A 72,089-nucleotide genomic window follows, 5' to 3' on the forward strand; every position below is an offset into this window, starting at 1 on the left:
CCTCCTAAGTGCTAACTAGAGGCATGAGTCACTACTGCAAGCACAGATTTTTTTGTATTAAACTTTAAGGTTTAAAAAATACTTTAATGCATTTAATTTATTTATTCTCTCTGTTTCTGTCTCTGTCTGTCTGTCTCTCTCTCTCTCATATGTGTCATGGCATGAGTATGGAGGTCAGAGTACAATTTTTGGGAGTTGGTTCTCTGGTTCCACTGTGTGGGTGGCAGAGCTCGAGCTCAGGTCATCAAACTTGGCAGCAGATACTACCTGATGGCCCCAGATAGATATTTTTAAAGATACTTGGTGATGGCCCAGATAGCTATTTTTAAAGATACTTTCTGTTTATTTAAAATGGATGCCTACCCAGAAAACTCTTAAATTATTTATGTAATAAATTGTTATGTTTGCTGGGTGAGATTCTTGGTAATGTTGATTTTCTGCTTGCACTTGTTGAGTGTGAGAGTAATGTGAAAAGAAATGCTTGAAAATCATGAACAAATAGTACAGATTCCTGCAGTAAGCCTAGAACCCAGACTGATTTAAACCAGGCCAGCGAGATAGGCCAATGGCAGAGAAATAGCTCAGGTTTTCCTCAGGGTACAATTACTTAATCCATTATCAGAAATTTCTGGATGTTTTTGATCTGCCCAGGAGTCTACTGTCAAAGATTCAGTATATGTTTTGTCTTCTCTGCTAGTACAACATGTTTTATTTTTCTTGTGGCACTGTCTGCAAAGAAGTGGAGGCTTAGGGAAGCTGAGTCAGGAACAGAATGTTCTCACTTTATTTTCAAAGTCGTTAAGGGTTCTTAGATGTAGTACCATTATTTAAGAGAATGAAAAGAGGAGGGCCGAATGATATAGTGGATATATTTTATTCTTTTTTAATTAATTAATTTTTATCATCTTTTTTATTAAGAAAAATTTTCATTCACTTTACATACCATTCTCCAACCCCTCCAGCCTCCCCCTCCCAACCCACCCTCCATTCCCTACTACAAGAAGGGGAGGCACATTCAGGAGAGGCAGCCCTACTATCATGATGCACTAATGCACTTGTTCATTGAATCCCTCTTCCCTCTCATTGAATGGACTCCTGGAGTTCAGCCTGGTGTTTGGCTGTGGATCTCGGCATCTGCTTCCATCAGTTACTGGAGAAAGACTCTATGATGACAGTTAGGGTATTCACCGATCTGATTAGTGGGGTAAGCCAGTTCAGGCACCCTCTCCACTACTGTTAGTAGTCTAAGCTGGAGTCATCCTTGTTGATTCCTGGGAACTTCCCTAGCACCCGGTTTCTCCCTATCCCAATGATGTCTCCCTCTATCATGGTATCTCTTTCATTGTTCTCCCACTCCATCAGTTCCAGCTCGACCATCCTGTTCCCTTTCATTCTCATTCCCCATCCCCTACCCTCCATTGCCCACCCCCATCCCCAGTTTGCTCATGGAGATCTCATCTATTTCCCTTTCCAGGGCAATCCATGCATCCCTCTTAGGGTTCTCCTCCTTAGCTAGCTTCTCTGGAGCTGAGGGTTATAGTCTGGTTATCCTTTGCTTTACATCTAGTATCTACTTATGAGTGAGTACATATCATGTTTGTCCTTCTGAGTCTGGGTTACCTCACTCAGGATGATATTTTCTAGTTCCATCCATTTGCCTGCAAATTTCATGATGTCATTGTTTTTTATTGCTGAGTAATACTCCATTGTGCATATGTACCACATTTTCTTAATCCATTCTTTGGTTGAGGGGCATCTAGGTTGTTTTCAGGTTCTGGCTATTATGAATGATACTGCTATGAACATAGATGAGCATGTGTCCTTGTGGTATGATTGAACATTCCTTGGGTATTTGCCCAAGAATAAAGTTTTTTTTTTCATTTTACAAAGCAATTCATGTTCCCCCTCTCTCCCTTTCTCCCGCCCTCTAACTCCCCCAGTCCCACCCCCATCCACTCCTCAGAGAGGTTGAGGCCTCCCTTGGGGAGTCAACAAAGTCTGGCATACTAAGTTGGTATAATCAAGCCCCTCCGCCCCCCCCCCCCCGATATTTATAAGAAGTTTTGCCACTACCAAATCTGTGTACTGTTGAAACTGATGTTTTCCTCTCTCCCTCCTTTCAGATTCCTAACTGCCCACTTTGTGGTTGGACCTTGGATGGTAAATACATTGTAATTTGAAGGGTAGGGACATAAGCTCCAACTCTGATATTTAAATTTATTTGGATTTTTCTCAGTGGTCCCCAAAGGTCAACATTTTGGCCTCATAATTGTATGTTTTGTTACAAGCCAATTCAACCACACATGAACCAAACAGGTCTAACATGATTTTGCTGGCCAAAGGCCAGCTAGACTCAGCTACACTGTCTTTCACCTCACAGGATTTGAATAATCCTTGTAGTGATTCCAAAGTGGCTGGGGCTTTCTGCTTCCGGGTACACTGGCGCTTATGAAGTATGAGTACTCTGGGCTGTATCAGTGACTTATGCCTCAGTTGTTGTTGTGTAAATTAAAAATTCAGGAAGCCGTTTTCCTGATGCAAACATCAAAGTTAAATTCCATCTGGACAGGGGGTGATTATTAAAAAGAATACCCAGGAAAGCTCTTATTTCTGTGGCTTACCTCATAAAAATATACATCATGGCATGATTTATTTTTTTCCAAACCAAAGTATTAAGGCTGGAAAAGATAGTTAAATAAACTTTTTCTTTCTTGTTGACATGACTGGAGATATCTGACCTGATTAGGATTTTATAAAGAATTTTGTATGGAATCCTTACAACAATCCGGTAAAACAAGTACCATGTCCTTGTTCTCGTTTTACATACGAGAAAGCTGAGAAGCAGATTGCTTAAGTAATTGGTCCACAGTTAGTAAGTTACAGCGCTGAGGTTCCCACGAAGACTCCTACTACTATAGAAAGTGAACTTAGGACCATTCCTATATAGTTCAGATATATTTTTATCAAATAATGCAGACATGCTATGTGTGTCTGTATGCATGCACGTACGTATGTTTTCTCGAGACAAGGTCTGTCTTTGTGGCCAATTCTTCCCTTGAACTCTTGATCTTCCAGCTTCAGCCTCCTGAGTTCTGGGATTACAGGCATGTGTAACCACACAAGGAGAAATGGAATCTTTTGGGAAAGTGATTTCATATCCACTTACAGAAGAAGAAATCGAGGACTAGAATATTGTTCTAAATTGTTAACTTGAATATTCCTACACAAAGGAATACAAGCAAAGGAGACAGTAAATAAACTGTTCATTGATGTAGTACAGGGAACTTCCGACTAGTCTGCTTGAACGCCAGTCAGTTATATTAATGAGGAATTGAGTTAACTATCTCAATTTAGTGATATACCCTTCTATACCCTACCCACTTTAAACCTTCTGTCTGAATTATGGATTTCATTCTTTGCAGTCATTTTTCTTTCCTTGTTCTACTTTTTTTTTTGAGACAGGGTCTCACTATGTAACTCTGGTTGTCCTGGAACTCATTATGTAGACCAGGTTGGCCTTGAACACAGATAGCTCTGCCTCCTTCTGACTCTCCAGTGCTGGGATTAAAAATGTGTGCCATTATGACAGGCTCCTTTCTCTCTTCTTTAACCCTAATCTCACACTTTAAATAAAGAGCAGAAACTCCTGCACCCCAACCTCCAACCTCTTAACCTTTTTCTTTTCAAGTCATGAATTTTCTTCTTTGCAGCTATTTCTGTTCTCATACCCCATCTCAAGGAAATCCAAGGCAACACCTCATCATAAACATACTGAAGACTCTTTACGTAGATCATTAGTTCTCAGTCAGGGAGAGGAGATTTTAAGGACCATTGTCTTCTTTCTCCAGATATGTTTGCAAGTATATGGAAAAAACTTCAATGCTTGCAACTTGATGGTGGTGTAGCATTGCTGGTATCTTTTTGGCAGGAGACAGAAATGTGCCTGAATAACCTATGCACACATGCACATGAGGATCCCTTCCATAGAATAGCCAGGGGTGGGGGGAAAACATTATGAGGGACTAATATACAGCATCATTAATATGGTTATATGTTGTATACTAGAACTTTGCTGAAAGTGAATCTGAAGTATCCTTACTAAGCAATACAAACGCACACGCACACACACACACACACACACACACACACACACAGAGAGAGAGAGAGAGAGAGAGACAGAGACAGAGACAGAGAGAGAGACAGAGAGAGACAGAGAGAGACAGAGACAGAGACAGAGAGAACTATATGTCTTAGTTATTCTGTGGTGAAATGAAATACTACAGATGGAGTTATCTTGCTTTACTTTATTTTTATTATAATTATTTAGATTAGGTATTTTAAAACGAACAGAAATTTGTGCTTTATTAGTTCCCAGATACGGAGGCTGTAAAGTCCAAGATCAGGGGGAGTCAAAATCTCTTGAAGGTCTTATTGATGGATCAGACATTGTGGAAGAAGAGGAAACAAGGCCAAATTAATCCTTTGAAGAGCCTAGTCCCACAAGAATGTCATTAATTAATTTATGATGACTGAGACTTCCTGACCCAACCTCTTCTTAAAGGTCTCACCTAATTGCATTGGAGTTTATGTTTCCTACATGTAAACTTTGGAAGCCATATTGAAACCATTGCACTTACCATCACACTCTACCTCTGAAGCTCATTTGCCTGCAATTCTTGTCTAAAGGTCAATTCATAGGGAAAAAATCCTGAGAGAATTTTCCTAATGGAATTCTCCTGATCTAATCACCCTTTTAATTTTCAGCTTCTCAACACTGATAATGTGGGGTTTAAGTTTCCAATACATGAATTTTGAAGGACATGTTGAACAATAGCATTATATGAGGTGTTGAATTTGTTGATTGACTTGTGAAGTAATCATTTTACAGTGCTGTACACTTCAAATATGTGTGCCCTTTCTCATCATACCTCAATAAAACTGAAAATTATTTTAATCAACTAATAAATGGAAAATAGCCCAAATATCAGTAATGCTAGTATTGAGACAGTCTCTTGCAGGGATAATCATGAATTGCATCACAATGGTTTTATATGAACTTCTCTGAGACAATACCAGTTCTGTAACTAGGCTGCTATCTTGTAAATTCCAACAGCTTTAGTACACCTAAGATGGCTTCTGTGAACAAAAAGAGCTGTCTCAAAGACTGTTTCACAAACATTTATAGGATTCTCAAACAAGTAGTTAGTAATAATTTATTCAAATAAACAAGAAACAAACAACTGAAGAACAAACCACTCCTTACAAGGGAGGAGGAGGAAGGGAGATGCTCTGTAAGGAGATGATTCATGCATTACATTAATTATGACCTCATCTTTACTATACCGTGCCCTGACGTACAGATAGACAAATTCTTCCTCCTCCAGATATTTTTGAGAACTCTTTAGACATCAGTGAGTTGTGGCAAAAGTATCTGTGGAGAAATAGTCTTACTTAATGATGTAAAATAAGAAAGTGCACATCTGAAGATAGACCCAATATAAAACATAGAAGTTGGGGCTACTAGTTTTAAGTCATCCCACCCTTTCCACAGCAGCTTTAACATATTTTGGATAGGTGGACTGGGTCATTAGGTGACTAGACTGCTCCTGTCCCTAGTTTATCTTTAGAATATTTCTGGAGTATTATTGGCCCATGGAAGAAAGGTTTTGGCTAAATATCAAACAAAACATGGTATGATATGTTGGAAGAGGAGCGTAAATTTTTGATCATAAGATGTAATATCTGTTTTACCTTTTTTATTATAAAGTAAGGCTCCCACTGTGCAGATCTGACTATCCTGAAACTCACTCCGAGAACAATGCTGGCTTTGAACTCACAAAAATCTACCTGCCTCTGCCTACCAAGTGCTAGGATTAAAGAAGTCTGTCGCCATGTCCTTCTTTCTGCTGTAACTTAGCTTTTCTATACTGAAGTCAAAAGAGTTTTGTTGTAGGGCTTGACTGACCTGGTTCTTACCAGGGACTCTGTAATTTTTATTGGACTAGAGTCACTTAGCTTCTCTAAGAATCGGTTACACCATCAACAAAACAGTGTATTGAGAATTCCACCTAACAGCCTTGGGGAGATTAAATGGAGTTATGCATGTGAATTGACAAGTACTACTCTTTAGTATTTGTTACCACTCAAGGAAACTCATTTAATTTACCAAACCTAGTGCACAGAACTTAAGCCATTACCCTTTTCATAATTTTTGGCAGTCTGTCTTTCATGCTGGGATCACAATAGCCATTTGTAAAAATTTTCACAGTAAAATTTGGGCTGTAGTTGTTATTATATTTTTGGAAAATTTAGGGTGTGTGTGTAGTTGTCCACTATTGTAACTAAGAGACATTAGATACAAAACTACTGTTTAGAGGTCATGGTCACAGCAAAAGCTTATTTTCCATAAATATAGAGAGAGATGCAGAGAACCTTTATGGTCCCGAGTAGTAAATTGAATTAAGTATGGGATGCCTACCAATTGATATAATACTTATAAATTTGAGAAATGGTCAAGATTTCTCCAAACTGTACTGAAAATATCACCCCATAGTTTTCATATGTGATGAATAGTCAATGTACTTTGATAGGCATTTTTGGTAGTGGGAATTTCCACAACTTGGGATGGTAATTGACATTTATGTCTGAAACCTTAAAATAATCACATATTTTTATAATTAATTAAATTTCTCAGAATGAATCTTGAGGAAATAATCAATAGAAATTTATAAAAGATAATGATTTAAATATATCAATTGAGAAAATGAAAGATTTCTAGATTAGTGAAAATAATTCAAGTGAATTATGTTATACACATCTGATTGAATTCTTTAAATCCACTTTAAAATAAATAAACATATCAAAAGCTTCAAACCAGGACTCTCAGTCAGTCTAAATCTGTAATCTAAGCTACTTAAAAGGCTGAAGCAGGAGAATCACAAGTTCAAGGCCAGCCTGGGCAACTTAGCCCTTTTCCAAAAGAAAAGGTAAAAAGAAATTCTTGGGGATATAGCACAGTGGTCGGGTCCTTGTCCAGCATATATAAGGGCATAAATTCAATTCCCATAACTACAAAAAGGCTCAAAGAATAATACTAAGTAAAAAATGATTCCTAAGACATTTTTACAATATCAAATTTGTATAAGTATGTGCATATATACTAAACACTAGTGGGGATATTTGGGTGAAGAGGTTACGGGGGGTTTTGTTTTACTCTGAATTTTTGCTTTATTAAAATATAAACAAAAAGATAACTTTAATAGTATGTAATGCACATACTATATGCTATGAAGCACTGCCCTGCTGTTTTTAAACTTCATTACACAAGTATGTTTCAAGACTAATACCCATGTTTCCCTGTTGCCAATAATTAAAAGTTTTCCTGTATGCTTGGTATTAAAATAGTTTAGTCAAGCATTTTGAATGTAGAAGTTTGACAAGACACTTAAAATGGGAACTGAGAGGTACATACTTTGAAAATCCAGTTGATTGTTAGATTGTTTGAATATGAAATGTTTTTCCTCCACTAAGTACTCAGGAATAAGCTTTATATTGGATCTCAGTCTTTAGCCTAGGTTGGCCAACAATGGCTTCAGACTCACAGCAATCCCTCTGCCTTATGTAGGATTCCAGGCATGAGCTATCATGTCTGCCTTGGTACATTTAATAAAAACTGAGTTTTCCCTTAGTACTGAGAGGTAGGCCTGTTGCTCATTAGGAAGGAAGAGGGCAAATGTGTGAACTATCTAGCCTTGGAGAAAATTCTAAAGGAACAACTTTTTGAAAAGACTAATTAACAACAAGCCGTGTCTCGCTAATTTAAATAATAAGTCTGTGCACTATCAATTTATCTAATCGGTATATAGTTTATAACCTGAAATGGCCACACTGTAGTAGTTTCATGCTCCAACTAGCTGAGACTATTTGTGAGCAATTGGCAGTACAGGAGATGGAAGCGAGGGTGAAAGAAAGGGCATGGGCCGTAGGGCACAGAGTTCACAAAAGAACCACTCTCCCTTCAGCTCCCCAGTCATAGCCTTGGATGATGTCCACAGAAAGTTAGCCAGCAAAGAAGTGCTCTCTTGAGGATGATACCCCTGTCTCCTAATCATCCCAATCACCAAGTGACAGAAAGTACATCAAATACTCAACACTCCTAGATACCAGTTCCTTGAATGCAGAACGTCAGCTGGACAAAGTATAGAGAGTAAGAGACTTTGGAGCACTCAGTTCTAAATGGGGTGTCTTCATCAAACCCTCCCTTCAAGGCTCAGCACTCTACAAAAAAAAAAAAGGAAACAGAAAGAACAGCTGGACGTGGTAGATGACTTCAAGGAAACAGTGCTTCTAGACACAACAGGATTGATTCAACATATGACCTGACAGACTGTGATAGCATGCATAGGTCCTGCATAAGTTCAAAACACACAAAATCTCAGCACTGAGAAAAGAAAGTGGACATATGTCCCACCCCTAACCAAGAAGCTATTTGCAGTTGATATCTTCTGTGAAAGGGAAAATCAGGTTTCTTTCCCCAATGGAGTGTCTGTCACCGGGTGTATTATCCACACTCCAGGACAGGCTCCAAGCTCAGAACGAGTTGGCTAACACAAAATGGACTACATGGTTTGGTGTGTGTGTGTGTGTGTGTGTGTGTGTGTGTGTGTGTGTGCATTTTTGTTTTGTTTTGCTATTTTTTACATTATTGTTTTTTGTTTGTTTGGGGTTTTGGTTCTTGGAGAGAGGGAAAGACTATAATTTGGTGGGTAGGGAGTTGAGGAGGATCTGGGAGGAGTTGGGGTAGGGGAAGCAATATGATCAAAATATATGTTATGAAATCAAATTTTAATAAAATAATAATAAGTTTCCAAACAACGTAATGACGAGGAAATAGAAGAATAGATGGGCTAGATTCTAGGGCATTCTGTTACTTAGAACTGTACACATCACCCTTATTCTTCCTACAGACATCAGAAAGTGGACTGGTGTAATTTGAACTTCTGTTTCTAATCATTGCCATCCCCCCTGCCCTCATGGTTACATGCATGGATAGCTCTACAGGGGCAAGAACATCAAATACATAAAGAACTCCAAGATTATCCCAGGAAGAGGCTCAGGGTATCTATCTAGTTCATAAGGACCTACTTTTGTATCCTTCCATTGCACCGCATTATTGTTTGTTTCTATGTCCCTTTCACATTTTGTCTGCCAGAACAAACACGAATGTAGGATAAATATAGGTTCAAAATGAAGTTATATCATATATTTTACATATGAAACATGTATGTAAAATTAATAATCTAATTACCTGAAGAAAATTCATTTTTACTATTTCAACATAATAACTTATAGTTTTTTATAATGTATCTGTGTATATGTTTCTAATTTTCTTTTCCTTCATTTCATGTCATTTTTTATTGGTGAAATTATTAAGGCCACTCCACGTAGTTAAAAGGAGATTTATTTAATGGTGTAACTTACAAATTAAGGGATAGGTAGGTCACGGGGTCTGGGGAAGGTGTATCGTAGTCCAGCGCTGTTCTCTGGAGCTCTGCTTGGCCCACCTCCACCGTCAAGGGTCCCGGAACAGAGTGAGAGCACAGCCCATCCAGATATCAGGTCTCCAGGCGCCTCCCTTGGCCCCGCCTTGTAGGCGTGACAGTTGCCAAAGTCTCAATGGGGGTTGGAACTTCCAGATCAAAGCTGGAACAGCTACCCACTACAATTTTTGACATATAATCTCTTGTATCTGTACAGGCCTAGAACTTGGCATATAGCTGAGGATGACCTTGGACTTCTGATCCTCCTGCCTCCACTTCTACCCCTGTTTCAAAAGAAAAACATAAAGGGGGCTGGGGTATAGCACGGTAGGGTCTACAGTTACTCTTTTTTAAATTTTTAAAAAATATTTAATTTTTATATGTTTGGGTATTCTGTCTGTATGTATGCCTGTGCACCACATACATGTGTGGTGCCAAAGGAGACCAGAAGAGGGTGTTGGATCCCTCAGAACTGGAGTTACAGATGGTGATGAGCTGCCACATCAGTGCTGGGAATCTAACCCAGGTCCTTCAGCTGAGCAACCAGTGCTTAACTTCTGAGCCATCTCTCCAGTCCTATAGTTTCTCTTTTACTTTGAGATATTCTCAGACACAGTAAGGTATAGAATGGACACTGCATACAAACTGGACTTACAATAGTGCTGGATGGTTAGAGTTAAGGTGTAGATGTCCCCTGCAAATTTTATGTTGAAATTTCCTTAACATTGTGGTGTTATTCGTTGGTGGGTGATTTGCTCTGGAGCATTCTGCTCTCATGAATAGATGAATGCTGTTATTATTGGAAGTAGAGACCTGATTAAAAAGATTACTTCTTCCTGATTCCCTCTCTGTCTTGTACAGGCTCCCTTGCCTTTCGGCCATTTTAGGATGCAGCAAACTCCAGTGCCACACTTTAGAACTTCTCAGCCATCAAAACTCACAAGGTGAACAAAATACTATGAGCTAGAATTGATCCAGTTTGTGATATTCTGTTTTAACTGAAGAAAATGAACTAAGATGGGTACCTCAGAAAATTGGCAGGAGATCCTTTTTCTTGATAGGAATCCTAAAGGTTCATTCTTAGCCACAGGGTAAAATATGAATTTAATCATCTATTCTCAAGCTCAGCAATGTACAAGTAGTTTCTGACATTTTCTTCAAGGTAATGGGGGTATGTCAGTGAAGAAAACAAGGTTCCTCACCAAACTAATTCCATGGCAGTATCCTAACCATTTCGTTTACCTCTACCCCTATTCAACAAATTTTAGATCTCTTTTGACTGGCATTGTGTTATTTTATAAAAATTCTTGCCTCATTATAGTGATGTTTCCCAAACCCCAATATTTTCTGTCCAAGCTTTTTCTAAGTCTTCTAGAAGATCTAAATATTTTATTCATTTAAACACTTAAATCTGTATTCCATTTTCCTGCTTGATTATTCAATGTCTTGTTTGATAACTTAATACTCCCCTCGAAAGACTACAAGTTCCTTATAGACATAGTACCTAGGATAGTGAGTGTGTCAGAACCTTGCATTAATACAATGATGAAATGCTGCATAGTTTTTTTCTGTTTTTGAATGAAACATGCCCATGGAGACTCTACCACAGAAGTTCTGAAAGTCTTCATGCTAGTCCATTTACAAGAGTAAGACCGAATTCCTGGAGGCAAAAGGCCCACAGAGACAAGAAATCTGAGTGTATTTTTGGCATTGCTGCTCAATATAAAGAACTTGAAATGTTTTATTTTAAATTATGTGTATATATGTGTGCCTGTGTGTAGGTATGTGTATGTGTGAGTGCAGGTGTCCTAGGAGTCCAGAAGAGAGTGCTGGATTCCCCTGAGGCTGGAGTTACAGGTGGTTGTGAGCAACGTGACTCGGGTGCTAAGAACCAAGCTCTGGTCCTCAGGAAGAACAGCAAGTAAGATCAGTTAGTGAATCATCGTCTAGCACTTGAAGAGAGGACTTTTGAAAACACAGCACCTTGTAGAATACTAGACTCCTTGTGCTTTTGGTTCTCCCTGTGGAAAAGGAGACACTGACCACTTTACTATATATTTCATGGTGTTATTAGGAAGAACATATGAGAATTTATATGGTAAAGTGTGTTGCAGTTTTTTCCTTTCTTCTTGGTATTTCAAAGCCAAGCAAGAGTAAAGGGAAGTGCAAGATAAAAACTTTCCTGGATAAAAGGAGATATTGACATGTTTTTGTTTTGACCACTGCTTACCTAGTAGGACCTTTTAGTTCTCCTCTATGGCTAATTAAAAACAAAGGAAAATATTAGATGGCAGAATAAAAAATGGGGGTGTCAGCAGAACAGCCCGAACTTGAGCTTGGCATCAAAAGCACGCACGTGTTTCCTATTGGCCCAGTAGATTACCAAAGGGAGTCAGGATTGAGTCTTGTGGCTAATATGTAACCCAAGAGGGATGCCAACCGATGAATGTGTTCTCAGTAGTCAGAGGTTCTCTGGAAGACTATAAGACAAGGAAGCTGAGAGAAACTTCAAAGAGTTCATAATATTTTCAAACACAAGTTTGTTTTGTGCTTTATCTCCAGCCCAAGAGGTTGAAAGTCAATGTCCTAGAACAATGCAGCAGAAGCTACATGCTTACACACCTCCTGAAACTTCCCGTGCACCAATGATTTGAACATTTGTCATGCAGTGGGCATTGAGGAGCAGCCATTCATAGCCAGTGATTTGGTGACAGTTGAGTAGTTGAGTGCAGGTTGTACCAATAACTCCTCCTACCTCTGACCCTGCAGAGGAGAAAGAGTATCTCAAAAGACAAGTAAGAAATCAAAGAGAAATTTGTATTCCTTTACTTTGCCAAGCTCCTTGAAGTAAACTGTGCCAGTAGCTGTGGGTTAGCAGGACAAACGGTGAACTGCATTCACTTAAAATTTTAGTTTTTTATTTGAATATTTTGCTTTGAAAATTAATATCTCATCATCTCTTCATCAATAGCATCATCATCATCATCATCAATATCATCATCATTGTGTATGTAATGTTAGTGTATGTGTGTAGATGAGAGGACAGTCTCTGGGAGTCAGTTCTCTACTTCCACCACTGGCCCAGGGATTGAACCTGAGTCCCCTCAGACTTAAGTAGCAGGTACCTCTACCCTACGTGTCATCTCGCTGGCCTGGATAGATATTTTAATCCGTAAGTGATACTAGGCTAAACTTTTCCTGTTTTTTTTCTCAAACCTTTTTGTTGTTGTTGTTGATACAAGGTCTCATATGCAGCCCAGGCTGGCCTCAAATTCACAGAGGGCAGCCCACATTCCTTTCCCAAGTGCTTGGATGAAAGGTATGCACCACCACGTCTGGCTACTTAGTGTTTTTCATTGATTTATAAGAATTACCAGTGTTGGCAGTGCAGTGGTGGTGCATGCCTTTAATCCCAGCATTCCGGAGGCAAAGCCAAGCGGATCTCTGTGAGTTCGAGGCCAGCCTGGTCTACAGAGCGAGATCCAGGACAGGCACCAAAACTACACAGAGAAACCCTGTCTGGAAAAACCAAAAAAAAAAAAAATTGCCCATGAGATGCAGATTGAAAATTCAATATGCACATATGCACATACTGATCAATGTAGTATAATGGAGTACTTCCTTCTCCTCCAATGTTAACCATGTCTAAGCACTAGAAACTTAATATTCTTCTAGTTAGTTTTACTGTTAGCTGGGCTTTTGGTGATGCCTACCATCTCAAATACTAAGGAAAGTTGGAGGATTGCAAGTACAAGGCCTGTTTGGGCTACAAAACAAATTTGAGGCCATCCTGGGCAACTTAGTGAGACTTTGTCTCAAACTTAAGTAATAGGAAGAGTTGAGGGTTTAGCTCAGCAGTGCATTCCCAGTATATGTAAGCCTCTGCTTGATTTCAAACCCTATAAACTCAAGAAATTGTACACATCCATATGCACACATATTGTAGATAGCAGTTACCTTATTTTGTTGTGGAAAGCCAGAACTGGCAATCTCATCAAACAGAGTAGAACAATAGACAATAGTGACTGGAATGAGCAGAAGGAGTGGGAACACAAAAGGCTAGGAAAGGTTAGGTTGGACTTTTCAGTATATATAAAAGTGTCAAGATGAGCAAGTGTTTTACATATTAGACATGGGGTTTGATGCTAGGGGTGTAGTTCAGCTCTTAGTGTGCTTGCCTAGTATATACAACACTGTGGCATGGAACAAACAAGACTTGCAAGCTGTAATCCCTGCACTTTGGGAGTGGATACAGGGGGATCCGAAGTTCAAGGTCATCCTTGCATACCTGGTGAGTTGGGCTACATGAAACCCTGCCTCAAGAAAACACTGGAAATTGAATATACTCTGGTTAAGGAAGTACTTAGAAAAAAGCAAAAAAGCATGTATTTGTATCTATTGCTGCTTGAAAGATTGATGTTAGTATAGGTAGTTTCCTGTTTCCTAGAGGCTATCTAATTAGAATAAGCGACGTGTCAGAAAGTTTGCATTTTACCAATCCCTAGCTTTCTTTTCATAAAGAAGTCACATAATAGCAATATGAGTATTTTCTTCTTAATTTAGACAAATAGACATAGTGCACCTCAGTGCACCTCGCTGGAGTGAGTGACTCTAGTTGGTCAAAGGACTTAGCAAAGTATTAAAGAGGCTGTCTTTTAACTTTCTGTATTTTCAGGTGATATTCTCCTGTAAGTTTCAATCACACAGCTTCCTTCATTTCTAGACACAAAAGCTCTAAACAAGTGAGTCAGGCTGTAACCCACACTGAGGCATTAGCTGGTGTTGTGTAATTACAGGACAGGTGTATCACAGCTCTTAGGCCTGAAAACAACAATATCCCCATAACACAGGGTCATGGGCACCCAGAACACTAGTAAATGATTGGTGCATCTCACTCATACTAGAACTGTATGAATGCCAGTAACAGAGTTGAACTTCACTTTATTTGTAACTTCTCCCATGGGTATAGGTAGAAGTCTTGGTGCTGTTTTCATAAACTAATCTCTGACTGTAGACAGCAGAACCTAGGATATGGATCCAATGGACTTATACATGAGATCATCCTTGTGCCCCTCAGCAGTTTCCCAAGAAGGATGCCCTGACTTTAGCAGTGAGACATCAGCAGGCATTAAGGTGTTAATCTTTTCAGTCTAGTGGGGCATGCTAATTGCCATTTGTTTGTGTTTTGAGGAGAGACTGAAAGGGGAGGGGTAGAAGAGGGAAGCCTACATGGAAGGGGAAAATAGTTTGGAACAAGGACTGGGTGAGGCACAGCTCAGTAGAAGAAGTAAACAACAGGGAGGAATGTTGAGAGGCAGGAAAGAAGCCAGAGAATAATCAGAAAATGCTGAAATGGTAAGGAGACACATTCACACACCACAGTATAGTTATTTGGGAACAGATCAAGGTTTGTTACCTGATCTGAATGCCAGTCCAATATTTTTTAGCTTTTACTATTTTAGACAGTTACATCACTTCTCTGTGGCTGTTTTGCTCATCTGTAAAATTGGGAAGGTGAGCTGTTCTGGTGATTGAAAATAACACTTATGTAGGGTATGGTATATGGTAGGTGTTCAAAAAAGTTCCAGAGTATGGTGGTGGTTATTGTTAGTTATTATTGTTACCGATTGTCACATTGTTACTGTCAGGTGCAGTGTTGTCTGACTGTGATAAAGCACAAACAAATCAACTGTCATAATGTTAATTAAGAACAGAAAGTACATTAATGAAGAATGCCTCAGATTCTGGGGGTCAATTGTATCAAAAGAAGCTTGGATGTTTGGGGGCATGGCAAACAAGATATATGACCACATTCACATCCTACTGCATGTCACTTTCACATTAAAGAGCTTCAGTGAAGCACGAAAAATTAAAGCTATAGTTTTTTCACATGATAGGTTTGTAGCACTTCCTTTTACAATGCTTTAAAATATGTAGTGGTACAGTTTATCTCTAATTAGATAGAAAGATATTGAAAACGATTGTACATGAATGCAATATTAGCAACTCATATCCATTGGTTTATTCTCATCTCTTCATATTAAGCTAGTAGTAGAAAGATTACAAGTAAGTTCCATGGTGAAATTCTCATGTTTATTTTTCAAGTAGGTCACAAGAGCAATCTTTCTATGGAACTTATGAAGTGAATGATTTCCTTAGGTGGGAAATCAAGAGATTCAGCCTCCTACTTTCTTAAGGACCTAGATTTAAAGCCACAGCACATATTTCTGACAGAGTTAAGTACTGTGCATGCAAAACAGAGACAAACATCTCTTACAGAAATGCATTTAAAAAGAGAAATACCTGTGTTTCTGGGGTGCATTTAATGCCCCATTACAATAGCATCAAGTAACCAGGTCAAGGCAAAATACTTACTAGTACTAACAACTAAAAGCGTGAATGTAGTGGTTACTAATATTCAGTTTCAGTGTGAATGAAAGAATGAGTATTGCTGCACTGAAAAAGGACTTTCCTATCACAGAAGAGAAACTTTCTAGTTTATTTACTAAAGAATACCCCCAAAGCTGAATCATCTCCATTGTCAAATTAATTCAAATAGGTCACATTAAAGATTTAGTTTGGTGAAAGAGATTTAGGAAATTGGTGCGTTATGTCTGATGGTTATCTGCACATCTATGTGTTTCTTAGCTATCAAACTCTGTGTGTCTGTAGTACTTTAGGTAAAATGTGTCTGTATTTGAATCTCGGCTATAGCTGCTGAAGTCTAGCTGTCCTGGAGCACTCAGCACTCATATGAGGCATATGACTGTCCTCATATGCCTCAGCTGAAACTCAACTTCTCATAGTTGGCTCCTGTAAATTCTCAATGTGGGACACACATCGGATAGAGACACAGGTGTAGACTAAGCTGTTTCTTCTTTAAAGACTACACACAGAGAAGTATATTAAGTCTTACTGAGAAAGAGGCTACGTATAATTTCATTCATGTGTAATATTCTATTTGATATGGAAAAATCAAATGATGCTTGATTATTTCATGTTATCATTAACACCAATAAAATAACAAGCTCTATGCCTCAGGGATGCCCAATAAATCTAAGATGTTGTTGTCCTTAGCTTCTTATTTAAGTAGAACAGTTAACATGCTAACTGATCTGAAACTCCAGCTCTAAGGGAATTGGACGTCTATCGATACTATAGGTACATGCACACACGTGCACATACCTCTCTGTACATAAACACATAATTAAGAATAAAGACAGCACCCACATGACATCTCACAACTATCTGTAACTCCTGTTCCATGGGATCCAATGCTCTCAAACAGACATATCTGCAATCAAAACACCAATGTACATAAATATAAATTAATTAAGAAATGTTCTAAAAAACAAAAATAAAAGATAAATCTTTCAAGAAGTCTATATATTATCATTTTTCATTTTTTGAAGCTCACTGTTTGTCAAAAGTAATTTATAATGTTAAAAGTCAAGATAGTGGTTAACCTTGAAAATGTAAGGTAGAGTCTTCTAATATGCTGGTATTACTGTTTCTTGAACATGTTTTCATTTGGGCAGTAGTTTGTCCACTTCAATACAAAGTGAGTTTGAACTTTAAGAAAGGAGTGTGGCATGCTATAGCCAATGGAAAAATAAAAATCATCATCTTTACAGATTTACCTTCTGAATTTAGAAAGAACCGGTGTAGAATTAGACATCACTAGCTAGTGTTTTGTTTCAAAATTTCTCTGGCATGCTAGCCTTCATATTCTATAGGAGGGCATTGTGTGAATTCTCCGTCCATTTATTCATTGATATAGCACTTCTTCTGACAGTAAGATCTAGGTAACAGAGTTTTTCTCTCTCTCTCTCTCTCTCTCTCTCTCTCTCTCTCTCCCCAAGTCTGATTCTAAAAATTTAATCCAAGACCTTTCACATGCTATACAAGATTTCTAGCCCTGTGACCGTCTTTTGTGAATAAATTTTGTTTCTTAGAAAATAAACTTTGTTTCCTGAACGAAATTGCAGTTAGAAACTGATCTTTACTTGCTGGTAACGTATTTCTAAATAAACCTTCCTATTTCTGACAATAAGTCTTTTGAAAAGCCAATTATATTCTGGTCTGTGATTTGTACACGTTAAGGAAGAGCTGACCCTTAGCTGAAAGTTCATCCCTGCATAACCCAATGAATAGGGGTCATTACCTTCATTTAGGGTTTTTTTTTTTTCACAGCCAAAGCTGAGCTTGTTGTGTACACCTCCCAAGGTAATTATCACATTATTATTGCCCATTGGACTATAGCTTAAACTTTCCTTGCACAGTCCATGTCCATCCACTCTTTTCCCAACCTTATTTCTTGTTACTCCAACTATAAGCATACTTCTGTTAAGAGCTCTCACACCTACTCATTCAAATCCTGCGAATGAATTTCTATGGTTCTCTGTTTCTTTTGTCCACTCATTTTGTATACATAACATATATTATTTCTCTCTCTCTCTCTCTCTCTCTCTCTCTCTCTCTCTGTGTGTGTGTGTATACTCATGTACATGTGTGTGTATGCTCATGCATGTGTGTGTGTGTGAGACACTATGCACATATGGAAGTTAGAAGACAGGAGTATGTTCTTTCCTTATCGACAGCTAGGTCCCGGGGATTGAACTGTGGACATCAGGCCTGTTGACAAGCACCTTCACCCTCTAAGACATGTCACCAGCTCTACTTCTATCTTCCTTCTAATTTCAAAATACACAATTCACAAATGTGTTTTGTTCGTCAGTTGATATGATAGACCCAAAAGGAGACAAAATATTCATCTTCCATTACACAATGTCTTGGAAGTGAATTCTTTTTTTTTTTTTTTTTTTTTTTTTTCGAGACAGGGTTTCTCTGTGTGGCTTTGCGCCTTTCCTGGAACTCACTTGGTAGCCCAGGCCGGCCTCGAACTCACAGAGATCTGCCTGGTTCTGCCTCCGGAGTGCTGGGATTAAAGGCGTGTGCCACCACCGCCCGGCGGGAAGTGAATTCTTTTAAAAAAAATACGTATTTTTTGTTTTATGTATGTGTTTGTGCCTGCTTCTCTGGGTGTGCACCTTGTATGTACAGGTGCCCTCGGAGGCAAAAACAAGGCATTGAATCTTCTGGAGTTGGAGTTACAGGAAGTTGTGAGCTGCCTAATAGGGTTCTGAGAAGCGAACCTGTGTCACCTGAGAACAACAAGTCGTCTTAACTGCCCAGCCATCTCTTTCGTCCTGGAGAGTGAATTCTTCACACCAGTTTTGCTTTCCTTTGCTTCGGTAGTGAAGTCATTAAGCGGCCTACATGAGTCACATTTGTGTTTGTTTTGAAATCGAGTGCCCTGTAACCCAGACAGGGCTTGAACTCATTATGTAGCCAAGGATGACGTTAAACTCCCGCTCCTCCTGCCTCACTCTCTCTGTACCACCACACACAGCTCTTAGTCAGGTGATATGCATTTGCTGGACTGCACTGGGCACTCGTGCTTAGAATACAAGGAGGCTTAAGACAGTCTTCTTGCACTCAAAGGACACAATTTCACACGAATGTAGGGTAGCATAGGAATACAGAAGAGAAGCATCTAAATAGAGTCTGTTGAAATACAGAAGGAAACTGTGGAAAGGTCCAGAGAAGATGACACCTAATCATGAGTTTAAAGGATGACTGAGTAGTAGTTCACCAAATATGGAGGAAGGTGGGAATTTCCCAGAAGAAAAAAATAGCACAAGTAAAGTCACATAGGTGAGAAACACCATGTACAGAATAGGACACACAAGCTTAAGAGTTAGTGTCAAAGAATGGCAAGAGATGATACCATGCAAATAAGTAGTAGGCGTTAGCCAGGTCATGAAATGCCATGCTTGGCAATGGGACACATGTTCTTTCCCAATAAACCACAAAGTGTATATTCACTAAAATACATTTTATCATAAATTTTGTGCCTTGGTTGCTCTAATCTCAATGCTGACTGAAAGCTCTCTACTGTGTAATGTTGCCTGTTCTATATACATTGTGTTCCCCACAATTTGCCCATCACCAGGAATTTTTTTCTTCTTCTACTTCCTTAGTTACCAGCTGTTTACACTGGCCCATGGTGGATTACTTCCTTTCCTGTGAGATTTTGCTCGTTCAGTGAACTCTGATTTGCTTTTTTGCTCTTTTATAAAGCCCCCACACCACCTTTCCTTCTATGGCTAAGATAGGCTAATAACTTCTTTATCTTAGCCTTTAGGTCCCACCAGTAGTCTAGAATACTATTAAGGGGACATTTGAGTGATCTTTTTCTATTTCTCCACATATACTTATGTGTATGTGTGATGTAAGCATGTGTGTATATAAGGTCCCAAACCAGCCTGTGTGATAGCCACCACCAAGGTCAAGGCATTGATACATTCTGCTCACAACCTCTCTAGAGCCCCCTCTACTTTGCTCTATCCACCTGGACTCCTGAGGGCATATTTCTATTGCAAATGGAAAATTCTTGTCAGTCAGTGTGGAACAAAGGAACATAGATGAAAGTTTGGCTTTCTGCTGATTCCTCGATTTGCCTGAATTTATACAATTTGGTAGAACTGCCATCATCTCTGGCATGGACAGCTTGAGTGTAGATTCTTTGAATTTCTGATGAAGAGATGCTGCACTCGTGATCAGAATTACAGTAAGGCTTTCCTCTGTGGTAAGCTGGGCTGTTTCCTTGTAGTTTACTTTCTAGGCCTCACCTTTCTTGGCCGAGTGAAGTCCTTTGTTAGGGTTCGAATTTCCTGTAAACCTGCTCAATAATTTGTTTGTGTTTGGCTTCTTTGAAATACTGCACAAAGCAATCCTTGTAAAAGGCAAAACTGTCCCGAAGGCTGAGTAAAGGAGCTCGAGACATAGATTCAAAGTCGCTCTTTTCAGGTAGAGGCAGCTGGGTAATCTTATCTTAACTGGCTACATTTCAAGGTGCCCAATTCAGGGGCTTTCCCCTCTGGGAGCAGCGTTTGCCCCACGTGATGAAGCGCTTTCTAGTGAGGGGCAAAACTTGGGGAAATCAGAGGCCCAGAACTGTGTGGTCTGTTCACAAAAATCATAGCAAACAAAATGAACCCCATGGGTTGGGTCTCTCCCAGCTCCAGCACCAGGGGAGGTCAGCACTTGGCCCCAGGACAGAGACCTGACTGAGAAGCAAGGTTAGGAGGAAGCCAGGTATCCAGGAAAGGAGGCAAGATTGCTAAGCCACCTGCACAGCTCAAAGCCAAAAGTTGTCGGTCTTCTTTGGCGCAGCTCACTCACTTACAGCCCAGCCCTTCAGAGCTGGGACAAGAATTGCTACATGCTGGATTAACCTGGGGGAAAAACCAGAGGCTCGCTTTGGTCCCTTCCGGTAATTGAAAGGACTGGGCCACAGGAAAGGGGAGGAGAGAGCTTCCCTCCATAAATGGTCCCACCCCTAGGCAAGGTGGCTCACTTTGGCAGGTAGCAACCGGGGAGTGTGCACCTGCCACCAGCCGAGCTCAGCCAGACTGTGAGAAGAGGCAAGGCGGAGCACGTCAAGGGAGTGAGTGAACCATGAACAGATTGAAGTGCCCGAGCTTCTTCAAGTGCAGAGAGAAGGAGGTATGGGTCTGTAAGCTTCTGGAAGTGTAGAGGGACAGAGTGGGAAAACGGGGGTGGAGGGAGTCTCAATTTTTGCTTTCTGTAGCTCTTCCTTATTTTGCATATTCTTTCTCCTCAACTCTTTTCAAGTATGCCTGCTATGTTCCCACAAAGTCTACGTGAAAAGCAACTTTTGTACTGGTAGTTAGGATACTTAGGAGCACCTCACCCTGTACCTTGGGAAGCATACAGAATGCTGTTCTGTGTTTCTCTACACTGTGCTCATATGCTGCAGGGAAATGCAAAAATGGACTGTCCTTATCTGACCCTAGGAGCATTCCATACTCAAGCAGCTAACAGGTTGGAAGAGAATCCCTCCCCAACTCTCAATCCCTCAGAGGGAGGGAGGGAGGGAGGGAGGGAGAGAGAGAGAGAGAGAGAGAGAGAGAGAGAGAGAGAGTTGCTCCACCTGGTGGGACAGGAAAATTTGTCTCTTCATACTATTCTGTGATTTTAAGAAAACACTGATTATGTATGTGCTCTACGACACAGAGAGACGCTATCAGCACATAAAAAGTGTATGGAGTGATTTTTATTTAATTACAAGCTAGGTTTCATACCTCTCAATGACCTGCTATAATCTCAGAAATGTTGACTCTTCCTAATTTATACTCAAAACTTTTGTATTTGACACTTGACTTGTCTGCTTTTATTTGCCCTTCATGTTGGGGTGACATTAAACTTCTCATGATGTTATCTGAAAGGGCAGTAAAATACATACTTACAGATTTCTTTCTTTAATTTTAAGAAGCAAATGCTAAGTAAAAGTAGCTACTAGCAGAAATCTTCTTAGTTTTGTCTATGGCTATACCACTCTGAGTGTTTCCAATCTGACCTTAGAGGCTAAGCAGGGTTGGGCCAGGTTAGTACTTGGATGGGAGAAATCTCCTTGATTTTGAGACGAATTCCCCATGTGTTTTTCACCCTCCCTTTCTACAACTCTGTGGACTTGGGAAATTATGCTTCTGTGGAATTTGTAACAGAAAGGGATGATACTGATAATTTTTCCTTCTTTAGAAAGTGACAGCTTCATCGGAGAACTTCCATGTTGGTGAAAATGATGAAAATACAGACCGTGGTAACTGGTCCAAAAAATCAGATTATCTTCTGTCTATGGTTGGATATGCAGTGGGATTGGGAAATGTGTGGAGATTCCCATATCTGACCTACACCAATGGTGGAGGTAGGCTTTTCTTTCCCTTCTTTTTCCTCCAGTGGGATGTTGTATAACTTCTTTATATACATACATATATGTGCATGTATGTATAGAAAATATTTATGTAATACAACATATATATATATATAATAGAGGTATATGATACTTTGAGTTAGTAAAGAGGATGAGAAAGAAGCAAAACATTTATTGATAGACTATGAGCTACTAGTTCAAGTTTGGAAAATGCTTCAGGAATCTCTGACATAAACTTGATAAAAATGTTTCATGCAGTACTTCTGAATTGATTTGAGATACCATATAGTCTTCAGCTAGGACTTTCAAAAATATATTCAGACTCAAATTGAGCTTTGCTTGAGTTAGAAGTATGAAATAGGAGGAAAATCTAGACTTTTTAAAAGCTCAAGGAAACTGTTTGTTTAGTTAGAATAAGACATTTTATAACTTAAGTGTGAACAAAAACGGTTATTAATTAATATTTTAAGTTGCACTATTCAGTTACATATATTTTAAATGCCATTGGCCATATAGATTATAAATAAAATACAACAGAATTTAGTTCAAGGCTATGTGGTTTTATTGTTACAATAATGATACTCTTTATACCTTGTAGATCATTAAGGTAGGCTCAATCAGAACACAAAATAACTAAGGCAATACACCAAGGGAAAGAAAATGAATTGCACAATATTCTAGTAATGTGGAAACAACTTTTCACTTACACCATTTTAACTTACTTGTGCTTACAGGTTCTGTTAGAAATATAGAGGTGACATGTGCCTGTATTTCATAATTGGACACCATTGAAATTTTGCCAGTATAATTATTTTTCTCTTGGCACAATGGGATTGTGTGTGGTGATGTTTCAACCACATTTCTCGTTAACTGAGTGTATTAAAACATTCACACTGGCCCTCAGAGACTCAAGAAAGGAGCTCTGTTTATTAAACACCTTAAGTGTGGGTAGCTTAAATTCCCTCATCTAAGACTTAGGTCATCTGATAGTGGTTTTGATGTAAGTATTAGCAGGAAAATAAGTCAATAATCATGATATTTTTGGTGTCTATGTCCTAAGGCTCCTTTGAGCTTCTTACAATTGTGTTTACAATAAGTCATACCCTGTAAGTTGACATCATACATTCATTCAATAATCACCACAACTTTCTAGGAAATGAATTAAACTAATTTTAATAGAGAATTTTTAAATACAATGCAAATGAAATATTTTATTTTTTCCTATGCTATTGCCTCTTTCTCTCCTGTTTCCTCCAGAAGTGACACATTGGTTCTCAAATTTTGAAGATCATGTCATTTAAGTAATAGATAATGTACATCCTCTAAGTGCTTTTTAAATTCATGAGTAGCAAGGAAAATAATTGAGGACAATTGTGAAAGAATAAATAAAGTGTACATGATCGGAAAGCCTGTCTTCATTCATTGAGCTCCATCTTGCTTTTACTAACTGTTGCCAAGACTTCCAGATTGTTTGGCTGGGACATTCAACATTATGTCTCTGTTTCAGCTTGTAGTCTGGTAAATATATTAACGAGCAGTATCACAAACCAAATATGGGCAAAAAAGTAAAAGAAAAGGACTAAAAGAAGGGGAGGGGCTGGATATTCTTATGTGGGAGATTAGTTCCTGTTAACTGAGTAAGCCTCAAAAGGTCAGTCTTCTAACAAACACATTTCCTATTAACATTGACTAAAGAGCCTTGTGACTATTAAAAGAATTGTGAACTTAATTGCAGTAATTTACATTCTGAACACTACTTACCATTTATATCTTAAGTTTTAAAAGTAATCCTTGTATTGTTGAGGGGGGGAGGAGGAAGGGAGGGAGGGAAGAAGGAAGGAAGGAAGGAAGGAAGGAAGGAAGGAAGGAAGGAAGGAAGGAAGGAAGGGACTGAAGAGGAACTAACACTGAAAACATGTCATCTGCTTGTAGTGTTGCCACTGTTTGATCAGTAAATTAGTCAATTTGATAAGCAATTGCTACAGGTCCAGTATTTGAACTCATAACAGAAAGTGATGAGTTGGTATTCTGTCTCCCTTTTCTAAGAAGGAAAAGTTCACAGGTTAGTAAATTGTCCTAGGTAAAATAACTGATAGATGATAGACCCAGCATTTTAAAGCATATCTGTTTGGCTCTATATTCTCTGATTGCTCAGCTTCACTGGCAGACTTTTTATAAGCTATTGTCTTTAGTAATTGTAGAAACGTCACTAGGTAACATTTCTCATTCCCGTTTGATTAATGGGAAACCCACAGTTAATGCAATTAAGTACTTTCTCACAAAAAGTAATAAATCTTGGACCTCAAGCCAAATCCCTTCAATTCCACTGTATTAGGGCACTTTAAAATATTATGCTCCTTGTCAAAGTGCCCCCAAGACTTTTAAATGTAATAGTATATTTATCTCTTTGCTTTTTAGGTGCTTTCTTGATACCCTATACAATTATGCTAGCATTGGCTGGTTTACCTTTGTTCTTCCTGGAGTGTTCACTGGGACAGTTTGCTAGCTTAGGTCCAGTTTCAGTTTGGAGGATTCTGCCATTGTTTCAAGGTTGGTATTTAAGACTTTTCATCATCATGACTGTTTTTCACTTTGTGGAAGAAAAGAGGACTTAAAGTCCTGGCACATTTGACCTCATAGAAGTAGAGCAGAGGATGCTCACAGAGGCAGAAGTGGACAGGAAGGAAGAAGCCATATTGGTCAAAAAACATATGGTTATAGTTAAGAGAAATAAATGTGCTGGGTGTGGTGGTGTATAACTTTAAACCCAGCACTCAGGAGGCAGAGGCAGGCACATCTTGGAGTTCAAGGCCAGCCTCTGCCTCCTGTCTACAGAGTGAGTTCCAAGACAGCCAGGGCTACAAAGGGAAACCCAGTCTCAGAAAAAAAGAAACAAATTTAAGAAAGCTACAATCTATAGATCTATAAATTGGAGAATTGAAAAAAAATAAGAACTACAGCATGGTTTCTATATTTGATGACAGACAATATATTAAATTAAATTCATATATTATAACCTCATAAATACAGACAGTGGTCATTAAGTATTCTTACCAACAAAATGATAGTCACCTGGGGTAATATGCTTGCTAATCAGAACATTAATTCATTCCACAATATGTATACAATTCAAGCATCACACAGTACATGAAAAATACAGTTTTCTCTTTCAACTAAAATATAAAAAATGACATGCTAGGGCAAAGATGGTGTTGCTTCTTTTGTATATATTTTGTGCATACATATATACATATTCGTGTGCATGCAAATGTGTGTGCATGCATGTAGCACATGAAAGTCAAGGCCATGTATCTTCCTTAATTACTTTGAAATGGTCTCTCATTGACCCTGGAGCTCATTGTTTAGCTAGACTGAATGGACAGCAAGCACTGGAGAGATCCTGTCTCTACTTCTTCAGTGCTGGGATTTTAGGTGCACTCTGTTATAGCAGGCTTTTCTTTTTAAACACAAGTGCTAATTTCAGGTACTTATTCCTCCATGGATATGACAAATACTTTACCCTCAGAGACATCTTCCCAGCCTTCAAATGTTAACTTTTCTTCTTACCTGGATGCACATATAGGAAGGGTTAGGAAAGGACACTGAAAAGATGATTGACAATTTTCACTTTTTGATTTATTTTGTCACATAGTCCTGTTGTGCATTAGCTTCAAGGAAAGTGTTTTAAAAATGTACTATTTCTATTTTAATTTATGTGTATGTGCACATAAGTGTATTCCACATGTATGTGAGTGCCTGTAGAGGCCAGAAAACAGCATTTGATTCCCTGGAAGTTGGACTTACAGGAAGTTGTGAGCCACCCAATATGGGGGCTGAACTTTTGTCCTCTGCTCCTCTGGATGAGCAGCACATATTCTTAACCACAGAGTCAGCCCCAAGGCTCTGTCTTTTAAGATATTTCCTGTACAGATTTGTTTTGCTATCTTTTCATATCTTTTATAAAGCCTCACTGAGGAAAGCTGGAGGGTGGGCCACTATTTTCTCTTGGATACTTCTGATAGGAGACCAGTCCAGATGAAAAATGCCTTGATTATTGTTAAACATTGAACTTCCTTTATCTCTGAAGAGTAAATATCATTTTAGCATTCACTAATCACTGCAAACTATTTACAAAAGCCTCAACGCAGCACTGGGAATATATAATAATGAGGTGAATAGAAGGCTTTGCTGGAAGATTGGAGAGCTGCTTCGAATGTTAGTCTTAAGAATAATCAGTATGCTAAGCTCCATTGTGAACCTACTGAGTTACAGAACTTTTGGAAGTTTAAATGCAGATTGTTTCTGAATTTGTGCATTTTCTCCATACTTTCTTGTAGAAACTGTGCATTGTAGCTAATGTTTTCCTGGTTCTGTTCAGCTCCTGTGGCCCTGGGGCCAGCCTCTTGGACCCATGTAAACACGCAGAGACTTATATTACTTATAAACTGTATGGCTGTGGCAGGCTTCTTGCTATCTGTTCTTACATCTTAAATTAACCCATTTCTATTAATCTATAAGTTGCCATGTGGCTTGTGGCTTACTGGTACTTTTACATCTCACTTCCTCTGTGTCTGGCTGTTAACTCCTGACTCAGCCTCCCTGTTCCCAGAATTCTCTTCTCTGCTTGATCCATCTATAGTTCCTGCCTGACTATTGGCCAATCAGCATTTTATTTATCAATCAATCAGAGCAACACATTTACAGCATTCAGAACATATCCACAGCAGTGAATTGTGTCCTTTAAGGATGTTACATTAGAATCTTCATTTACTATTTGACCATTGTTTTACAGATAAAGATGTGAACTTTGGTGGATGAGTCCATAGGGTATGAGCATTGGAACTCTTAATACCTGCATTTCCTGCTATGACAAGGATTTGAAGACTTAATAAGGAAGAATAATTGACACATGACTGTTGTGAATTTTATGGCTAAATCTAAGTCTTTCTCCCTTAGCTGTAGTAACCTTTTCTCACCAACTGAAAAACATTTTCCAAAAGCCAGTCATCAGAATTGTTTCACATTTGAAAAGAGGGAGCTGGAGAGATTACTCAGCAGTTAATAGTACTCACTGCTCTTCCAGAGGCTCCAAGTTTGGTTTCCAGCATCAACATTGGGCATTTCAGAGTCTCCTGTAACTCCAGCTCCAATGCCTCCAGCCTCTACAGGCACTTGTACTTGTGTGCTCATACTCACAGATGTGCATATGCACAAATGCAGTTAAAATAATAATGATAAATTCTTTTAAATTTTGGAAGAAATGTATTGAGAGGGTAACAGCCCTCCATCTCAGACATACTTTTTCTGAATTACAGCATAGAGTTATGTGAAATAGTCTTTTCATTTATTATGGCTCTTGTGGAAACTGAAGTCAACTCTTTTCATGGATCAGCAAAACAAATTTCACTTTCTAACGGTTTTGTTTTCCAGGTGTGGGAATCACGATGGTCCTGATATCCATTTTTGTGACAATCTATTATAATGTCATAATTGCCTACAGTCTGTACTACTTGTTTGCTTCTTTTCAAAGTGTACTACCATGGGCCAATTGTTCTTCCTGGGCAGACAATAACTGTAGCAGATCACCAATAGGTAAATTCCATTGGCTTAACTTTTAAAATATTACTAACTATATAATTCTGTTATATTCTCTAAATAAGTTCAAATGATTAAATAATTTTCTAACCAATTTAAGTTTACTTTTATGAAAGGCAAAACCACACCCAGAAATAATTCTTAGAAGCCTGTGTTCTAAGCAGGAGATAGTAAGAAATAAGAGAGTGTTTTTTTTTAAGGGCTATCTTTTATAGCATTAAAGAGTGACTATAAAGACTGGGTGCTGCCAATGTCAATATGAGATACTTAGCATTAATAATGGAGGATATTGTAATTGGGATTATCCATACCCATCAGATAGAGCTTTAATGCTTTGGAAGGGTTTAAAGGGGCTAGCATATCTATACAGGTTAGCTAAGTCCCCCTACTGAAAATTCTGTTAAGTTTTAAATCTCAACTGCAATACCTCTTATTCTATAGCAGTTATTACTGTAAATATGACCACAGTTTAAATGGATAGTTAGTATTATGTGTTTACCAATTGGTGGTAGAGAACATTTGATGCATTGAATGTAACATGCACTATTCTATTTGTAATTTATTTATTCTACTTTTACTAAGTAACAACTTAAATGGGAACTTAAGTATTTTCCATTAAAATACCTTGTTCTCCCCACAAAAGTATCTCTCTCTCTCTCTCTCTCTCTCTCTCTCTCTCTCTCTCTCTATCTATCTATCTATCTGTGTATCTGTTTATTTATCTCTATGTCTATCATTTTTTAGTAACTGGCTGTAATGTGAGTACAGGGGCAGGAGAGATGCTTATGAACATAAGCTGGGTAAATATCAACAACTTGACCTGCTTGAATGGTAGCGAAGTTTTTCGGCCAGGACAACTTCCCAGTGAACAGTATTGGGAGTAAGTATTGATTGACTTCTTAAACAGGTGTTACTGAAAGGCTTTATGAACCACAATGAAATATTGGTCAGCTTTTTTATTATCTATTTTATTTTATAATTTTAATATGAGTATATGTTGTGAGTTGAGCATATTTCTCTTTACCTATATACCTTCCCTCTTTTTAACTCCCATAAATAGAAGCAAGGAGAACCATGACAGATAAATACTTCACTTGGTTCAAATGTTTACCTATCATAGGTGAGTTGAAGTACCTGAAAAGTTAGCTCATTGTTGACAACGTATCTTTTACAAGTTAGTTGTTCAGTGCATACAGCTCTTAAGTAATGGTTTATTAATAATTACTAGTTAAAAGTTAAAGTTAGAGAATTATAGAGCTTGGGAGACTGCTCAGCACATTAAAGTGCCTGTTGCCAAGCCTGATGATCTGAGTTTGATTCTTGGAGCCCACATGGTAGAAGGAAAAAACTGACTTCTGAAAGTGTTCTCTGACTACCACCCATGTGCAGTGGAATGTGCATACACACACACACACACACACACACACACACACACACACACACACACACACACAAATTGATATAATAAGAAAATTCTAATGATAAGCAATTAGGGTCTGGAGAGATGACACAGAGGTTAAGCGTTCACTATTCTTTTTTTTTTTTTTTTTTTTTTTTTTCTCTTTCCAAAATGGTTCTTTTTTTTTTTTTTAATTTATTTTAATTTATTTTGCAATACAATTCAGTTCTACATATCGGTCACGGATTCCCTTGTTCTCCCCCCTCCCGTCCCCCTCACCTTCCCCCCAACGCCCCCCCCCCCATTCCCATCTCCTCCAGGGCAAAGCCTTCCCCACAGACTGAGGTCAACCTGGTAGACTCAGTCCAGGTAGAGCGAGAATTGTTGAGACCAAGGTTGGATAAAGCACAGGGACAAATAGCCAAATGAATGGAAACACATGAACTATGAACCAATGGCTGAGGGGTCCACACTGGATCAGGCCCTCCGAATGGGTGAGACAGTTGATTGGCTTGATCTGTTTGGGAGGCATCCAGGCAGCGTTCACTATTCTTGCAGAGGACCAGATTTTGGTTCTCAATACCTACATGGTGGCTCATAACTGTCTGTAACTTCAACTCCAGGGCATCCAATGCCCCCTTTTAGCCTCTATGGGCACCAAGCACGCATATGATCATATACACGTATGCAGGCAAAACACACGTACACATAACATAAAATGAATGTGTTGTAAAAATATCAACCACCACTCCCATACTCAAGGTTCAGGGAACATTTCAGAAGAGGGATCAAAGGACTGTAAAAAGCAAGAGGATCAGGTAGTTTGCTATGAGATTATGTCTCCTAATAAAGTCAGAAACTGCACATATAGGGCCTCAATGACATGATTGCCAAAACATGAGCTGAACAAAGATTACACCAATGGACATGCCCAAGTGGATGGGGGAAAGCCCACGTGACCTTAGCCCTATTCAAAGAATGATAGGAAACTGAGTAAATTTAGGAAATCAAATATATATGGAAGAACAGTATTCTAGTGAGGTGTATGTGTGTATTATGTTTTCTTTATCCATTCATCATTGATGGACACTTAAGTTGTTTATTTATATATGAATAGTACTGTGATAAACTTGGCAGTGTAGTTGTCTCTTGGACATCCTGATATCATTTCTATTGAATATACACTAAATAGTGGTACTGCTAGATGATATGGTGGATATATTTTTAATTTTGGGGGGGGAGATCAATAACTTTTTTCTCTAGCATGGTGCTTTAACATTTTCAGTCTTTAAATTTTTCCAAATGTCATGCTAAAAATTGGGGTTCTGAATTTTTAAGTTTATTTTGTATTATTTGTGTGTGTGTGTGTGTGTGTGTGTGTGTGTGTGTGTGTGTGTGTGTGTGCCTGCAAAGGCCAGAGGAATCAGATCTTCCTAGAGCCAGACTTATAAATGGTTGTGAGCCACCTGATGTGAGTGCTGGGAACCCAATTCAGGTCCGCTGGAAGAGTAGATAGTATTCTGAACTTGGAATTATTTCTCTAGCTTCAAAACTGGGATTATAGATTGACACATGTTACTCTGGGAAATCATGGAGTTTTACAGAAACTCTTTGAAGATATGAAGAGTCAGGCCATTTCAGTTTGATTTTATGTACCAGTTTTTAATAAGTAAATACATAATGCAATGTTAAATGTCTTATTCATGAATTTATTTTGAGAAAATCCCATATTGAGTCACATGAAACTACCAGATAAAAGTTTAATTTCTTTACATAAAGGAGATTAAAATGTTGGGAAAAATCAAAAATAATGCTTTATTCAAGGTGCTTGAAATTTGGACTGCCTTTGGGTAACCTTGAAGTTCAAAGCCTGACTTTTGAGGGAATAATATTTGTCCCTTCACACAACATTATCTATCAATAAGAGGCTTACAAGACTAAGCTACAATACTGGTTTCCCTTTGGATGAAACACATTACAAAGCCCATTGATTTTTTTTTAACAATGACAATTGATTCTGTGCTTATTAAAGGTCTTATGTATTTCAGTAAAGTGACACTTCAGCGGTCAAGTGGAATGGATGAAACTGGAGTAATTGTGTGGTATTTAGCACTTTGTCTTCTTCTAGCTTGGCTCATAGTTGGAGCAGCACTGTTTAAAGGAATCAAGTCATCTGGCAAGGTAGGTTGGAAGTCACATTAGTGAGGCAGTTGCTCTCCAACTTCATTGTAGCTTCATCAAATATAAAATTATTAATAGAGTTTGTGTAATACGAACATTCAAATCCTTTAAAACCTTTCTACATAAGACATTCTTGTTTTACACATATACATAGGGTAAGTGCTATTGTTAAAAACAAAGCAAAAATGAATACAAGCCTTGTGCAATTGCTTAAAACTCAGACTCTACTAGCTGATAACAGCATTTGGGGGCTTGAGAGTGTGTTTTAAAATGTTCTGTCCCACAATAAGCAGTTTGAATGACGTGATGTTCATTGTAGAATGTTTTCTAGGATAATAGCATCAGTTGAAGACACAGAGAAAAATAATATGCAACCATTCCTTTGAATTAATCTTTCCCAATGGAGTAAGACTCTTCTCTTCTGGAAAAGAGGCCTCTTCTGCAAAAACATTCTCCTTTTTCCCCTTCATCTTTTAAAAAAATTTCAGAGAGCCTAGTTACAACTTCAAAGAAGAACAGAAACATTTTCCTGTTAAGAACCGCATACTACCCAGAAAAGTGTATTTTTGACATGTTTTTAACTGACCAGAGTGAGGCTACATAAAAGTTCAAGGGCAGGAATAATTGCACACACTTGTCTTCCTGGTGCAATATACAGCATGTTGAATTGTGAATGCAATGACACATGTGATTTCTTTGAAAAAATACTGCAAATATTTCAAATCCAGTGGAAACTTTCCTATGTGTTTCATTTACACAATTTTTGAACCCTTGGTTCCTTTATGATGCAGTAAGTTTTCTTGCAAAATGTCTATTAAAGACAATTTAATCAGGCAATTGGAATTTATTGGTCTCTTGGGTGACTTATTTAAATCATCTCCTTGGGCATATTATCAAACATAGGATATCTATGGATCAAAGAAATTACACATTATTGTAGCAAGCCTCAAGGACAGTCTATACATCTGAAACCCTGTGTTATCTAAGACAGGAGTTGTGTGTCTATTTTTATCTTATCAACCTCTCTTAAGGGTAGCTTTAAGCAACGAGTATTCAGTGTGCTCTCTATTAACTTTAGCGAAGCTTTCATGAGCTCTGGACATGTCCTAGAAGATATTTTCCTTGTCCTTGGGAACTGAGTATACTCACATTACCAGTTTTACATTTCTCGTCCCAGTGCAAAAGTTGACTGAAAGGAGACATTCAGTCCCCTCTGACATTTGTAAGGTTCCATGTAGGACAGCATTTCATCTAGATCCCAAGTGATCACTGCTGATAATTGTTTGTTCACAGCACAAACCTTAGAAATACTGCTCCCTGCATCAAAGCATTTTTAAACATGGATCCATTTTTGGAGTGGTGAGAACAGAGAAAGGAAGTTAAGCTAACATTCGATATTGATATCATTGGACTTACTTACCTTTTGAAACCTGGAGTAAATTATTTGACGAATTACAACTGGCTACTAATTTTGCCCATAAAAAATTATATACCATGATTTTAAAGTGTCATTAACTTTCAGTTGCTCTCTTTGGTAGGTGGTATATTTTACAGCTCTCTTCCCGTATGTGGTCCTCCTCATTCTGTTAATACGAGGTGCAACTTTGGAGGGTGCATCAAAAGGCATTTCATATTACATTGGAGCACAGTCAAATTTTACAAAACTCAAGGAAGCTGAGGTAAGACTTAATTTGGATTTAAAATTGCCTGAGAAGTTAAATCTTAAAGCCAAAAATAAGAGGTTTGGTTACACACACACACACACACACACACACACACACACACACACACACACACACACTACACTATAGTATTTTCCGAAAGCATATGCAGTCAAACAATTATTTCTATCCACTAGCACGTCTTATCAAGGTACGTAACGACACTAATACTCTCATTGGGAGTAAGATCAATTTTAGCAATATTTCCACAACTCACTGTACTATTGTAACTTATTCTATTTGACCACAGGTTTTTGGGGTTTACTATTTAGAATAAAAGAATATTTCATACCTTAAGACCTACAAATTAAAAGCTAGGATTATGGGACTTATTGGACAATCTTTTAGTAGCTTTAAAGAATACCAGAGAAAGTCTGATGGTCTAATACACATTTGGTTACCTTGTAACGTTAATATGTCAAAGGTAAGATCAAATTTTGCTCAGTGGATTTTAGAATTTGAATACAAGCTTGACATGGATTAAGTATTCCAGAAATAAAACTATCACTTCTACCACAAATCGAAACACATGTATTGAATATAAATTATTTATTTTGTGTGTTGGGGGGATGAACATGACATGGTACACACATGACATGTTGTGAGAGGGCAGTTTTGAGGAGTCAGATCTCTCCTTCCATTATCTCAGTTTCAGGGAACTTGAATCATCAGGCTTAGCAGCAAGTGTTGTTATTCAGAGTCATCTCTCTGGCCCTGAATAGTTCTCTTCTAAATGTACTCTATTTCCAGATAATGGCTGGGCACATAAAATGTTTTACAATTTTAACTGTGCAGAGCATTAACAATAAGCTTATACAGCTACCACACTTCTGTTAATATAGCCCAAGGAGGCTTACATGTTTTTAGTAGTTACATCAAATTCTTGACACATATTAAGCTTACTTACTTAAATTAAATTAATAATTAAAAGTGATGAGAAAAAAATCATGCTAATATTACCTGCCACATTAGTAGTGCTATCCAAAATGGATAGTTTCAGGTTTCTATTTTCTTTTAAATAAAAAACATACTGACTTCCAGCCATTGATATTTTCTTTTCAAATGCTTAAAAGTCAAATATTTATTTAATTGTAGAGATTTTCTGGTAACCAATGTCAACTTGATCAGTTTCAGTCATGGAAATCTATTATTTAACTTTTGAAAAATTGAAAGTAAATTTCTGATCTTTGGTTTCTTTTGCTGTGTCCAATAATTTTCACTCAGTGATTACACACACCAGTACTAATTATTTTAGAACCATGATACTTTATTATTATAGTCTTGGAGATTAATGACTTTGATATGTCCACAGGACATCTTAATGCATTTCTTAATTAGTCTTAGTTCTTACTCTTTTTTAACCTTGTTTACTAACCCATTCCCAACTAGGAGACCATTTTCCATTCGGTTATTAAACATGATAAAACAAGTTAATATACTGTGGAAATAGATAACTCATGTAAATGTAAGCTGGTGTACAATTATTTTAACTATCGATGGTACATCACGGTATAGTTACTTCATTTTCCCTAAGAAGTACACACCCTCCATTTTCTCCTCCATTTTCCTGAAACCTCGTAACTTTGGGCACAGATGAAAAGCCCCTCTGATAGCTTTAAGTGGCTTTGTATAAGTCTCAGACACTTAAGCTTTATACTCCTTTGAAGCTATCTTGATGTTTTCATGTGCATTTTATATCTGTTTCTGTTTCTGTGTCTGTATTATTAAAAAAGAATCAGACCTACATTTAAAGCTCCTTGTGAAACATGCAATTTAGTCCTCTTACTCCTCCACTCCCCATAACAAATGACCACATTCCATGTGTTTTGGGTTTGCTGGTGATGACAATAGTTTGCCTCAGATTTGCATTCCTTCTCAACACAGATCTGACTCATCCACCTCAGCTCCTATTAAATCACATATGCATGCGTAACGTATCAAGTACAGTGGTTCAGAGACCAACATAAACACGAGATTCATCTCCTAAGATGGATATTTTATTTCTAACCTGATTTTGTAATATCTAAATGAAATTATCTTGGTCTATGTGTGACTCTCTGTATGTATCTATCTATGTGTTTCCCCACCTATCTCCCTTCATTCAGACTTGCTATAATCTAGCATAAAAAGTGTATTCTAAAGATCAGGTATATTTTACTCATTAGAAAAGTTACTTCTATTGAAATATATTCAAGTGAAAAAATATTGTTTTGACGTGTATACAATTAACTAAAATCGCTTTCTGATTGTTTCTCATAATAACAATTTTTTTCATCTGATAAAAAGCCATTTATTTTAGTATCATTAAGGTTACAGTCAAAAATCTGTGACAAAAATCCATAACGAGTATTTGTGAGGTGTCCTTTACCCTCATTATGCTGTTACTTCAGAATCCAAAGGAAACTTAGAAATTCATTTAACATTTCCTTTGAAATAAAAACCTTGTTATTTATTGAATGATACATGGTCCTATAATAAAAGTATTTCACCAACTGTGCGAATTCACTTACAGCCAATTCTTTTTTTAATTATTATTGTTATTGCTTAAACCTACTGATAAGTTAAAGAGGGTAGATTGAAGTGTCAGGGGATGAATGATTTGGATGTAATTTATTTCTTATTCTTTTTAATTCTAGAACCAGAATTATTATTTGCATACAGTCATGCTAGTCAATCTGCTTTCCACTGACAAGTGTGAGGTTACAAGGACTGAAAAGACACTTTTGGCCAAATATAAATCAACCCTGTTATTTGAAATCCACATGAGTCGATTTTTCTCTTTTGGGTGATATTATATCCAAAGAATTCCAATCTTAAAAAAGATGAACCTGAACAAATCTCTGGCATAACTGTTGGTTTTTTAACAAAGAGGGAGGGGCAAATTGTAATGTCAGTAATGATAAAGGAGTGTAATTAGACAAATAGCACAAAGCCAGGCTGAGCTGTCTAGTAACATCCTTGCTAAGAATTAATGTGGTTTTAATGTCACATTGGTATATAGAATCAATAGAATTCCAATCAAATTCCCAACACAGATAAGTGTGGAGAAATTCTCATTTCAGACACAAGACAGTATTACAAAAAGCACTACAATACTGTAGTAATTAAAATCATGAGGTTTTAGCATAGGAACAGATATACAGATAGGTGGTACAGAATAGTAATCTCAAAAAATATATTTATAGAGAAACAAAACTTGGTATGTAGCAGAGGTAACAAATCATTTCAATCTGGAAAGGATGGATGATCCAAAAGATGTCATTGATGTAATTTGTAATGTCAGTTATCCTTAAACAATTGAAAATAATGTGAAGTGGAAATAAGTGTAGCATAAATTATGTGTAGCATATGTGTAATTAATACATGTAACATAAATTGCAGGGGAATTGAAATTCTGATATTCTAAGCAAAACTATTTCATTTAGAGGATACAGAATAGCATCCTTATTACCTTAAGCTAAGCTTTGTTTTCAGACAACACAGATGAAGAAACACACAGCTAAGCAAAGCTGAACAATTTCAGCTACATTAAACAGCAATAACAAAAATACTTTGGCTCATCGAAGGACGCAAAGTAAAGAGGACAAAAAATATGCCACAGATTGGGAGGGGAAAAAGCCCTCAAGATATACAACACAGAAAAGATTAGAATTCAGTTTCAAAAATGAATTCCTGGGTTTGGTGTGGTATGCGTAATTTAAATTCCACCACATACTTTTAGAGGCAGAAGCAGACAGATCTCTGTGAGCTCTATGTATGGTATTCCAGGTCAGCCTTGTCTACACAAACCCCATTTTGTTAAACAGAGAAAGAGAGAGAGAGAGAGAGAGAGAGAGAGAGAGAGAGAGAGAGAGAGAGAGAGAGAGAGAGAAGAGAGAAGAGAGAAGAGAGAAGAGAGAAACAGAGATTGGTTTCCTAGAAATCAAGCAAACCAAAAATGGTGAAGTATGTGAATAGAAATTTTACAAAAAGAAAGTCCTATAGAAAATCCTAACTTTTTGTAAGTAATGAGTGTAATCAAAACTCTTAATTCAAAGCCCTTAGATTAGGTCAAATGAAAAATTCTGATGAAGTATTGCCAATGTTAGAGAGCAGTGGTTCTCAACCTTGCTAATGCTGCCACCCTTTAATACAGTTCCTCATGTTGTGGTGACCATAAAATTATTTTCATTTCCACTTCATAACTGTAATTTTGGACTGTTATGAATCATAATGTAAGTATCTGATATGCAGGGGTTCCAACCATAGTTACTACTGGAATATGAAAAAAAAACCACACGGAAACATTAAAAAACTTATACCATTGTTTTCTTTCTCTTGATGGTTGACATGTGGGAATTCATTTCATTATTTTTTAATACACACTCATATTTACTTGCGAACTCTTTTATATGAGTTAAATTTAAGAGTCTATGTTTAAAATTTTAAAAAAATTTCTCTTACAGGTTTGGAAAGATGCTGCCACCCAGATATTTTATTCCCTTTCAGTGGCTTGGGGTGGCCTAGTTGCACTATCATCTTACAACAAGTTCAACAACAACTGTTACTCTGATGCCATTGTAGTTTGCTTGACAAACTGCCTCACTAGCGTGTTTGCCGGCTTTGCCATTTTTTCTATATTGGGACACATGGCTCATATATCCGAAAAGGAAGTCTCTCAAGTTGTGAAATCAGGTATATATGCTCACTTGTGAAACTCTGGTATAATTTACAGTCATCTATACTTGTTTAGAGTTATTGTATTTTCTTGGTTCATCTGAAATAATGTATTTTAATATAATAGTTCCTAAAAGATCTGGATACACAAGAGTTTTTAGGGAACAGTTATTCAAGAAGACAATGTTGGGAACACTGATAGGAATTCCAACCACACCTCCATGGTCGGGCATGCCCTGTGGGACACTTAGATGATGCCCTGCAGGACACTTAGAGATGACTCCGCCTAGTCATTTCTGGGTCATACATCCTGCGTGACCCATGCCCTATGGTTACACGGTCACGTAGTCACTCAGACATGACCACATGATCTATGCACATGCGTGGAATAGCCATGTGGGCCTGTGTGTGCAGGTGTGTCCTGGCCTTTTATAAGGCGGGGCCCATGTTCCCCCGGTCTCTCTCTCTCTCTCTCTCTCTCTCTCTCTCTCTCTCTCTCTCTCTCTCTCTCTCTCTCTCTCTCTTCCACAGGCCTGATCACCTCTATCCCTTTCCCTTTGTCATGATAAAACTCTTGTTAGTGGCTTCTGTCGTGTGTTGTGACTTTTCCTTGGGGGGCAAAAAAACATCAAATACAGTTCAGTTGGTAGAGTGCTTGTCAAGCATGCACAGTTTTCGGAGGATTAGAAGTTCAAGTCTAGCCTCATCTACTGAGAGAAATTGAGGCCAGCTGAGGCTGCATGAGACTGTCTTAAAAGAAATTTTTTTATTATTTTTATTTAACCCTTAATATGAACCACTCAACACAATTATAAGGTTCAGGTATTATACTAAGCATGTTCTATGCTTTATGAGAGAAACAATTATGACCAAAGTTTCCCACATGCAATTACAGTATTGGATTTGAATTTTTAAACTTATCAATGTAATAGGATGGATTAGAGTGACTCAGTGTTTAATTGTGCCCAGTTTTCAAGGAATCTGATTAATGGACTTTCTAGCCTTATAGACAGTAGTTAAGGGATGTTTACTATCCAGCTAAAGTACAGTGGAAAAACAATCCTAGAATTCTTAAGCAGGAACCCTTAGAAACTTTTATTATAGTTAGTATAATATAATAGAAACACTGATGGATGATAGCAGAATCCCTGTATTAGAAGGAATTTTGGAGATCATTTTGTGTCCGTTCCCTCATAGTGCACTGGTACACATAAATGCTATGTCATGATAAGTGCAAATGTTTAGAAAGTGATGGAACCTACTTTAAAATCTCATGCTATGAATTCTATTTCTGTCCTCTGGGAAGGTAGGGAAACATAAAACACTTAAAACAGGGTCACATAGAAAAATTGGAAGAAATTAAACTACAAAGTGCTTTTAAAGGTAATATCAAATAGAAAATGAGATTCCATCTAGAACTTTATTATATACAACTTTGAAGGTATCTGTAAACTGAAATGGTATTACACATAATAATTCTGGGTAAACAAATGACAGGATGGTGGAAGACTAAATTCATTCCAGCTAGACATGGCGGTGCATGCCTTTAATCCTGGCACTAGGAAGGCAGAAGACTGCAGATTTCTGTGAGTTTGAGGGCAATCTGGTCTACCTGAAAAATTCCAGAACAGCCAGGGCTACATAGAAAGACCATCTCAAAAAGCAACAACAACCACAAAATTTCATTCTATACCTGTATTTTTCTAGATAGCTCAATTTCATTTCATTTCATTTCATTTTTTTTTTTTTTACAAATTTTAGAGTAAGGTGAACTTAAACTTTTGTCATTTAAGAAATACATTCCTCTCCTTCACCAATGTTTTTGCTACAGTTGTTGTTTGAGACAGGGTGTCATGGATCCCAGGCTAGTGCCAAACTCTGTATGAGGAGGAGGATGACCTTGAACTCCTGATTCTCCCTTCCCCCACATCCTAAGTCCTGGGATAATAGGTGTGTACCATCACACCTTCCATCAATCATTTGATTAGGGACTGGATAGAAGCAGTTGCTATCTAAGCATGAAGATCTGAGTTCAAATCTCCCAATCCATGTATGTGTAATGTGTCTATGTATAGTGTGAAAATCTGTAATACCAGAACTCCAATGGAGAGATGAGAGGCAAAGATAAGATAATCCTTGCTCATGGGCCAGCTATCTGGGAATATCCAGAAGAAAAAACAACAAAGCACCCACATTTCAACTAGACAGAAAGCAAAGACCAACACCCAAGGCCATTCTTTGCACATACACACTATGGCTTTTGAATTCCTAAGAGAATGTATGAATGAACACACACACACAGACACACACATGCTGATAAATTAAAATATTAAAAGATTCAAAAAATCTAAAATAATTTTCATGAAAAAAATTCTATTAGCTTAATTCTTGTCACACATTCACATTAGTGTAACAATTCAAATATTTTGTATATTTATTTATTATTACTGTGTATTAGAGAGAAGGAGGGATGGGTAGAGGGAGGAAAAGAGAGGGAGTGGAGGAGAGGGAGAGAAAGAGAGGAAGGGAGTGAGCGAGGGCATGTGCATGTATGTCACAGTGTTTGTGTGGAGATCAGAGTACAATTTTCAGAAATCTGTTCTCTCCTTCCACTGTGGGTTCTGGAGATCGATCTTAGGTCATCAAGCTTGAGTGACAAGTGCATTTACCCAATAAGCCATCTCTCTGGCCTCCAAGTAAAACATTTTAAGAAGTTAATTGGTAAAGAGTGTATGTCATGGATTGCAATGTCAAATCATGATGGAATTATAAAAGCATATTACTTTGAAAATGTTCAAATATGCAATTTTCTTGGCAATTAATTTAAAATATCACACATTTTTCTTAGGTTTTGATTTGGCATTCATTGCCTATCCAGAAGCTCTAGCCCAACTCCCAGGTGGTCCATTTTGGTCCATATTATTTTTCTTCATGCTTTTAACATTGGGTCTGGATTCTCAGTTTGCAACTATTGGTAAGTAATATTCTGGTGTTAAATGACTCTGATATTTTGTTTCTTTTTCATTTATTTGAAAACATCCTGTTTTATTATCATAGTATCTCCTTTTAGGTGCTATTAACAGAATGAATATTACGAGTTAAACTTAAAAATTAAATACATAAAAATACCATATACTGTGGTGGCATTGTGTTCCCCAAAATATTGTGTACCTTTATAAACTTATCTGGGGTCAGAGAACAGAAAAGCCACAAGATACTTAGCCTACAAAATGTTAGCACACGCCTTTAATCCTAGCATTCCAGAGACAGAAATCCCTCTGGATCTCTGTGAGTTCAAGGCCGCATTGGAAACAGCCAGGAGTGGTGACTCACGCCTTTAATCCCAGAAAGCAGCCTTTAATCCCAGGGAGTGGTGGTAGAAAGCAGAAAGGTTTATAAGGTGTGAGGACCAGAAACTGGAAGCATTTGGCTGGTTAGGCATTTTGGCTGGTTAAGCATTTGGCCTGGTTAAGCATTTAGGTTTTTGAGCAGCAATTCAGCTGAGACCCATTCTGGGTGAGGACTCAGAGGCTTCCAGTCTGAGGAAACAGGACCAGCTGAGGAATTGGTGAGGTGAGATAGTTGTGACTTGTTCTGTCTCTCTGATCTACCAGAATTGACCCCAATAACTGGCCTCAGGTTTGATTTTATTAATAAGACTCTTTAACACTCATGCTACAATATACTTAAATACTTGGCACTTAAAAAACACAAATATTAATGCTTTATTATATTTGCTCCAGATAGATATTTTAGAGGGAATCATTTTTGGTCCCTTTAGTCAGAATTTTGTATTTGTTTCTTAATTCAATGTACACTATACAAAACAATGAAAAAATTGCTACCATTTTTCTTTCCTACCCTCTATATCTGGGGACAGTTCCCTGGACAACCTCATTTCTCCCTGAAAACTTGGTTCTTGCTTGAGAGAGTTTTAACAAAACTCTTACTAACAATTTCTCATTTTTTGAGAGGCAATAATTTGGTCCATGTGTATGCATACACATGAGCATGCGTACGTGTGTATGTACACACATATATGAAAATATATACATATATATGTATGTATATAAAACGTATGACCATTGCTAACAAATTCATATGACTATGAAGTTTATATATGCTACTTTAACAAGACATATGGATCTATTTAATTGATAACATATTACCCTATTGGTGGGTATTTTGTTTCCTCTTTTTAAAATTCTACACACTGCAGCTGGGGAGTTGTCCTAGTGGGAAAATTGGTTGCTGTCCAGTCATCATAACCTTAGTGTGATCTCCAGTATCCTTATAAAATCTGGCTAATGTGGCATACTCCTCTCTTCCCAATGCTGGAGAGATGGAGACAGGAGCATCCCTGGAGGGCTGGCGTCACCAGTTAGCCAGTAGAGTCCATTTGTGAGCTAAAGGTTCAGTGAGAAACTGTCTCAAAAATGCAAGGTGGAAAGCACTTGTGAGACAACAAATGAGATTGACCTCTTGTAGCTAGAGTTTTCCTGCCTGGCCCACAGTCAAGACAAATCTCTCTCACCCGCCAGTCCTACTGCCGCTCAGACCCAATCAAGTAAACACAGAGACATATATTGGTTCCAAACTGTATGGCCTTACCAGGCTTCTTGTTAACTGTTCTTATATCTTAAATTAATCTATTTTTATAAATCTATACCTTGCCACGTGGCTCGTGGCTTACCGGCATCTTCATATGCTGTTTTTCATGGCGGCAGCTGGCAGTGTCTCTCACTCAGCCTTCCACTTCCCAGAATTCACTTCTTTGCTTGTCCCACCTATCCTTCCTGCCTGGCTACTGGCCAATCAGTGTTTTATTTACTAACCAATCAGAGCAAAACATTTGCCATACAGAACATCCCACAGCAACCTCTGCCCACTTACATGGAACACATGTGTTCACATGCACCCCTACACATGTGCTTGCATATACTCTCACACACAAACCCAAATTTCACACAGTGAATGCATTCTTCTTATGAATGGTTCTGTGTATACAAAAGAAATTTCCTGAAGGTATACAATGAGAAAATTTGAAGCAAGTTTGAAAATTATTTTTATTTTTATTAATTCTTTGAGAATTTTATATAATATATTTAGGTCAAATTCACCCCTGACTCCTCCCAGGTCCACCCTCACTTCTATATCCTTCCAAATTTCATGGATGATCTACTAACTGCCACACCTTTACAGAAAACTGAATCTTACTCTCATCTAGAAGTCATCAAAGTTCCTCTGCTTGATTTCCAAAGCCTTCAAAAACGTAAATTATAAATCTTTTGGCTTACATATTTTTCTACTTTTAGATAAGTCCTTGTTTAGAAGACACTATTTCTTCCTTCTTTCCTCCTTCTCCCCCTCCTTTTTCTTCCCATCTCTTCATCTCTGCCCTTCTGTCTTCTGTCTTGTCTTCCTACTCCCATCCTCCACTTCCTCCTCCTCTCTTCCCTGCCTCCTCCTCTTCCTTGTTCTGCAATCAGTCCTTTCTCTCCCTTCCCTTCTCTTTCTGCTGGGACCTAAAACTAGGGGCTAAGAGAAAAATCCTTGCCTGGCAGTGGTGATGCTCACCTTAAATCCCAGCACTTTTGAGGCAGAAGCAGGCAAATCTCTGTCATTTCAAGGCCAGTCTGGTCTACAGAGTGAGTTCCAAGACAGCCAGGACTGTTTCACAGAGAAACCCTGTCTTGAAAAACAAACAAACAAACAAATAAACAAAAAACAGTGAGAGAACCTTCTTGACTGATAGAAAAGAGCAATGCCCAGAGTATACTCCCAGTTTATGTGTGTAAATTCGATTAATAGATACTGAATTCTGTGATTAGTCTTACCCACTTGAAACGTAACAACTCATTTTCCCCTCCTTTAGAAACAATTACAACAACAATTCAAGATTTGTTTCCCAAAGCAATGAAACGCATGAGGGTTCCCATCACTTTGGGTTGCTGCTTGGTTCTGTTTCTCCTTGGTCTCGTCTGTGTGACTCAGGTACAGTATAGCTTTTAACTTCTGTAGACAAATGTTAGTTGGAATATACCTTTAAATCTAAAAAAAATATGCTAAGGTTCAATGGGGTGTTTTATGACAGGTCCTCTTTCTATTTAGGATGCTTTCCACATTTCAGCCATTTTCTCCTTTGTAACTTTGCTAGTACACGTTTTTCAGAGGACGAGGCCCAATAATGACAATTTTCCAAGTAACAAAATTATTATAAACTGTATTTTTCTTGGTGGCTATTACAGAGCTCATAGATACTACATGCCATTTACATAATCAACTGTTCTAAATGCTTACATTTTGTCCATGTCCTAGTACATTATAAAAAAACCTGATTTTTTAGGTAATTAAACCCATATTTGGGTTTATACATGAAACATACTTTTCATATATTGTTTAAAAATGTATTCTACATGAATACTTTACAAAAATGAAAAATAGTTAAAATATAGTTGTAAATAACTGGTGTGAGCTTGTTTTTCTGTTTTTGATTTTGTTTTCTTGTAGGCTGGAATTTACTGGGTTCATTTGATTGATCACTTCTGTGCTGGATGGGGGATTTTGATTGCAGCTATCTTGGAAATTGCAGGAATCATCTGGATTTATGGTAAGTGGTGATCGCAGATTGGTTTAAAGTCTCATACAGTATCATTTGATTCCTTTTCATCAAGATTATGTAATCATCCAATTTCAATTACACATATAATACTAAAATGTGATCTGTTGAGCAAAACACATTAGGAGTGAAATGGAATTCCAGGTGTGTGCTTCACTGTTGGCTTTTACCAACATGTTTAAATGAAGAAGGATAATATGTATGACAATCTCCATGGAACCCTGTAGGAAAGGGCTCACAGTCTGCAACTGTTTTCTCCAGGAGGGAATAGATTCATTGAAGACATAGAAATGATGATTGGAGCAAAGAGATGGATATTCTGGCTCTGGTGGAGAGCTTGCTGGTTTGTCATCACACCCATCCTCTTGTCTGTAAGTACCAATATACAATGAAATGGGTATCGATACTCTAACTCATACCTTTAGATGCTAGTAAAGAACTTGGAGCACAATTTCCATTGGGGAAAATAAGTAAATAATTTGGGGAATGAATAGTTTTCAAGTTTGTAGTTTTCACTGCTGGTGCCTTCACACTGTCTGAATTAAAATGCCCTTTGTAGTGTTATTTTTGACACCATGAGTCTGAACACTGAGACAATAAAGAGCTCTCTATAGAATTAAAGGTATCAACAACTTAAAATGACTGATAGATTAAAAGTATCAGTAGGATAAACAAAGCAAATCATAAATTTACTCATTCTCTGAAAGATATGGTGAGCCATTTATTAACTTCTCTGCCAGAAAATACAAAGCCAGACAAGAACCAGATGATGTTTTTATTTTTCTTATTTTTTATTGTTTTGTTTTTTGAGACATGTCTGTGTAGTCCTGGCTGTCATGGAACTTTTCCGGAACTCACTCTGTAGACCAGGCTGGCCTCGACTCACAGAGATCTGCCTGCTACTACTGCCCAACCATATGTTGTATTTAAATAACTATTATTTAAAAAGCGACCTTCAGATATTAATGTGTATTTTTTTTAGTTGATGGGTGAGGTATTTATTATCTGAAATTACTAAAAACAAACTCACTTATATCAATATATGCAATGCTTTATATTGATAAATTTAATGATAGACACTACTTAGGGGTTGAGTTTGTAAAGTAAATGATGGTTTCTTGAATATCTTTGATACACAGATCTAAGATCTTCAAAGAACAGTCCAGTAGATTAGGTCCCTGAATGCCAAAATTGAACAGTTCTCAAGATGGAGAATGACTGTGGTCCAGAGTTAATCAAACAGGTAGAGAGTAGCAAAGCTTTGAAGATGTGTTGTTACTCTCATGACCTTCAAAGGATTTCCTAGAGAATACTATGGACTAGTTACATTTGATTCACTTCCATGGCATAATATTTGAATGTTTTTAGATGTATTAGATTTTGTGTTTTAATATTTGATATTTCTTTTAGGTAGTGAGTAGGACTATATTTGAATAATCTAAACATTTGTGTGCTCCATAGCCTTGCTAGATGTCTTTGAAAGTGTCATTAAATATCATTGTCCTTATTTGAAAAGCCTTTTCAATAAAATAAGCATCCTGTAAACTTATAAGATCTAAATAAATTTCTTAACCATTTCTTTTCTGGCCCTACTGGTGACTGCAACTAAGCCTTTCGTTATCTAAGGAAGCTGTCTACCACTGAGTGGTATTCCCTTCTACATGATGGAAAATTATGATGTTTTGTCGTTCTGAGTCCAGTTTATTTTGCTTAGCAAATGAACTCCAATTCTACTTATTTTCTGCAAATATTGGAATTTCATTATTTTTATGGTTTAATAAATCTCTATTGTTTATATTTACCACAAAAGATTACAAAGTATTAGAACACCCTTTCTGTCTGGTTTTCTTTTATCTATAGTTTACTATACAGAAGTGTGGATTCAACGGAGTCTCTTGTCTTTCTTACCTTGTATGCTTACTCTGAGCCAGTTCAGGGACAAACATCCAGTAGTACTTCTTTCTTCTCAGAACCTTCCCTTCTTTGTGTACCAGGAGCCTCTGCTAACTACACTTAGCTTTGCAGCCCATGGGCAGATTCAATCACGGAGCAGAATCTCTAGTTTGTATACTCAAGGTGGCTAATGTTCAAACTATAAGCTTGTCACTGAGATATGTACTAAAGACCAACCTCAGTGTTTTGAAATCCTGCTAAACTTCAAACACCTTGGGGGGTGGGTAGAAAGGGGTAGATGATGAAAACCCAGTTTGGCCCGAGCCTCAGGAAGCTTTCAACCCTGTCTGCAGTGATCCATATGGCACACAGACATCCTTTTTGTCCACTGAACTTGGTTTGGGGCTGTAAGTGTCAGCAATTATCAAGTGAATGGGGTCTATAGTATGACACTGCAGAGGGGTGATTAAGTCTAGAAGGTTCCTAGTCATGGCCTTGCAAGACTTGGGGAGTAACAAAATAGATTTCCTCTCCAATGCTGACACAGGAGGAGTCACTGTTTCACCCAGTGCTATAAATAGATCCAAGACTTGTGAGAACTGTTGGCTTGTGATATGATTAGGATTGCCAGACTTTTTCATCAGAGTTATGTGCTTTGCCACTTAGATTGGGCTTCTGTTTCTCTTCTCCACACTGGGTAGCTATATTTGGCCCACTCCATTTCACCATGTCATCTTCTGAATCTCTCCATTTTCCACCTGTTCTATCACTTAGTTTTTAACCTATAGAGAGAGGAGGAGGGAAAGAGTGCTCCTGGTCAGAGGACAACTTGTAGGAGTCAGTTCTCTCTTTTCACCATTTAGGTTCGAGGGATTGAACACAAGTCCTTAATCTTGGTGGCAACCTTGAGAGGAGTCATTTTTTCTTTTTCAATTTTCTGATAACATTCTAATCTCCCTCTCTTTGGAATAGAGTACATTCATTACCAATCTACTCTTCTCATTTACTTACTATTCTAATCCACCACCTTATACAACACTGGAAAAGCTTGAAACAGAGATTTCTTTCAGTTTCCCAAGTGATCCCCCAAAGCTGCAGATATACTCATAATAAAAACATACCTCAAACTCACAGAAGTTAGACTCCAATCTTTTGGGGAGTACTCACAGTGTGGATGTATCTCTGAAAGTTCAAGAACTGAGTCTCTACAGCATTGAGCACTTCTGTCAGACTGTGTCTCCTTGGGTGAGAACCCAAATAGACTAAAGCAAAGAGAGTACTATTCCTAGTACTCCTTGAGTACTGATTGGTAACAGGTTTTGTTTGTTTTTTGAGACAGGGTCTTACTATGTAGCCCTGACTAAACTGGCATTCATTATGTAGATCAGACTGGCCTCAAACTCTCAAGTATCTGCCTGCCCCTGCCTCCTGAATGCTAGGATTAAAGGGTTTTCCCCATAGAAGGCCTGACTGGTAGCTTTTGAAAAATTAATTTTAAGTTAGCAAATACATGAGTCTTTGTATGTGTGTATACATGCATGATTTTACTTTGTTCTCAGTAATTCCCTTGCCAGCTCCAACTGGTTCTCTTCTTTTCACATATGTAAATGTGTGTTCCACATGCATGTGTGTGGATGTGTATCCACTGAACAGTAAAATATACCTTTATTTTTGGAAAAGAATAGTGTAAGTCAGAGATTAGCTATCAGAACTTCTCCTAAATGCCTTATTTTTAGTGAATTTTAAAAAATATCTAAAAATCATTTAAAATAGTGGTTTTCAAATTTTCCAATGCTTTGACCCTTTAATACAGTTCCTCATGTTGTGGTGAACTCCAACCATAAAATTATTTTCGTTGCTACTTCATAACTACAATTTTGCTATTATTATGAATCATAATGAAAATAATTGTGTTTTCTGATGTTCTTAGGCGACCCCTATGAAAGGGTTGGTCGACTGCAAAGCATCACCACCCACAGGTTGAGAAGTGTTTATTGAATTTTATCACCTTTTTAGAGGGAGGGTCTTCTAAATTTCAGGATGGCCTTGGAATCAGTATGTAGCTGAGCATCACCTTGAACTCCTGATCCTCCTGCCTCCATCCTTTGAATGCTGAGATTTCAGACAAATCTCACATTTTTGCCACACTACTTGAGCTTACATCAAACTTTTTTGGTCAAGAAGAGCCTAGGAGGGAATTGTGCTTTGGTAAACATGTGCCAGTACTACGTGTTTATATTTGAGTTATAGGGGGGTAGTGTCTTGTGCAATGAATAATAAACAGTTGCTAAAGAAGGATAGAAATGTATCTCTAAAGTGTACTTGTACATTCTCAATGGAATTTTAACATATATGCTGGCAAACTTATGGCCTAAAATGAAGCCATGCTAACAGTTCTCCTTGTATACATACCCACAAAAGGGGTTTTAGATAAGATAATTCTACCTCCTTATATATGTATTAACAAGAGGGGTGTTGGATAATGTAGCTGTTTATTTAGTTTTGAGAAAACTCTGTAATGCTTTCTATAGTGATTGTGATCAAAATTTACATTCCAAGAAATGGTATGCAAGGGGTTTTTTTCCACACCCATGTAAACAATTCCACTATTGGATATATTCAAAGATGTGAAATCAATATGTTGCAGCACGATTCATCTAAGCTGAGGAATAAAAACAGCTGAAGTGTCTGCCAAATGATAACTAGATGAATCAAATGAGGTACTTAGCACAGATACCAGGCATGGTGGCGCACAATGGCAATGCAAGTGTTCCAGAAGTTAAAGTGTAATGGTTTCTTTGGTTTCAGAACCAAACTAGGCTGCAGCAAATTCAAGGCCAGCCTGGGCTACAGAGTGAGACTACATATCAAAACAAGAAAATGTGGTACATGTACACACTGAACTCTGTTCAGCCATATAATAAATAATTAAATCTTTACAATTTTGACATGAATGGGAGGGAAGAACGTTAGCATAGTAAAAGAAATATTGCAGAAACTCATTGAGATGAGGAACCTAAATAAGTTATGTAGTTGAAGTGAGAATAGAATGGCTATAGTCAGAGGTCTTGAACAGTGGAGATGGGAGCTGATGAGTAGATACTAAGTTACAGTTCAATTAGAGCAAGACATTCTTCTATATAATTGCATAGGAGGGAAACAATGGACAATAATGTACTACATAATTTAAAAATTTATAATAGAAGAAATTATGAAAATAATTGCCATAAAGGGTAAATAAAGTTTTAGGCAATATTTAGCCTGGTATACACATTATACAGTATGCTCATGTATGAAAACTTAATAGGGTACTCAACTTACGTTAATTTTTATACTTTTGATTATCTGTTAAAAAGGAAATGGCTGGGCACAGTGGTAGACATCTTTAATTCCAGCACTCAAGTGTCAGAAGCAGGAATATATTTCTGCGTTCAAAACCAGCCTAGTCTACATCAAGGTCAGCCAGAGATATAGACGGGCAACCTATTTCCAAAAACAAAAGAAACAAATTAGGCTACAGGGTTGACTCAGAGGGTAAGAGCACTGGCTGCTCTTCCGAAAGAACCAGGTTTCATTCCCAGCACCCACATAGCAGCTTACAACTGTAACTTGAGTTCCAAGGCATCTGCTGACCTCTTCTGGTATCCGTGAGCACCAGGCCTGCACATGGTGCACAGACATACATGCAGGCAAAACATCCACACACATGAAATAATACAAAAGTAAAAACATCAAAGGTTTAACAGTAAAACACACCTCAGGTTTATAATTCAATATTAGATCTTTTATGAATAAATTGAGGCTTTAAATTTTTCAAAGTAAAAATAGAAATTTGGTTCACTTCATATTGTTGTCTTCTGGCCTGTTATCCATTTATTTTAGTTCCTTAATTATAGCTTCATTTTATTATTTGATAAATTTCAAATTATGACTCATTTATTATATCAAGTCTAATTTTTAACTTGGTCCTTTTAATGCTTTACTTTCTTAGGCCATTCTCATCTGGTCACTGGTGAAATTTCACAGACCTGATTATGCTGACATTCCATATCCTGACTGGGGAGTTGCTCTAGGCTGGTGTATGATTATTTTCTGCATTATTTGGATACCAATTATGGCGATTATAAAAATAGTTCAGGCCGAAGGAAACATCCTTCAGGTAAGCATATTCAATTCTTATTTTATATAAGCACTTGTGATAAAATGCAGATTAATTATACAGAAGAGATAAGAGAGTACATGGGTTGAAAATAATCACTTTTCCTTCCCTCTGACTAGTTCTACACCCAATAGTATCATGTTTGACATTATTTTATATATATTATATATGGTAATAAGATAATATATATATGAATTTGTGTATCTATTTGTATTTTACTATAAGTTTCTTGTAGAAGCCCATTACTGTATCCTCAGGCCCTATTACATTCCATGTAGCAATGGTGATCTCTGTATTTGTACAGTCACCCCTGTGTATGTCAAAAAGCACATGACTAATTTACTTCTATATGTAACCTCTCTTGAATCTTCATCTGGCTATAATGCAAGTCCTAATCATGTATTTAAATGGAATGAGATTAAATTGTCTTGCATCCTTTGTAGCCCTTGAATCATCTTTCTTCTATGGAGGCCTAGGGTAGTAGAGCTAAGTATTCATACTAGAACAATGACAAGATAGGCTTAGGGAGTTAATTTCAAAAAATTCCTATGCAGATCCAAGAACAGATCCAAATAAATGGCTCAGTACCTGGAAGTCCCTTATCTCAGTTTTTGAAACATATTCCAGTGCACAATAGTTTAGCTCTCCATTTGACCCTCTGTGACAAGGACTCAAAGGAATTCAGGAAAGCTGCTTAGAGTGACATCATTACTCTAATGGGCTCATATACCCTTCTTCTGAATTCATTCATTATGTTTGGGTTAGTAGAATACTTCTATTAACAATTAATGACAATTTACTTGACTACAATTTCTTATCCAATGGTGTTTTAAGAATTTAGGCTATCACTTCTTTACTCTTCTGTGATTGTTATGTCATTGTTGCTAGCAAAGGCACTTACAATAGAAGTGTAGTTTAATATTTGCTTTTTTAAATGGATGACATTTAAGTTCTTATACAAGATTTTGTTGTTGTTGTTGTTGCATTTCAGCGTATCATAAGCTGCTGTAGACCAGCTTCTAACTGGGGCCCATACCTGGAAAAACATCGTGGAGAGAGATATAAAGACATGGCTGAACCTGCAAAGGAGACTGACCATGAAATACCTACTATTAGTGGCAGTAGAAAACCAGAATAAAATGTCCCTTTTGAAAATATCTAGTTGTTATATAATGTGATTTTGTAGAGTAGGGGAATTTTTTTAATTTATTTGTGAGTTAATCAAGTGGGGAAATGTACATGCCATGCTCAGTACAGGGTTGTAAGTATTTTTTTCACCTAATCAAAAATGAAATATAAAAATGTGAATTTATGAATGTTTTATAATGTACTTGTGTACCTTTAGGATTAGCTATTTGTTAATACATACACCCAGTTCTGTTTTAAAATGACATTTTGTAAATATGACTAATATTTCGTTCTTTTTTTTAGTATACTGAAGGTTTCCTGTGACATGATTAATTAGGAAATAATCATGCTTTGTATTTGATGATTTTAAAGACATTATTTGTTTCTGTAGTCTTAATATGCACTTTTCTTATTCATAGAATGAAGAAACAATAAGTCTATGTAGTTAAAGGCAAGTGTTTCACAATTAAAGACCTCATGTATCAAAGTCACAAATGGGACCTGGAGAGATCACTCAGTGGTTAAGAGCAATGGCTCTTGCAGAGGATGTAGGATCAATTCTCAACATCCACATGGTGACTAATACTGTCTGTAACTCCAGTTCCAGGAGATCCAGTGTCGTCTTCTGATCTCCATGACACTGTATGCATATGGTGTATGTACAATGCAGGCAAAAACCCATACACAGAAAATAAAAATGAATCAATCTCCTTTAAAAAAGGAATGTCACAAATATGTAGGGAGAGGACTGTATATGATATGAGGACTGTTTAATACCTATGATCCAAATATGTCTAAACATGTCATCCATTTATTACAGTTCAGATTTTTCTATGTAAACTTTAAAGTCATACTCTTTTTAGAGTGAAATGAGACAAAAAATGAGAAACAGGTGGCCAGAAAGGGATAAGTCTAGAAAATGAAATATTGAAATTTTGAATACATCTTACCCTTCATAATATTTTTCTTTTTTAGGTTATATTTGGAATAAAACCATGGCTCATTTAATTTCTATTGAGTTTCAAAACATAAGTAGTTCATTATATTCTCTGAATTCTAGATTTAATTGCAGATAGAATTTGGATGAAATTATTGCTGATCTGGCTTTTTTTGATAATGATATATGTCTTATATATCAAGGGCAATAATCTTGTCTATTATGGATTCATTTTTGCCTAAGAGTAATAAAGTATTCATATATTAATTGATGTTAATTGTTAATTAATTGTCACTAATAAAATTTTTATACTCTGGTTTCCTCTCAAATGATGATACCTTGTGCTTTATTATGTATTTTTGACATATGATTTAAAAATCACAGTTTAAGATAATTGAATCTACTTTAAATAGATAGGGAACATTTCAAGAGTCGTGCTGAGGATTAGCAGATTACAAGACTAAAATTGTAAGTATCATTTTCTGTGGATGTACATTTGCATTTGGGGGAGAGTGAGTCCATTGTTTTCATGAAAATGTAAAAGGAACCTGTGACTCAAAAAACAAAAGCCTTTTAAGAACCATATACTGCTAACTAATTTGTACTTGGTAACTGAGTACCAAAAGGGAACAATTTTCTCATGCATCAAATCTCCTCCTTCCTTCTTTTGATTAAAGATTAAAGGAGCAAACTGATTAAGGTGTCTCTTTAATTAGTACAAGTAAGTGATTCTGAAAGGAGGTGGTATGCAGGCCTGACACTAGGCCTATAAGTAATTCATCTCAATAATTCACATATAAGATGAACTTGTGTTGATATTTTGAAGGCTCTTTGTGGGTAGATCCAATGGTATGAGCAAAAATAAAGAGATTAAGTTCTAGTTACACTTTATTTTATAGAATATTATGTGAGATAGATGAGAGACTAAAGCTTAGAAATTTTTTTCTTCATCGTAATTCAAATTGTATTAAAACATTCTCCCATTGTATTTTGGTGCTATTTGAGGGTTGGAGTTTTCACTAATTACATATGTGCGTGCAAATTTTAGAGGTGACATTTAGAATCTGTAGAGAAAATTTTGGCAGAGAGAGGATATAATGGAAACAAATGCTTTTCAAAATCTGGCCAAAAGGAGTAGTTAAAGACTTGTATCACTACCTTTAAGTGTGAAAAAATAGATCTTAATCACCATCTTAATTTATGGCAAACATATATTGCAGGGTGGCAAATGACAGCTCTTCTTTTCATTTTAAACATTTTATAATACTAGTAAGTGGTCGTTTGCATAATAGACAACAGCTCCATGTAATTCTCCTCACTTTGGTTAAACTCGTAGGCAAATGAAGGCTGCAATCAAGGAGATGAAGATTTTTTTAAACTTGAAGTTATCATTGCTGTTTTGTCAGCTATAAACTTTTGAACTGGCTTTCCTTCTCTGTACTGTATGCTTCTACATCCCTCCCCTACAATATGTATTAGCCAATGCATGTAACTGATTATTGAAATAAAATGTAAGCAAAGCAGTAAGGATCTGGAATCTGTATTGGACACCTCCACTCCTTTAAAGAATATCTCTTTTGCAAGAAACATAATCGGTTCAATCCCATCACAGCTTTAATCATTACTGTCACTACCATCGTTCACAACTCTTGCAGTGGGATTCTTAATTATTTTCACACAGCCATATAGGCCCTTGATCAACATGAAGTGATCCAGTTTGTCAAGCTGGCATTCTAGTATTTTCATATTGAGCAATATCTTCTGTTTATCAGCAAGTGTCTGCGTGGAACCAGTTAAAATTTTGCGATTGAACCGGTGGAGGATGAAGCGGTGCTTCTACTTTGTGCTGGAGAAGATGGCTTGGATGGCCTTTTATATGTGATTATCTGGATAAGAAATTATACCGTTGTGGTTTATCAGAGCATGGCAATTTCTGGATCTCACCTCATGCCAATTTAATTATAAAAACCAACTGATTCACCCTAAGAGCTAGAGATTAGAAATGTGTTGAAGGGTGACCCTGATTCACAAGTATGCTTTGTTTATGTGTAGACTGAGGGGGAAAAAAAGCCATAGAAGTTGCTTTGTAATATCAAAGTGCTATATTTTTACAGAAATTTTATGGGAATTCTAGTAGTAGCCTCCACCCATGCCTCTGACTTTTTTTTTTGTTTGTTTGTTTTGGTTTTTCGAGACAGGGTTTCTCTGTGTAGCTTTGCGCCTTTCCTGGAACTCACTTGGTAGTCCAGGCTGGCCTCGAACTCACAGAGATCCGCCTGGCTCTGCCTCCCAAGTGCTGGGATTAAAGGCATGCGCCACCACCTCCTGGCAACCTTTGACTTTTATGTAAAAGCACTGCACTTGAAATTTTCAACACCAAGCAACCCGCATTTAGACCTGAAATAACTGAATATACATAAAGTTCCCACTTAGCAAGCTGATAAAAAAAATAGAATAAAAATAAAAGAAATGGGATCATGGTGGCCATTCATGCAGTTGCCTGTAAAGGTGATTACACTTATGTAGTTCAATGGAGCCATGGCAGAAGAAAAACAAAACAGAGTAAATAGAAACTTGGCTATGGGATGGGGTGGTTTGGAGTGTAATAGGGAAAATGAGAGAAGAGGGATTGATTCCTAAAATGAAATCATAGTTTTAAATTAAGATATTCAGTCCACTTTGGATTGATTTTTTGTGCAAGTTGAAAGGTAGGAAATACACTTCAAGATGGAGGGATAGACAGGAACCTTTCTGAAATGAGACTGCAATAACACAGGAAAGAGCCCCAAGAATTAACAGATATAACTACACGAAATGAAAATGGTTTTTTGCACAGAAAGTAAGTTATCAGAGGAGCAAATAGCTTGCAGAATGGGAGAAAATCTTTGCCAGCTATATTTAAAGGGGGAACCAATATCCAGATTTTGCAAAAGACTACAAAATTTAAACTGCTGAAGTCTCCCGTGAATCAACAAATGGGCTAGTAAAATAAATTGTCTTCAAAAGAAGAAGCACAAATGGCCAACAGACATTTTAAAAAGTAGTTCATTTTTCTAACTACAAGGCAAATGCAAGTAAAACAACTTTGAGATTCCATCTCATGCCAGTTAGAATGGCCACCATCAAGAAAACAAACAAGAACAGAATTCCAAAGACGTAGGGAAAGAGTAACCCACATTTACTGCTGGTGGGCATGCACACTTGTAAATTACAGAAATCAATATTGAAATTTCTCTAAAAATTAAAGTACCATGTGACCTAGATGTGCCATTCTTTAGCATACTTCCAAAAGGACTCCATATCTCATCAAGAAGATTATTGCACATTCATGCTTTTTCCTTTCTATTCACAATAGCTAAGAAATGGAGCCAGCATAGATGTCTGTAACACCAATTTCTAAATGGTCTTTTAATAAAAAATTCCAGAGCCTGATACTGGGGTGAAAGCTGAAAGATCAAAGAAGCAGAGCAAGCCACAGCCACCACCTCTTACCTCACCAACTCTTAGGCCTGAAAAAGCTCCAGCTGAAAGGGCTTCACCCAAAGAGATGCTTCTTTCAGTTCCTGTCTCCTCACGTTTTATATACCTTTCTCAATCCAGGCATCACTTCCTTGTGTGCTTCCCAAATACTGAGATTAAAGGCATGAGATCTCAAGTGCTGGGATTAAAGGTGTGTGCTACCACTGCCTGATCTCTATGTTTAATCTAGTGGCTTGTTCTGTTCTCTGATCTTCAGGCAAAATTTATTAGGGTACACAATACATCACCACAGATGTCCACTAAGAAATAAATGAGTAGTGTCATTCAAATGTAAGGAAAAATGAAATTTGCATAGAAATAGATGTATCTAGAAGGTTAAATACTAACCAAAGTGACCCAAATTCTGAAAGACAAAAATAGCATGTTCTCTCTCACAAGCAGAACTTAGTATGTAATCTGTACATGCATAAATATAAATGGGTGTAAACATAGGTAAAGTCAAAACATCTAGAAAGAAAACAAGATAGGAGAGAAAAGAGATTCCCCAGGAAAGTAGAGGGGAGTAAAGAGAATACATGTGACAGAAAAGCTGAAAGTAGGGGGGCAGGGAAGGGAGGGAGATGGGGGTGAGGAAGAGAGAGGAGAACTAAGGTGAACCAACTAACGGCAACATGATTTGTTTGAAAATGCCACAATGCTACCCAATACTTTGCATGCTGATACAAAAAAAGAAAATAAAATAAATGGGCCTGTGGCGACTTCGTATATGGTTATCTGTAAAGGAAAGTATAGACAAGTCATTTATTTATTACACTTAAGTAGCTTACTGCAGCCAGGCAAGTTCCAAATCCTACCTCATGACAATCTAGTTAGACAAATTCACTGGTCCATACTAACACCTAGAGATTAGAAATACGTTAGGATGACCCAAGCTAAGATTCCTAGCAATAGTGGATAGGTAGCCTGAACTGGCCTTCTCCTGTGATCAGATTGGTGACTGCCCCAATTGTCATCAGAGAGCCTTCATCCAGTAACTGATGGAAGCAGATGTAGAGACCCACAGCCGAACAAACATTAGGCCCAGCTCAGGGAATCCTGCTGCAGACATGGAGGAAGGATTGTAGAAGCCAGAGTGATCAAGGATATCCCAAGAAAACCCACAGAAACAACTAACCTGGCTCATAGGAATTCACAGAGTCTGAACCAACAACCAGGGAGTCTGCATGGGAACGAATGTGTGGGTCTCCTCATTCCTGTTTTGGGCCTAGAGGGCCACTTGTCTGTCTGACAGTGATTGACAAGTGCCCATGACTTTAAGACACCTTCACAGGCTCCACTCGGGCAGTGGCTGCAGAGGATGAATGCCATGGGGACTCAACCCTAGATCGAAACCCTCTGCACATGTTGTGTAGCTTGGTCTATTTGTGGGACTCCTGGCAATGGGATCAGGGACTGTCCCTGGTGCTTTGGCTGGCTCTTGGGAACCTATTCCTCATACTTGATTGCCTTGCCCACCCTGAATACAGGGGGGAGGTGCTTAGTCTTGCTGCAACTTTATATGCCGTGCTTTGCTGATACCTATGGGAGGCCTGCCCCCTTCTGAACAGAAACAAAGGAGTGGATTGAGGGGTGGGGACAGAGGGGAAGTGGGGGGAGGCAGTGGGAGGAGAGGAGGGAGGAAAATGTGATCTGGGTGTAAAATAGATTAATTAATTAAATTTAAAAGAGAAATACATTGAAAGGAAACTGATTCACAAGTGTGTTTTGTGCAGGTACGGATTCAAGGGAAAATATGGAGGTCTCCTTGCAAAGCCCAAGTGCCTTGTTTTTGCCTTGGGAGGTATAGTAGTGGCCACCATCCCTGTCACTAATCCTGTGTGAAAACACTTCACTTATGACTTTAAATACCAGGACACTCCAGTTTAGAGAAGAAATAACTGAGTACCCATAAAGTTCCCAGTGGGAGGGTGTAGGCTGCAAGGGAGAAGCTAGAGAAGAGAAGGGGCCAATTTTTAACAAGAGACGGTGATGGTAGGGATTGGCACTTACAGCTTTCCTGTTCTTTCATGGTTAGTGAGAGGGTCCCTGGAAAGTTGATCACATCATTAGTGACCCATGTCTATCTTCTAACTGACCACAACTATTGAGTACAGTGCTGAAAGCCTGAGAAGCTCATGCGGGATAGACAACAAATGCCAGGACTCTTTGGAGGCCGCAAGCGGCAACTGAAGCTCTTCCCTGGGTTCCTTTTCTCTTTCTGTGTCTTACAATCACATGCCCAGCCACATATTCAGCTAGTTCAGTCTTAGCGCAGTCTAATCTTAGGCGGCTTACCTGGTGCAGCATCTTTAATAATGAAAGAACAAGAGTGATGGCAACAGTGCTCACATGGATGAATACGATGTTCATGGTTGCTTCCGGGTGCCAGTAGGCACCAGGCGGAGGGAGCCCCACCAGGCGGAGGGAGCCCCAGCAGCCGGATCTAGCAGGCAAGGTGCCAGAGTCTAAGATCAAGGATCTACAACTCCTTCACCTCCTGGCGATAACTGGCAGGAGCTGCCTGCCGCCCTGCCTTATATACTGCAGATGAGGTCAGTACTCTTCATTGAGACCTCATAATCCACCCCTGCTCCCCGCCGGTAGAACCGTCCTGGCCAATTTGTAGGGGGATGCATCCTGGCACTGCCTGACTGGGTGTAGGATCAGGGTATTAGGTTGGAGAGAAAGAGAGAATGAGGGTGGGACTTCATTACAAACGATGCTGAGAAAAGCACAGATTAAAACAGATCAATCAAATGTGTGAAGTAAAAAACATTCATCCCTCCTTTTTTCTTTAAAGATGTTTGCAATATCCATCATTCACTTGACCAATTTTTTAAATAACAGAAACACTCCACTTTCAATGAATTGTGTGGGTGTTATCCTTGGCAGTGGGGCCTGCTGTCAATTTGCAGAGAGCAAACCACTGACTTAGCAATACCTTGGGTTTTGTGGGGTATTTCCATGGAACCCCCTTGGCCAACAACTTAATTGAATGCAACCCAGACCTGCCACTGGAAACCTTGCCTGGCTACAAGAGATGGCCAGCTAATACTCTGTATTCCCAATTACTACGAGTCCTCTTTAGGATCACTTTCATAGATTCAAAGAAGTTTACATTGCACAGTTTCCTCACACCCCGAAATGCTTCCCCAATTCCAGCCGTCTCTCTCACCCCACCCCCATCTTGTTCCAGTCTGCTAGTAAGTTCCATTCTATTTCCTCCTTCCAGGAAGATCAATGAGTCCCAATGGTGGCTCAGAGCTTGTAGAAGTGGCCAACCAATGATTGGTCTAACTTGAGGCCCATGCCATGAGAAGGATCCCATGCCCAACTCAGGCTGGATGACCAGGAACTAGAATCTGGATAGCCCAGACACCTAGGGTAGAACCAAACACGACTAGAAAAAATAAATCAGTGAAATGATTCTTAATAATGTTCTATACTCATAGCTCAGGGGGCCTAGTCCAGTCATCATCAGAGAGGCTTCCTCTACCAGCAGGTGGAAGCAGATGCAGAAAACAACACCCAAACATTAGGTGGAGCTCAGGGAACCCCACAGAGGAAGGGGAGGAAGGATTGGGGGAGCCAGAGGGGTCAAAGACACCAGGAGAATGGTGCTCACAGAATCAACTAAGCAGGACTCATAGTGGCTCACAGAGACTGATGCAACAATCACAGAGCCTGCATGGGTCTGTGCATACATGGGTTCTCTGGGTACATGCTGTGGTTGTTTAGCTTGGAGTTTTTGTGGGACTCCTAGTAGTGGGAGTCGGGTGTCTCTTACTCTTTTTCCTGCTCTTAGGACCCTTTTCCTCCTGCTGGGTTGCCTTGCCCAGCCTTGATATGAGGGTTTGTGCCATGTCTTATTGTATCTTGCTATATTCTGTTCAGTTGATATCTACAGGAGGCCTGCTCTTTTCTGAAGGAAAATGGAGAAGCAGTGGATCTTGGGAAAGGGATGTTGAGGGAGGGTTGGGAGGAATGGAGAAAGGGGAGGGGCATTCAGGATATATTGTATGAAAGAAGAATAAGCAAAAAGAAAAAATATGAAAGCAGGTTTTTTTTCTGTTTGCTTTGTTAATTTTGTTAAACATCAGTAATAAGTTCCCTTTCTGGACCTAAAACCTGCCCAGGCTTGGATTATTACTAGGGTTCACAGTACTGGACATGTGCTGCCTGCTTACTTCCCCATGGAGTAGGCCTCAAAGCCAATCAGAGGGCAGCTAGTTACACTCACCACAGTAAAGCCTCTTACGCAGGTGGGCATATCTTGCCCAGCAGGTTGGAATTCTGGTTCTAAGGGTCCATAGCTCAGTAAGACCAATGGTGTCTTTTTCCCCCAGCTACCCACTCAGTACCCTCAGGTGGTTTGAGTGCTAGCCAACATGGAGGAAGTTTAGAGCCCACTGCCAGCCTGTTATCTCTGTATCTTACAACCAAGATATGTGGTCTCTTCCATAATATGATCTTATCCTTTAGTTCTGGTGGGCAGCCAAAAGGGTTGACAAGAGCTTGTATTGTTTTGGGAACTTCTGTGGCTTCCTTGACCCACACCTGTGGAGGCACCTGATATCTGTGACTGGGAATTATGTTCAATAATCCGTATTATCTAGGAGCATTGCCATCAAGTCATGCTGGATAACTATCTTCAATCCCTCTTTTATATTTTTTATTTGGGTTACAAGACAGTAGGCTTCTGCTTGGCTTCTTTAGACTCCCTTTAATCTTATTAATCCCCCTGTCTTTGCACACACTTTTCTTCTCAACCCTCCTACTTCCCTTTCTGCTTAAGCCTTACTGCCTACACTAGTCTACTTCTTTTCATTCCTTCTACCTGCGTTCTACTACACCCCTTCTTTTCCAGCAATCTCATCATTGTTCTTTCCTATTTTTTTTAACAAGTACTTGGTGTTAAACAACCAGAATCAAAGGGTCAAAGGTAGGATTGGCATATGAGATAGAACATACAGCATTTGCCTTTAGGCATGGATTACCTTGCTCAGCATATTGTTTTTTTTCTCTCAGTTTCATCATTTCATTATTTTATTTTTCATTACAGTTGAGTAAAATCTCACTTATGTATATTTGGAATATTTTATTATCCATTCACGAGTATATTGTTTTTTAAATTTTTTAAAAGATTCTAATTTTTATATTTATTTTATAAAAAATATTATACACACACATATGACTGATTGTCCACATATATGTATGTGTAGTATGTGTCTCCAAGAATAAAGAAGGACCAGATCCCCTGGAACTCTGGTTACAGTCTGTTGTTAGTTGCCGTGTGGGTGCTGAGAACTGATTCTGAGCCCTTTACAAGTAAAATCAATGCTCCTAACTCCCAAGTCATCTCTCCAACTACAAGATCTCTCTCTCTCTCTCTCTCTCTCTCTCTCTCTCTCTCTCTCTCTCTCTCTCTCTCTCTCTCTCCCTCCCTCCGTGTGTGTGTGTGTGTTTGTGTGTGTGTGTGTGTGTGTTTGTGTGTGTGTGTGTGTGTGTGTGTGTGTGTGTGTGTGTGTGTGTGTGTATGTGTCCACAGAGGCCAAGGGAGGACATTGGATCCCCTGGAGTTCCAGGTGGTAGTGAACTGCCAAATGTGGTTATTGGGAACCAAACTCTGTTCTCCTAGATGAGTAGCAAGCAACCATTGAGCAATATCTCCAACTCCATTACATCTTAGTACATAAATAAACTGATTAGTTTAGGGATCCTTTAACCTAACTTTATGTTGTTAATGCTATAAATACATGCATATATATGCTGTGGGATGTCCTGTATGCTGTGAATATATGTTGCTATGATTGATTGATAAATAAAATGCTGATTGGCCAGTAGCCAGTCAGGAAGTATAGGGGGGACAAAGAGAGAAGAGAATTCTGGGAAGTGGAAGGCTGAGGCAGAGAGACGCTGCCAGCTGCCATGATGAGAAGCTGATGTTAAGATACCTGTAAGCCACAAGCCATGTGGCAACTTATAGATTAATAGAAATGGGTTAATTTAAGATATGAGAACAGATAGTAAGAAGCCTGCCATGGCCATACAGTTTATAAATAATATAAGTCTCTGTGTGTTTAATTGGGCCTGAGCAGTTACAGGAGCCGGGTGGATACAGGAATACTCCAGTTACATATATATATATATATATATATATATATATATATATATATATATTATTATCTTATAAAGAAAACATTTATTTAATTGGGGTGGCTTGCTTACAATTTCAGAGGTTAAGTCCATTATCGTCATGACAGGGAGCATGCAGATGTGGTACTGGAGTAGTAGCTGAGAGTCCTACATCTTGCAGGCAATAAGAAGTTGAGTGAGACACTGGATGGTATCCTGAGAATAGGAAACCTCAAAGCCTGTTTCCACAGTGACATACTTCCTCCAACAAGGCAATGCCCACGCCAACAAAGCCACACCTCCTAATAGTGCTAATCCTTATGAGATTATGAAGGCCAATTACATTCAAACTACCACATATATCTAACATAAATATAATTTGTACTAGTGTCTTTTACAAATACTTTCATACTAAGAAAATAAAAGAGGTAAAAACTAAATTTGTATATTTTTACATTCGCTCATCTATTATGTGGTGATATTTTATTTGTATGTTAATAAATAAAGTTTGCCTGGAGATCAGAGGAAATAGCAAGGCATTTTAAGTAAACACAAAAGTCAGGCAGTGGTAGCACACACCCTTAATCCAGTCATTTGCCAGGCAGAGTCTGTGTGTTCAAGGACAGACCAGGGAATACAGCCAAGTGTGGTGACACACTAATTTAATCCAAGTACCAACCATAGAGACCTGGAGGTCTGTACAGACAGGCAGTGACAAGGAAGTGAGGTATCTGGGCAAACAGCCAATGAGAGGGCAGAACAGCAAAGTAATAAAAGCTTGGGTAAACAGGAAGTCATGGGATTTTGGAAGTTGCAGAGCTGGTGAGGTAAGGTGGTTGGTGGCTCTCACTGTTCCCCTGATCTTTAAGGCTTTCACCCCTATATTGGGCTCCATGTTTTTTATTTAATAAGACCACTTAGAAATTAGGCTATATATTTACTTTTATCAAAGTACTTTATTGTTTTCATGTTGTAAATTACTATCTAATGGCCTTTGTTTTCAACTCAGAGTAGTTCATGTGGGACAAGTCTGGTGGTAATGAAATGTTTTGACTTTTTTTTTAAATGTGAAAATGTCTTACTTTCTTTTTAAATATGTTTTTTTTATTTTGTTTTATTTTTGAGACTAGGTCTTACTATGTATGTCTAGTTAGCCTGGAACTTACTATGTAGAACAGCCTGGCCTTGAACCCACAGAAAATTGGCCTGCCTTTGCTTCCCAAGTACTGGGATTAAAGGCATGTGCCACCATACTTGGCACTCCTTAATTTAAATAGTATTTTTTCTTAATACATAATTTTCAGTAGACCATGTCTTTTGCCACTTTAAATATATTGTCTCAGTATCTTCGAGTCTTTGTGGTATCACCTGAGAAATCCACTCATAAATGTACTGGGATATTTGCAGATAATGCTTGCTACTTTTACAATTCTCTGTATTTTATTTTCAGAAATGTTATTATAATATATTTTGGTGTGTGTATCTTTTGCTTTGTTCTACTTGATAGTTATTCAAGTTTGTAAATTTGTATATTTTCTTAAGTCTGGGAAGTTTCCTGTCATCATTTCTTCAAGTTGTCTTCCTTCTCCTTGTGTTCCTGTCTTATTTTGGATCACTCGAGGGTATACCACAAATCTATTAGGATCTATGTGTTGCTTTTGAAAAAAAAGTTACTTCTCAGGCTTGATCATTTCAAGTATTGTCAACTTTGCTGAAACATTTGCCTTTGCCTAATAGTGACTTTCCCTATTTCTATGCACAGATTAAGTATTATCTTACATGCCCAAAATGAAGTAATGGTACATTTCAGTGATCTACTTTCTCTGGGTTTCTAACAATGTGAGTTCAACTTGATAACTCCATGGAATGTATGGTTTCCCAAGTATCTGTCCCTTAAGAAAGCATTTAGTGATGATCTCATTTTTTTTCTCATGTTAAGATGATATGAAAATGTTAGAAAGCTTGGCATGTGTGTGAGATAGTTTTCATAGGTTGAATCACACACAACATAAAAATATTACAGAGAATTTCATTAATCTAAAAAATACCTCAAAGGCCTGGCAATATTGCTCAGTGCTTAAGAGCATTTGCTCCTCTTCCAGAGGCTGCATGTTCAGTTCCCAACATTCACATGGTGGTTCACAACCATCTGTAACTCCAGTTCCAGGGAATATTATGGCCTCTTCTGGCCTCTGTGAGCATGTACCTTGCAAGTGGTGCACAGATATAGAAGCAGGAAAAACATCAATACACATGAATAATATTTAAAATATCTCAGAAAGAATGTATTTGTCTTCCTTCCTACTGCCTAACTTTCATATTTCCAGAAAGTGCTATGCAAGCTGCTGGGGGAGAAAAGATATCAATGGCCTTATCCAGTGCTGGACACTGAATGCTATAACACATGACTATTATGGGTAACTAAATTTTGATAGGATCTGAGGCTTGAACTTGAGGGATTTTTTTGCCTGGTCAAAAGCCCATGGCTGGGGAAGTCATTGGTCCTAGCATAGAACCTGCTATCCTATTTTACTAAATGGTCATATTGTTTTCTAAATATTCATGTTTATACCCATAGACCTGTTCTCATCTTGGGCCAGAGAAGCTGCTCTTTGCAGTTGGCAGCAGTCAGTGCTGAAATGAGTAAGTATCCAAGGTGTGGAGAATAAGAGATTAAATGTTCAGCTTAAAATGTGATATTTCCTTCACTCTCCACCCCTGACCAAGGCTCAGGGGGCATAATGGAAGAGAAGACAAAGAATATAAGAGCTGGAAGCTGAGAAGGAGTGCTGTCAAATGTAAATTGCAGGACATGACATGGATGTTGTATTCATGAATTCATAAGAGGTATGCACAAGATCAGCCTGGCCAAAATTCCAGCAAAGATGGTGGAGGAGTTCCCTGTGTCCTATTCCTTACTGAAGAGCTGTTGGCAGTTGAAGCTGATAGGCATGGGAGAATCATTCTTAAAAACAAGACAAAACATATGGCCACTTGCTGTGGGATAATGCTTTTGTACACTGGTTTAATAAAATGCTGATTGGCCAGTAGCCAGGCAGGAAGTATAGGTAGGACAAGCAGAAGAGGAGAATGCTGGGAATGGGAAGGCTGAGGAGGGAGATGCCAGCGAGCCACCCAAGGAGCAACATGTAATTGGATGCAGGTAAAGCCATGGAAAACGTGGTGATATATAGATTAACAGAAATGGGCTGAGTTTAAGTGTAGGAGCTAGTCAATGGTAGGCCTGAGCTAACGGCAGAACAGTTTAATTAATATAAGCCTATGGATGTTTACTTGGATCTGAGCAGCTGTGGACTGGGCAGGACACAGGAAAACTTTAAGCTACAGCCGCTGATAGTTTTCCCATACTCTAGTGCAGTGGTTCTCAACCTAGAGGTCATGACCCTTCAGTGGTCAAATGATCCTTTCACAGGGGTCGCACAACAGATATCCTACATATCAGATATTTACATTGCAATCCATAACAGTAGCAAAAATACAGTTATAAAGTAGCAATGAAAATGATTTTATGGCTGGGGGTCATCACAACATGAGAAATTGTATTAAAGGGTCACAGCATAAGAAAGGTTGAGAACCACTGCTCTAGTGGTTGGCTGTACACCAGTGCATACACATATGAGCAGTACTAATTGTACTTAATGGATTATAAAGAGAGGGCATAAAATTGGGGGGACTATTTGGAGGAACTTGGGGTGTTGGAGGGGAAAATTGGGTGAGATCATATTTCATTGCATGCATGCATGAAATTCCCAAGAATTGGAGAGATGGCTCAGTGGTGAAGAGTACTCTGCATAGGACCCAGATTCAGTTCCTAACACTCACATGGTGGCTACAGCTATCTTTAACTCCAATTACAGAGGATGTCACATTTCCTTCTGGCCTCCATGGGCACCAGATACCCAGTTGGTGTACATACATACATGCAGGCAAATATTCATACACGTAAAATACAACTTTTAAAAATAAATATGCTATATGTGATATTGTGGATATTAGAAGAAAACAATTTAGGGGGACTGCAAAAGGGATGTATCTGTACCATTCTCTCTCTCTGTGTCTGTCTCTCTCTGTCTCTCTGTCTCTCTCTCTCTCTCACACACACACACACACACACAGATGGAAAGATATTCTGTGTTCATGGAGGCCTTTTATTGTTAAAGTATCCATACTTCACAAAGTAATCCTGTTACAAGAATTCTCTCACTGGTCTGCTAGCCAAATGAGAGGAGTGTTTTAGTTCAAGAGGCAGAGCTTTCATTGGGAATGGCCATGATGGAAAGAAAAGGCAGGGCCAAGGGGCGCGTGGGCCCTGTTGAAGGAGGCTGCAGCTGAGTGCCAAGTGTCAGCTGATGACTCATTTCAGATTCCCCATTTATCTTGTGATATTTGTGCACATATTTTGCTTGATAATAAATGGTAATCTTTTATCATCCTTATCGCTATCCATAGTAAATATAGAATTCCACGAACATTTTTCATAGAAAAGTGAAAAACAACCTAAAGTTCACATGAAGTCAGAGAAGAGCCCAGATCTTGAGAAGGGAGAACTATAAAAATCATACTTACTCATTTCAAGCTATAATATAAAGGTACCATCATTAAAACAGAATGGCAGAATGGCATAGCAATATACCTAGGGACCAATGTATTTCGCTCATGTTTTACTGATGACAGAATCTCTTGATATATCTTTGTACTGTCATTTTTAACTCCTTTGTAAAAGACATTGAATGTATTGCTGGTTGTAGACACTAAATAACTCCTATGCTTAAGACCATGTCTGTCTTCTTTTTAAAATTGTCATTTTATGTAGTTTTTAGTTATTTTATGTATGTGAGTGTTTTGCCTGCATATATAAATGCACCACATGTGTACCTGGTACCTGTGGAGGCCAGAAGAGTGATTCTGACCCCCTGTGACTGAAGTTACTGGTAGGTAGTTGTGAGTCTTCATATGGGTGCTTGGGATCAAACTTGGTTCTTCTGGAAGAGCAGCCAGTGTCCTCCATCACTGAGCATTGTAGTTTTAGTTAGTTAGTTAGTTAGTTAGTTAGTTTGTTTGTTTTTCTTGTTTTTACTCTTTGGGGTCCTGCCACCCAATTCCCAAATAAACACACAGAGACTTATTCTTACTTATGAATGCCCAACCATAGCTTGCCTTGTTTCTTGCCAGCTTTTCTTAACTTAAATTATTCCATATATCTTTTGCCTCTGGGCTTTTACCTTTGTCTATTTCTGCATCTTTTCTTTCCTTCTTATTCTGTGGCTGGCTGTGTGCCTGGGTGGCTGGCCCCTCTCCTCCTCTCCTTCTCCTGCTCATTGCTGGCTCAGCAGATGAACATGCCTGCCAGCCAGCCTGAGGAGATGATTTTGAGCCCAGGACCCACATCTTAGAAGGAGAGAACCAAGTCCTTCCAGCTGTCCTCTGACCTCCAAATGTGAGACACAGCTCCTCTCGTCCCCCCACACACTCATGCCAAGACAAAATAAAACTTCAAAATATAATCTGAACTTTTTAATAAATGAAGACAAGAAGGACAGCTGCCAGAGAGCCAGAGGCCTCTCTGTACCAGCTTGTTCCCTATGAAGGGACTTGAAGCCACACAAGGTGCTTACCCTTCTTTAGCATTTAGTCATTTCGCTGGAAAAACCGTTCCGGCTCCTGCAGGTACAGCCTCATAAACCTGTCATGGGGATGGTGTCCCAGTGCTGGCAGAGGCTGTACATTGGGCACCGTAACTGGCATCCTAACCGACACAGGCCCCACACGGGGCATCATTGCTGGCACAGGCCGCACACGGGGCAACGTTGCTGGCACAGGCCGCACATGGGGCATCGTTGCTGGCACAGGCCGCACACGGGGCATCATTGCTGGCACAGGCCGCACACGGGACATCGTTGCTGGCACAGGCCGCACATGGGGCAACGTTGCTGGCACAGGCTGCACACGGGGCATCATTGCTGGCACAGGCCGCACACGGGACATCGTTGCTGGCACAGGCCGCACACGGGGCATTGTTGCTGGCACAGGCTGCACATGGGGCATTGTTGCCGGCACAGGCGACACATAGGGCACAGGCGGCACAGGTGGAACATGGGTCATTGTAGCTGGCATAGGCTGGACACAGGGTACCATAAATGGCACATGTTGCATATTGGGCACTACCCCTGGCACAGACTGAACACTGAGTACTGTAATTGGTGTGGGCTGTACACAGTCCACCCTGAGTGGCATAGGCTGTGCAATAGGAACTGGCATATGTGGCGTGCTAGATACCTTAACTCGTATAGGCTGTACATTGGGCACAGTAACTGGCACAGACTGTACATGGAGCACAGTAACAAGCATAGGCTGGACATGGGGCACAGTGATTGGCATATGCTGGCCATGGGGCACATTAACAGGCATAGGCTGTACATGGAGCACAGTGATGATTGCCATATGCTGGACATGGGGTACATTAACAGGCATAGGCTGTACATGGAATACAGTGATTGTCACAGGCTGTACATGGGGTACATTGACAGGCACAGGCCCTCTCCTGGGCATAGTGATTGGCATAGGCTGTACACGGGGCACATTAATGGGCATAGGCCCTCTCCTGGGCACAGTGATTGGCACAGGCTGTACATGGGGCACATTAACTGGCATAGGGCCTCTCCTGGGCACAGTGATTGGCACAGGCTGTACATGGGGCACATTAACTGGCATAGGCTGTCTCCTGGGCACAGTGATTGGCATAGGCTGTACACGGGGCACATTAACAGGCATAGGCCCTCTCCTGGGCACAGTGATTGGCACAGGCTGTACATGGGGCACATTAACTGGCATAGGCCCTCTCCTGGGCACAGTGATTGGCACAGGCTGTACATGGGGCACATTAACGGGCATAGGCTGTCTCCTGGGCACAGTGATTGGCACAGTCTGTACATGGGGCACATTAACTGGCATAGGCCCTCTCCTGGGCACAGTGATTGGCATAGGCTGTACATGAGGCACAGAGATTGTCATAGGCCCTCTCCTGGGCACAGTGATTGGCATAGGCTGTACATGAGGCACATTAACTGGCACAGGCCCTCTCCTGGGCATAGTGATTGGCATAGGCTGTACATGGGGCACATTAACAGGCACAGGCCCTCTCCTGGGCACAGTGATTGGCACAGGCTGTACATGGGGCACATTAACAGGCATAGGCTGTCTCCTGGGCACAGTGATTGGCATAGGCTGTACATGGGGCACATTAACTGGCATAGGCTGTCTTCTGGGCACAGTGATTGGCATAGGCTGTACATGGGGCACAGTGATTGGCATAGGCCCTCTCCTGGGCACAGTGATTGGCATAGGCTGTACATGGGGCACATTAATAGACACAGGCCCTCTCCTGGGCATAGTGATTGGCATAGGCTGTACATTGGGCACATTAACAGGCACAGTGATTGGCACAGTCTGTACATGGGGCACATTAACAGGCATGGGCTGTCTCCTGGGCACAGTGATTGGCATAGGCTGTACATGGGGCACATTAACAGGCACAGGCCCTCTCCTGGGCACAGTGATTGGCATAGGCTGTACATGGGGCACATTAACAGGCACAGGCCCTCTCCTGGGCACAGTGATTGGCATAGGCTGTACATGGGACACATTAACTGGCATAGGCCCTCTCCTGGGCACAGTGATTGGCACAGGCTGTACATGGGGCACATTAACTGGCATAGCCTGTCTCCTGGGCACAGTGATTGGCACAGGCTGTACATGGGGCACATTAACTGGCATAGGCCCTCTCCTGGGCACAGTGATTGGCACAGGCTGTACATGGGGCACATTAACTGGCATAGGCTGTCTCCTGGGCACAGTGATTGGCATAGGCTGTACACAGGGCACATTAACAGGCATAGGCCCTCTCCTGGGCACAGTGATTGGCACAGGCTGTACATGGGGCACATTAACTGGCATAGGGCCTCTCCTGGGCACAGTGATTGGCACAGGCTGTACATGGGGCACATTAACTGGCATAGGGCCTCTCCTGGGCACAGTGATTGGCACAGGCTGTACATGGGGCACATTAACTGGCATAGGCTGTCTCCTGGGCACAGTGATTGGCATAGGCTGTACACGGGGCACATTAACAGGCACAGGCCCTCTCCTGGGCACAGTGATTGGCATAGGCTGTACATGGGGCACATTAACAGGCACAGGCCCTCTCCTGGGCACAGTGATTGGCATAGGCTGTACATGGGGCACATTAACGGGCATAGGCTGTCTCCTGGGCACAGTGATTGGCACAGTCTGTACATGGGGCACATTAACAGGCACAGGCCCTCTCCTGGGCACAGTGATTGGCATAGGCTGCATACCAGGCACTGTTACTGACATAGGCCATTCAGGCACCATTACTAACATAGACTGTACATGGGGCACCATATGTGGCATATGCTCTAATCCGGGCAGAATCCCTGACATAAGCTGTACATTGGGCACTGTCAGTAGCACAGGCTGCATATTGGGCACCATAAGTGGCATAGGCTGTGCACAGGGAAAGGTGCCTGACACAGGCTGTACACGGGGCACCCTAACTGACATAGGCTGTACACTATGCCCATTAATTAGCATAGGCTGTACACCGGCCACCCTAACTGGCACAGGCTGTACACGGGGCAACATAGGTGGCATAGGCTGTACCCGGGGAACTGTAACTGATACAGGCTGTACAGGACATACTGTATGTGGCATAGTCACCAGCGCTGGCACAGACTGCACACCCTCGGTGCCCCCCATGCCCTCGTGAACCGGCTCCTGAGGTCGCTGCTCATTTTCCCGGGCACCACCACTGGCGCCATGATCCTCTTGGTTCCCGCCATCTTCGAGGCCTGCAGCATCAGCAGCAGAGGGACCTTCTCCACTTAATTCTCCGGCTCCTTCCCCTTCCGCTGCTGCGGCTTCCCGCCCAGGCTGGCCCTGTCCACTCGCTTCCTCATTTCTCCCCTCTCCATCCGGCAAGACCATGGGTGCCTTCGCACCTAGAAGTAGGGAAACAGAAAGATTGGGTGACAGGGCCCAGGGTGGTGCGAAGTCGCTATGGCGCCAGGGAAGGCGAAGCCGGCAGTGCGCAGTGCCCGTCCGGTCACCTCTGAGGGACACCAGTCCCCTCGTGGATCTGAGGGGCACCGCTCCCCTCGTGAACATCGCCAATCCACCACTCCCAGAAGGCACTGACCGTTCCGTTTTTCCTCATCAGGTTCCTCGTGAGGCACGGAGTCCGTGTTTCGAAGCTCCATGACGCGAAAGCAATCGAAATCGCTTGCGGCTTCCCTCGAGTTTCTTCAGGCTCTGAGCTGGAGCCCCCTACAGTTCCGGGAGGAGAGCATCTCAACCAACCAGGGCTGTCTTCCGGTCCTGCACCCTGGTACACCTCGTTAACATGTATCCAGTCATGGGCGAGCTATCCTTGCTTCCGGTTGACTCCGGGTGCTGTGGGCTGAGCCCCTGAGGTGCGGACTGGTGGCAGTTTGGAGCTGCAATGAGCAGGCCGTTTGTGGGAAGACATGGCTCCTGGACAAGCAGGCTGTAGAAGGGGCCTTCCAAGTTGCGTCTGAGTCCCCTGGCCTTGGTGAATTTTCTTCCTAGGGAACAGGTGGGGGTCAACTACGGGAACTGATTTGCAGCGAGTAAGAAAGAAAATAGTTCTTAATGTTTGGGTGGGAGCTCCACCTCAGTCCCTGGCACCCTGGCATCCCTATACTCAAAGAGTCTGGAATGTTTGGAAGGAGTCTGGTGAAGATCCCCTCGAC

At 39.2% G+C, this 72,089-nt stretch overlaps 1 protein-coding gene across 1 annotated transcript; it reads left to right on the forward strand.

Annotated features, from left to right (window-relative positions):
• The first annotated feature begins 21,062 nt into the window (after positions 1-21,062).
• On the forward strand, positions 21,063-51,699 carry Slc6a14 (solute carrier family 6 member 14). Its single transcript, XM_052746724.1, has 14 exons — positions 21,063-21,110; positions 22,167-22,332; positions 24,757-24,888; positions 27,769-27,930; positions 28,678-28,813; positions 31,381-31,513; positions 33,052-33,192; positions 37,680-37,908; positions 40,739-40,864; positions 43,766-43,884; positions 44,401-44,500; positions 44,771-44,880; positions 50,394-50,561; positions 51,553-51,699. Exons 1-14 carry the CDS (start codon positions 21,063-21,065, stop codon positions 51,697-51,699), a joined length of 1,917 nt encoding a protein of 638 aa, XP_052602684.1.
• The last annotated feature ends 20,390 nt before the right edge of the window (positions 51,700-72,089 follow it).

The sequence above is a fragment of the Peromyscus californicus genome, unplaced genomic scaffold, assembly GCF_007827085.1.
Source record: "Peromyscus californicus insignis strain IS unplaced genomic scaffold, ASM782708v3 Scaffold_10__1_contigs__length_136768540, whole genome shotgun sequence".
In the NCBI taxonomy this organism is placed as follows: Eukaryota; Metazoa; Chordata; class Mammalia; order Rodentia; family Cricetidae; genus Peromyscus; species Peromyscus californicus.

Coding starts and splice junctions, on each gene's coding strand:
- Slc6a14 (XM_052746724.1), top strand. CDS start 21,063: ATGAACAGATTGAAGTGCCCGAGCTTCTTCAAGTGCAGAGAGAAGGAG. Junction 37,909..40,738: donor CTCTCAAGTTGTGAAATCAG/GTATATATGCTC, acceptor CATTTTTCTTAG/GTTTTGATTTGGCATTCATT. Junction 44,881..50,393: donor TCACACCCATCCTCTTGTCT/GTAAGTACCAAT, acceptor TTACTTTCTTAG/GCCATTCTCATCTGGTCACT.